Source organism: Mytilus trossulus, chromosome 11 (genome assembly GCF_036588685.1).
Source record: "Mytilus trossulus isolate FHL-02 chromosome 11, PNRI_Mtr1.1.1.hap1, whole genome shotgun sequence".
Classification (NCBI taxonomy): Eukaryota; Metazoa; Mollusca; class Bivalvia; order Mytilida; family Mytilidae; genus Mytilus; species Mytilus trossulus.
Window position 1 is genome coordinate 69,291,424 of NC_086383.1, and position 61,728 is coordinate 69,353,151.

General features: G+C 32.9%; 1 protein-coding gene and 2 long non-coding RNA genes across 3 annotated transcripts; 2 read left to right on the forward strand and 1 right to left on the reverse strand.

The window, feature by feature from the left end:
- Positions 1–5,244: 5,244 nt before the first annotated feature.
- On the reverse strand, positions 5,245–24,983 carry LOC134690573 (uncharacterized). Its single transcript, XR_010101977.1, has 3 exons — positions 24,955–24,983; positions 6,662–6,754; positions 5,245–5,826 (listed from the first exon to the last, which is right to left on the reverse strand). It is a non-coding gene; the product is annotated as an uncharacterized LOC134690573 (long non-coding RNA).
- Positions 24,984–32,909: 7,926 nt separating this feature from the next.
- Positions 32,910–36,892, forward strand: LOC134691475 (uncharacterized). Its single transcript, XR_010102143.1, has 3 exons — positions 32,910–33,037; positions 35,878–35,965; positions 36,652–36,892. It is a non-coding gene; the product is annotated as an uncharacterized LOC134691475 (long non-coding RNA).
- Positions 36,893–54,313: 17,421 nt separating this feature from the next.
- Positions 54,314–55,918, forward strand: LOC134690268 (uncharacterized). The gene has a single exon (XM_063550245.1). It carries the CDS (start codon positions 54,314–54,316, stop codon positions 55,916–55,918), a length of 1,605 nt encoding a protein of 534 aa, XP_063406315.1.
- Positions 55,919–61,728: the final 5,810 nt, after the last annotated feature.

The following is a 61,728-nucleotide window of genomic DNA, read 5'->3' on the forward strand; positions in this document are numbered from 1 at the left end:
TTTGACAATTTTCTGGTCTCAAAGCAAAATATATAGATTCAGTGTTAGACTTTTAACTTTTAGGGACAACATCAAAAGACCAATATGTAGTACAAAGCAAAAAATGTTTCAGTTTGCAGAAAATCCATTTATAAGTCAAGAGAGGGCTGATTATCATTGATATAAATATGTCAAGTCAAGAAGAAAAAATGCTTCCCCCATGACGTTACGAACGAGTTTTGAACCCTTGAATCCCCTAATTACAGGTATATCCTATTTATCCTAAGAAAGGTAATAGAAGGGGGAACAAAACCTATATAGTGAATATAGTGCACAGATCCGATTTAAGGGGTATTGGAGCGCCCGAATGTTAAAAACGGCCGATTAGAAGAAAAAATGCTTCCCCCATGACGTTACGATCGAGTTTTGAACCCTTGAATCCCGAGGATTCGAGGGTTTAAAACTCGATCGTAACGTCCTTTGGAATTAATTTTTCTTGATTTTGGCCGTTTTTTATTTTTGAGCGCCGTAATACCCCTTAAACCGAATCCGTGCACTATATTCACAAAATAGCTTGTGTTCCTCATTTAATAAGCTTTCTTATGGCATATAGAATATACCTGAAATTAGGGGATTCGAGGGTTCAAAACTCGATCGGTAACGTCCTTTGGAAGTATGTTTTCTTGTTTTATGATTCAAGGGTTTACGGTATTCGGTAGATCTCCTCTTTTTTAGTGCGACTATTAGATTTTTCTCTGAGAAAATACCCCTTGTTTTTAATACGAAACTTTTTTTATACGAAACTTTTGTTACCTATATATATATATTTATAGTTTTTATATTTTTCCATGTTTTATGCATAAATGTGAAAAAATGAGATTAGAGTATTTATATTAAATTGGATAATGAGATTTAGAAAAGAATTATTGGCACTTTGAGACATTATAATTAGTGTGCCCTCTCCTTACACAAGGCAATGTGTACCGTTCAGCCGGTGGTTTTCATTTGGTGGGAACAACCCGATAGAGTAATGATGGGGGAAACGAATAATAAGATTAATGCTTGATGAATAAAAGTGGACCCCCCCTTTTTCCCCCTTTACGAAATATATGTTACAACTTAAGTGCGACAATTGTACCGTAAGCTTGTAGATATGCATAGAATGTATTATACATGTATCAGTAGCTGCGAGTACTCTCAGAACTGTACTTAAGTGTCTTTTTGTTGTTGAGATGTACAAGTAAGTATATCTGTCCACGATTACTCTATGTTTTTTGTTACATGTATTTCTATTTGTATTCATTCGATGAGTTTAGTTTAGCCTTACAGAAATCATTTTTATAAGGTCGTTCTTATGTTGCACTGTTTCACCACTGTCCTAGGTTTAGGGGGGGGGGGGGGATCACGCTAATATGTTTAACCCCCGCCACATTCTGTATACATGTATGTACATGTACCTGTCCCAAGTAAGGAGTGTTTTTCGTGAATTTTTTGTACATTAATAAGGCCGTTATTATTCGGTGACTAACTATGGTGTATAAGCTTTTCTCATAGTTGAAGGCTGTACAATGACCTGTAGCTGTTAATTGCTGTGTAATTTAGTCTCTTGTGAAGTTTTGTCTCATTGGCAATCATACAACATCTTCTTTTTATATATCCAGGACATACAAGAAGATATTAAAGTTATTCAATAAGACTAAACTTGAATAGTGAATAGTGCACAAAAACACAATTCATCACTATTCATGAATTTTGAATAGTGAAAAGTGAATAGTGAATAGTGAACGTACTTCAGCCCGGTTTATTTTTTACGGAATTCGAAGTCTATCCAAACGGAAATAGGTTTGTTTATCCGTTTTTTTTCTCTCTCTTAATACTGTAAATACATATTAAACGATTTATGTGTATAAACGAAAAGGCGCGAACATTATTACTCTATACACATATTGTATTATGTGTAGATACCCTCACACTTTTTCAATGATAAATCAAACAAACTATGGAACAAACTAGTATTGTAAGAGGTATACTGGTTTACCCCTGTCCGTGAATCCGTCAGTCAGTCAGTCCGTTAGTTCGTTTTTCAGTCCCATGGAAATTTTCGTCACATTTAATTTACCCTGATACCCTGATACTTGATAAGTGTTGGACTAATGGGTTGTCGGATTATTAGGCTGTCGGAGCAATGGGTTGTCGGAATATTTTGTTGTTGGACCAATGGGCTGTCGGTCTAATGAGCTGTCGGAATAATGGAATGTAACAGTTTGTTCAATACATGACATACATCTGATAACCCTATTTTACCGAAGTTTAGACAACCGCTATGTGACGTCTGGTTTGCTTTTCTTTAGTGTGATATGTGTTAGATATGTCACGATTATTGTTCGATGTATTAACTTAACATTTTGAATCCCAGGCACTCGTCTCAGAATTTTTTTCCCTATATACGTGTTATATAAAGGTATATAGGAATTTTTTTTCTGAGACGAGTGCCAGAATCCCAGTTCTGATCTGTATTGCATAATTGATAGACATTTAAAGTTGAGTCATAGCTAGAAATAGACATAGCGTCGTGTTTTTATTGACAAATTAGGTGTAAATTTAGTTTAAATTAACTGTTCATGATCACAGGCATGTGATATATAAAGGTATATAGGAAAAAAAATTCTGAGACGAGTGCCTGTGTTTTGAATCTATAAAGACCTTTTCTCTTAAAATAATCGACCGATAGTGAAGCTTACTATATAAAGAGAAATAGCTCTTGTTCATAACTATTTTGAATGTCGGTAATCTGTCTTTTCGATATTTGGTGCTTTTATAGCTGACTATATAGCCGTCTGAATTTTGCTCATTGTTGAATGTCATACAAGATATATGCATTGTAACATACGAAGATGTGTTCTGATTGGCAATGAGACAACTGTCAAGAGTCGAAATGAAGCGGATTTAAGCAACTATAGGTCTGCGTATATGGTCTTCAACAATGAGCAAAACCAATACCGTACAATCAGCAATAAATAGACTCCGACATTACAAATGAGAAATAATTTCAAACGAAAAAAGGCCTGATTTATGACAAATCAATAAACAAACAGCAAATATCAATAATAAAACAGCAACCAACGAAAACAACTGTTTAAAATTTACGTTCTTCAGGAGAAAAAGAGATATAAAACTGATTAAAAATTGTCTATGTGTATGGCACGCCGTTTTTATATTTATTAAAATTTGAAGGTATCTTATTTATTTAACAAGATATCTTATTAAGTATTAAGATATCTTTAATTTTTATAAGATATCTTATTTAATTTGAAAGTAAATAAGATGTCTCTATTAGTTTATAAGATATCTCTATAAGATAACAAGATATCTTATAAAGTATATAATATTTCTTACTTGTTTATAAAGATATCTTTTAAATAAATACTTTATAAGATATCTTATTAATTAATAGAGATATCTTATAAACTAATAGAGATATCTTATTAACTTATGGAGATATCTTATATATTAAATAAGATATTTTTATAACCAATTAAATAAGATATATCTATAAGTTAATAAGATATCTCTAAAAGTTTATAACATATCTCTATTAGTTTATAAGATATCTCTATAAGTTAATAAGATATCTCTATAAGTTAATAAGATATCTCTATAAGTTAATAAGATATCTCTAAAAGTTTATAAGATATCTCTATTAGTTTATAAGATATCTCTATAAGTTAATAAGATATCTCTATAAGTTAATAAGATATCTCTAAAAGTTTATAAGATATCTCTATTAGTTTATAAGATATCTCTATAAGTTTATAAGATATCTCTATTAATTAATAAGATATCTTATAAAGTATATAAGATATCTTACTTCTTTATAAAGATATCTTTTTTAAATACATACTTTATAAGATATATTATTAATTAATAGATATATCTTATAAACTAATAGAGATATCTTATTAACTAATTGAGATATCTTATAAACTGATAGAGATATCTTATTAACGTATGGAGATATCTTGTTTAGTAAATAAGATATCTCTATTATTAACTATATAAAAGATATCTCTATTATTAACTATATAAAAGATATCTTATATAGTTAATAAGATATCTTATAAATTAATAGAGATAACTTATATTTTAAATAAGATATCTTATATATTTAATAAGATATCTTTATAAACATTTTAATAAGATATCTTATTTAATATATAAGATATCTTATTTAATATATAAGATATCTTATTTAATATATAAGATATCTTATTTAATAAATCAGATATCTCAATTAATATATAAGATATCTCATTTTGTTATTAAGATATCTCAATTAGTTTATAAGATATCTTATTTAACTAAATAAGATATCTCGAAATTGAATAAATATAATAACGGCGTGCCATATATGTGCAGTAAAAAGTCTATTAATTATGGATAACTTCTCATTGGTACAAGCTATAATAAATTAGTTTAATGTGTACAATAACAGTCTCCGGGACAAGTTTGCAATTCCGCTGAGTGCAAAAGTTGTCACCTTAATTTTTGGAGTTAAGTCAAAACAAAGTTGATAACTTGGTTGGTATTGGTTCCCTGATATTTGTCCTAAAAAACTTTTTTAGCACCACTGTTGAAAAAGTTATGCCCCTTTTTTCAACAATTTCCTCAGAGGAAAAGTACTTTTCCTCAAGGGAAATCAAATTTCCCTGAAGGAAAAAGATTTTTCCTCAAGGGAAATTGTTTTTTCCTCAAGGGAAAAAGATTTCCCTTAGGGAATTTGCTGTATAATTATTTCCTTAGAGGAAATTCTTTTTCCTTTGAGGAAATTTGCAGCTTCAAATTTTCCTTCGAGGAAATTTGCAGCTTTAAATTTTCCTTTGAGGAAATACTTTTTCCTGTGAGGAAATTTGTAGCTTCAAATTTTCCTTGGAGGAAATACTTTTTCCTGTGAGGAAATTTTTGACAAACACTTTTCCTTGGAGGAAAATTCAAGACAACAAATTTCCTCTGAGGAAATCATTGTATTTCAAATTTCCTCTAGGGAAATTTCTGAACATCAAATTTCCCTTAAGGAAATGTTTTTCCTCTATGGAAATCTCATAACAGTACAAACAGTATTAATATATTTTCTGCTAGACTGAATTATTGATACAAAAGATAATTAAAACTTTAATACTGTAATACAAATTTTCATGGTGAGTATTTAACATACAAAAACAAAAGGCTGAATGTTTAGCATGTTTAAGACCATACAATAATAAGCAAAACGCTATTAATAGCATACCATTTGTGATGTTATTAATATTGTGCTCATATTTGAATATTAAATAAAATAAACACTTTTCATGTCAAATTAACTTGTCTTCTGTTACAGCTGCTGTGTATTCAACCCCCTACATAACAGTTCAGTGCATAAATAATTCAATCCACAAGACATCTTCCTTCAATTTGTTGAATAAATTTTTTGCAACATGTTCTTCAAACATCTTCTTTGTATATTTGATATGATGGAGTCATGTACATGAATGGATAAAGCAGGTGTTTATTTCGACAACAAACATGACAAAGACACTATTATTTTTCTTAATTTCTCCATAATCCATCAGTGAATATGAATGTAGGTTGTTACATTTTACACAATTGTGTTCTTTGATAGTACTCCATTTTGTTTATAGCAATTTTGTAGGATTTTTTTCTATTTCTTTTTCCAGAAAAACACACAGTTGAGTTCATTTCACATTAGTAATCCAATTAGCACATTATGTAGAAAAGTATTAACAATTAAAATTCCTCTTCAGTATAGACCTGCAGGACCTGTTGATGATCATAAAAACCAAGATATCTGACCTATAAATACACAAAATAAAAAAAAATGTTATAAATTGAGAAAAAAACAGCAATATAAATAAGCTTATTTTATCACGTTTTAATGAACATTTTGAGAAACTTTCATTTGATATTCTTACTTGTCATGCTTATGAGTTCTCTTATTTCAGTGCTTTGTGTAAAAGATTTAATATTCTTTGTTTAGTGCCTTGCAGGGATATTTAAAGTTGAGCCACTTGCAATAGTTGTAATAGAATGTTCATATGTTGTGTTAATATCTGAACCACTGTCCTATATTATGGTCAGGTTGAGTGCTCACAGACATGAGGCCTAAATTAATATATTGTTTGTTTCCCTAATCCCTATTCTGACAAGCCATGTGTGGGTAGGTAGGTAGGTAAATAATTTTATTTTTCCCAAAAGCCTGAATATTATCTGATGATCCGGTAAGCCCGAAAAATCAGAAATGAATATAATAATAATTGGCTTAGTTTTGACAATAAAATTTTATGAGTAGGACCATTTTTGCAGGGTCGGTCGAGATTGGAGAAACAAACAATATTTAATATTAGGCATGATTTTTTTTTATTAATTGTTATTGCCTTTGAACAGAACATTTTGAAATAAATTGGATTGTTTAAATCTTTATATGTTGGGATCTTTAATGAATGACCTATAAAGGAAGTGTTTTCTCATTATTGAAGGCAGGCCCATGATTGACCTTTAATTTCTTGCATCCGCTTCATTGAACTCATGTTGTTATGAAATATATCTTTATGCAGTTTTTTTTTGTAATCACAATAAGTTGTCCATTCCCTGAAAAATCTGAATTTACAGTATATAGAAGTGGTCTTACCATTTAGGCCTTGTTGTATTCTGTTTATCTTGTTTTGCGCTCATTTCTATTGTAACTGTTTATATTTTTCATTATTTTTCTATATTTCTTGTCCTATAAAACATAAAAAGGGTAAAAACTATTATTAAACATCAGTTTGTGTTTTTCTTTATATGCAGTTATATTTAAAAAGAATGGAATATTTGTGCTTTTTCATTTCACAAACTTTTTGCCAGTCATGACTTTCGCAGACTTTCACCCTGGTCAATGTTGTGTATTTAAGGTCTTTCCTCTCCGCGAGGAAAGACCTTATTGTTTTTCGCATGTTTTTTTAAGGTCTTTCCCCTACGTGAGGAAAGACCTTATTGTTTTTAAGGTCTTTCCTCTCCGTGAGGAAAGACCTTATTGTTTTTCGCATGTTTTTTTTTTTTTTTTTTTTTTTTTTTTTTTTTTTTTTTCATCCAGCATTTGTTTGACATGACCTCCCCTCGTTTCTATTGGAGTTATCAAAACCAAATATGGACCATCGGTAGACCTCATTATGAAATATTACCAGATGAGGCTGTGTAGGATTTCATCATCCCCTTTAGAAGTTATCTCCCTTTTATTGATTTTTTTCAACATGGCCCCCCCTCGTTGTTTTTAAAGATATCATGATCTTATTTGGACAATAGGTACATCTCATCATGATGTGTTACCATATGAGGCTGCATAGAATTTCATCATCCCCTTTGAGAGTTATTTGCCCTTGAAACAATTTCTTTCCTTTGATCATTTCTCAAAAAATGTAAGAGATAGAATCGATTTGAAAACGGCAACATGTACAGGAACAGATGGCAATGTTAATGAACATATACAATCATTTTGTTATTAACCCTTATAAGGAGTTATTCCCCTTGAAAAATTGTATACAATTTTAGAAAAAATCTATTTCAAGAACTGGAAGTCGTAGAGACTTGGGACCTTCACCAATAATCTTTAATTCATGTGACCTTCAATATGCACCCAAAGTCAAAGGTCACAGAGTGCAAAAAAAAATTACGCTGCAATTTCAAGCTTACATATTAGGAAAACGATAAGACTTTGCTGCCTACATACAGCGTATAAAATGTTCCTCTCGACGAACTCTACATTTTATATAATAAGCCCAAAAATGTCCGACCGTCCGTCCAAAAGTTACAACAGGATGATTATCAAAAGTATAGTATTTTGTGTATATCTTTTTAAAGGTAACAGATATCAACCTACTATAAACTGAAAAGATGATCAGTAATTCAAGACCTTCAATTTGAGGTCAATGTCAGGTCATGAGAAAATTTCACCTTGACCTTCACATTATACTATGACCTTGACCTTGTGATATTTAAAAGGTCAAGTGGTCCTGAGTTGAATGGTGATAGTCCCATGTCTTTACGACTTCCGGTTCTCAAGTTTTGTATTGCATCATATATTTGATGATTAATTGTGACCTTAGTGAACTTTAAAATTGTCTTAATTCTTTTTCTATAATGTTGTCCTTTAACTGTAGATCATTTATTATTTAACAGATTTGAGATATCTATTGTCGTTTTAGAGATAATGCAGTTTTAAGTTTTGCGAGCGGAGGCATGTATTTCTGAATCATCAAGAGCTTACCACTTAAAATGTTTAAGAAATTGAAGAGGTTGACATAGTTATATGTTTGACCAAATACCAAAAACATTCCATGGAAAAAGACACCAAAAATTCAATTTGAAATTTTCATGTTTTGCATTGACTTTGTAAGTTTCATAATTTCTATTTATATAGTTGATATTGCATCATTATTTGCACTTTATCAAATGGGGTCATCTGATATATCAAATTGAAGGTCTTAATAAACTCTACTTAAAAATGAAAATTTGAAACCCCCTTTTCATCCAAGGGAGACGGGTGGGGTCATTTAGTGCAAACATTCAAATTTCTCAGATGGTAAGGTTGTCGCATATCAAATGAAAGAACATAAAGCGAACATTTCAAATTTCAAATTGACGTCTCCCAAAAATGAGTTGGATGGGGTCATTGAGTGCAAAAAATAAATTTTCTTTTAAGGTAGGGTTGTTGTATATCAAATGAAAGGTCATGATGTGTACATTTCAAATAGCAAATTCCTGACCTCCAAAAATTAGTAAGATAGGGTTATTGAGTGCAAAAATCAAACTTTCTAGAATATGGCGTTGTCGCATATCAAATGAAAGCTCATCTACTCTATGTTACATATATAATAATTCCGATCTCAAAAATGTAGGCGGATGAGGTCATTAAGTGATAAAAGTAAAAAGTTTCAGAAGGTATGCTTGTCGTATATCAAACGAAAGGTCGTACAAAGTACATTATGAAAGCATCACTTTTACAGGAAAGACCTTTCAATTGTTTTACAAACAATTGAGATACTAGTTCTAATGTTTTTTTTTCTTTTTCTTTTTTTTCTTTTTTTTCTTCCAACATTTTTTTGGCATGCCCGCCTCTTGTTTCTGTTGAAGTTATTGAGACCAAATATGGACCATCGCTAGACCTCACCAAGATGTATTACCAAATGACCCTGTTAAGGATTTCGTCATCCCCTTTAGGAGTTATCTCCCTTTTATTGATTGTTTTCAACATGGTCCTCCCTCGTAGGTTTTAAAGATATCATGACCTTAATTGGACAAAATGTAAATCTCATCATGATGTATAACCATGTGAGGCTGAATATGATTCCATCGTCCCCTATGAGAGTTATATCCCCTTGAAACAATTTCTTTCCTTCGCTTTTTTTTCAAAAAGTATAAGAGATAGAATCGATTTGAAAACGGCAACATGTACAGGAACAGATGGCAATGTTAATGAACAGATACAATTATTTTGTTATTAACCCTTATAAGGAGTTATTCCCCTTGAAAAATTGTAAACAATTTTAGAAAATTTTTATTTCCAGAACCAGAAGTCGTAGAGACTTGGGACCTTCACCAATAATCTTTAATTCATGTGACCTTTAATATGCAGTCAAGGTCAAAGGTCACTGAGTGCAAAAAAATGTTACGCTGCAATTTCAAGCTTACATATTAAGAAAACGATAAGACTTTGCTGCATACATACAGCGTATAAAAGGTTCCTCTCGACGAGCTCTACATTTTATATGATAAGTCAAAAAATGTCCGACTGTCTGTTCAAAAGTTACAACGGGATGATTCTTAAAAGTATAGTATTTTGTGTATATCTTTTAAAAGGTAGCAGATATCAACCTACTATAAAGTGCAAAGATGATCAGTAATTCATGACCTTCAATTTGACGTCAATGTCAGGTCATGATGAAATTTCACCTTGACCTTCACAGTATATTATGACCTTGACCTTGTGATATTTGAAAGGTCAAGTGGTCCTGAGTTGAATGGTGGTCGTCCTATGTCTCTACGACTTCCGGTTCTTAAGTTTGGTATTGCATCAAATATTTGATGATTAATTTTGACCTTGTTGAACTTTGAAATTGTCCCAATTCTTTTTCTATAATGTTGTCCTTCAACTGTGGATCATATATCATTTAACAGATTTGAGATATCTATTGTCGTTTTAGAGATAATGCAATTTGAAGTATTGCGAGCGGCAGCATGTATTTCTGAATTAACAACAGCTTACCCCTTAAAATGTTTAAGAAATTGAAGAGATTAACATAGTTATATCTTTGACCAAATATCAAAAACAATCCATTGAAAAAAACACCAAAAAAATCATTTTGAAATTTTCAAGTTTTGCATTGACTTTGTAAGTTTCATAACTTCTATTTATATGATTGATATTGCATCATTTTTGGCACTTTGTCAAACGGGGTCATCTGATATATCAAAATGAAGGTCTCAATAAACTCTACTTAAAAACGACAATTTTAAACCTCTTTTTCATCCGAGGTGGAAGGGTGGGGTCATTTAGTGCAAAAATTCAAACTTCTTAGATGGTAAGGTTGTCGCATATCAAATGAAAGAACATAAAGCGTACATTTCAAATTTCAAATTGACGTCCCCCAAAAATTGGTTGGATGCGGTCATTGAGTGCAAAAATTAAATTTTCTTTTACGATAGGATTGTTGTATATCAAATGAAAGGTCATGATGTGTACATTTGACATATCAAATTCCCAACCTCCAAAAGTTGGTTGGATGGGGTTATTAAGTGCAAAAATCAAACTTTTTAGAACATGGCGTTGTCGCATATCAAATGGAAGCTCATCTACCCTGTGTTACATATATCATACTTCCGATCTCAAAAATGTAGGCAGATGAGGTCATTAAGTGTAAAAAGCGAAAAGTTTCAGAAGGTATGCTTGTCGTATATCAAACGAAAGGTCGTACAAAGAACATTACGAAAACATCACCTTAACAGGAAAGACCTTTCAATTGTTTTACAAACAATTGAGATACTAGTTTTTTCTTTTTTAAGGTCTTTCCTCTCCGTGAGGAAAGACCTTATTGTTTTTCGCATGTTTTTTTTTTTTTTTTTTTTTTTTTTTTTTTTTTTTTTTTCATCCAGCATTTGTTTGACATGGCCTCCCCTCTTTTCTATTGGAGTTATCAAAACCAAATATGGACCATCGGTAGACCTCATTATGAAGTATTACCAGATGAGGCTGTGTAGGATTTCATCATCCCCTTTAGAAGTTATCTCCCTTTTATTGATTTTTTTCAACATGACCCCCCCTCGTTGTTTTTAAAGATATCATGATCTTATTTGGACAATAGGTACATCTCATCATGATGTATTACCATATGAGGCTGCATAGAATTTCATCATCCCCTTTGAGAGTTATTTCCCCTTGAAACAATTTCTTTCCTTTGCTCATTTCTCAAAAAATGTTAGAGATAGAATCGATTTGAAAACGGCAACATGTACAGGAACAGATGGCAATGTTAATGAACAAATACAATCATTTTGTTATTAACCCTTATAAGGAGTTATTCCCCTTGAAAAATTGTATACAATTTTAGAAAAAATCTATTGCAAGAACTGGAAGTCGTAGAGACTTGGGACCTTCACCAATAATCTTTAATTCATGTGACCTTCAATATGCACCCAAGGTCAAAGGTCACAGAGTGCAAAAAAAAATTACGCTGCAATTTCAAGCTTACATATTAGGAAAACGATAAGACTTTGCTGCCTACATACAGCGTATAAAATGTTCCTCTCGACGAACTCTACAATTTATATAATAAGCCCAAAAATGTCCGACCGTCTGTTCAAAAGTTACAACGGGATGATTATTAAAAGTATAGTATTTTGTGTATATCTTTTTAAAGGTAACAGATATCAACCTACTATAAACTTAAAAGATGATCAGTAGTTCAAGACCTTCAATTTGAGGTCAATGTCAGGTCATGATGAAATTTCACCTTGACCTTCACATTATACTATGACCTTGACCTTGTGATATTTAAAAGGTCAAGTGGTCCTGAGTTGAATGGTGATAGTCCCATGTCTTTACGACTTCCGGTTCTCAAGTTTTGTATTGCATCATATATTTGATGATTAATTGTGACCTTAGTGAACTTTAAAATTGTCTTAATTCTTTTTCTATAATTTTGTCCTTTAACTGTAGATCATTTATCATTTAACAGATTTGAGATATCTATTGTCGTTTTAGAGATAATGCAGTTTTAAGTTTTGCGAGCGGAGGCATGTATTTCTGAATCATCAAGAGCTTACCACTTAAAATGTTTAAGAAATTGAAGAGGTTGACATAGTTATATGTTTGACAAAATACCAAAAACATTCCATTTAAAAAAACACTAAAAAATTCAATTTGAAATTTTCATGTTTTGCATTGACTTTGTAAGTTTCATAATTTCTATTTATATAGTTGATATTGCATCATTATTTGCACTTTGTCAAATGGGGTCATCTGATATATCAAATTGAAGGTCTTAATAAACTCTACTTAAAAATGAAAATTTGAAACCCCCTTTTCATCCAAGGGAGACGGGTGGGGTCATTTAGTGCAAACATTCAAATTTCTCAGATGGTAAGGTTGTCGCATATCAAATGAAAGAACATAAAGCGAACATTTCAAATTTCTAATTGACGTCTCCCAAAAATGAGTTGGATGGGGTCATTGAGTGCAAAAAATAAATGTTCTTTTAAGGTAGGGTTGTTGTATATCAAATGAAAGGTCATGATGTGTACATTTCAAATAGCAAATTCCTGACCTTCAAAAATTAGTAAGATAGGGTTATTGAGTGCAAAAATCAAACTTTCTAGAATATGGCGTTGTCGCATATCAAATGAAAGCTCATCTACTCTATGTTACATATATAATAATTCCGATCTCAAAAATGTAGGCGGATGAGGTCATTAAGTGATAAAAGTAAAAAGTTTCAGAAGGTATGCTTGTCGTATATCAAACGAAAGGTCGTACAAAGTACATTATGAAAGCATCACTTTTACAGGAAAGACCTTTCAATTGTTTTACAAACAATTGAGATACTAGTCTTTTTCTTTTTTTTCTTCCAACATTTGTTTGACAAGGCCTCCTCCCCTTTCTGTTGAAGTTATCAAGACCAAATATGGACCATCGATAGACCTCATCATGAACTTTTACAAGATGAACTTTTGTAGGATTTCATCATCCCCTTTAGAAGTTATCTCCCTTTTATTGATTTTTTTCAACATGGCCCCCCTTAAATGTTTTAAAAGATATCATGACCTTATTTGGACAATAGCTAGATCTTATCATGATATGTTACCATATGAGGCTGCTAAGGATTTCATCATCCCTTATGAGAGTTATGTCCCCTTGAAGCAATTTCTTTCTTTTACATTTTTAGCAAAAAGTATTCAAGACAGAATCGATTTGAAAACGGTAACATGTACAAGAACAGATGGCAATGTTATTGAACATATACAATCATTTTGTTATTAACCCTTATAAGGAGTTATTCCCCTTGAAAAATTGTGAACAGTTTTAGAATTTTTTTATTTTCAGAACTGGAAGTCGTAGAGACTTGGGACCTGCACCAATAATCTGTAATTCATGTGACCTTGAATATGCATCCAAGGTCAAAGGTCACTGAGTGCAAAAAAAAATTACGCTGCAATTTCAAGCTTACATATTAGGAAAACGATAAGACTTTGCTGCATACATACAGCGTATAAAATGTTCCTCTCGACGAGCTCTACATTTTATATTATTAACCGAAAAATGTCCGACTGTCTGTTCAAAAGTTACAACGGGATGATTCTTAAAAATCTAGTATTTTGTGTATATCTTTTTTAAGGTAACAGATATCAACCTACTATATACTGCAAAGATGATCAGTAATTCAAGACCTTCAATTTGAGGTCAATGTTACGTCATGATGCAATTTCACCTTGACCTTCACATTATACTATGACCTTGACATTGTGATCTCTGAAAGGTCAAGTGGTCCTGAGTTGAATGGTGATAGTCCCATGTCTCTATGACTTCCGGTTCTCAAGTTTGGTATTGCATCATATATTTGATGATTAATTGTGACCTTGGTGAACTTTGAAATTGTCCCAATTCTTTTTCTATAATGTTGTCCTTCAACTGTAGATCATTTATCATTTAACAGATTTGAGATATCTATTGTCGTTATAGAGATACTGCAGTTTAAAGTTTTGCGAGCGGAGGCATGTATTTCTGAATCAACAAGAGCTTACCACTTAAAATGTTTAAGAAATTGAAGAGGTTGACATAGTTATATGTTTGACCAAATACCAAAAACATTCCATGGAAAAATACACCAAAAAATCATTTTGAAATTTTCAAGTTTTGCATTGACTTTGTAAGTTTCATAACTTCTATTTATATAGTTGATATTGCATCATTATTTGTACTTTGTCAAATGGGGTCATCTGATATATCAAATTGAAGGTCTAAATAAACTCTACCTAAAAATGAAAATTTTGAACCCCCTTTTCATCCCAGTGGGCAGGGTGGGTTCATTTAGTGCAAACATTCAAATTTCTCAGATGGTAAGGTTGTCGCATATCAAATGAAAGAACATAAAGCGTACATTTCAAATTTCAAATTGACGTCCCCCAAAAATTGGTTGGATGGGGTCATTGAGTGCAAAAAATAAATTTTCTTTTACGATAGGGTTGTTGTATATCAAATGAAAGGTCATGATGTATACATTTGAAATATCAAATTCCCAACCTCCAAAAATTGGTTGGATGGGGTCATTGAGTGCAAAAAATAAATGTTCTTTTAAGGTAGGGTTGTTGTATATCAAATGAAAGGTCATGATGTGTACATTTGAAATATCAAATTCCCAACCTCCAAAAATTAGTTGGATAGGGTTATTAAGTGCAAAAAATAAACTTTCTAGAACATGGCGTTGTCGCATATCAAATGAAAGCTCATCTACCCTGTGTTACATATATCATACTTCCTATCTAAAAAATGTAGGCGGATGAGGTCATTAAGTGTAAAAAGCGAAAAGTTACAGAAGGTATGCTTGTCGTATATCGAACGAAAGGTCGTACAAAGAACATTACGAAAACATCACTTTTACTGGAAAGACCTTTCAATTGTTTTACAAACAATTGAGATACTAGTTTTTTTTTTTTTTTTTTCATCCAGCATTTGTTTGACATGGCCTCCCCTCGTTTCTATTGGAGTTATCAAAACCAAATATGGACCATCGGTAGACCTCATTATGAAGTATTACCAGATGAGGCTGTGTAGGATTTCATCATCCCCTTTAGAAGTTATCTCCCTTTTATTGATTTTTTTCAACATGGCCCCCCCTCGTTGTTTTTAAAGATATCATGATCTTATTTGGACAATAGGTACATCTCATCATGATGTATTACCATATGAGGCTGCATAGAATTTCATCATCCCCTTTGAGAGTTATTCCCCCTTGAAACAATTTCTTTCCTTTGCTCATTTCTCAAAAAATGTTAGAGATAGAATCGATTTGAAAACGGCAACATGTACAAGAACAGATGACAATGTTAATGAACATATACAATCATTTTGTTATTAACCCTTATAAGGAGTTATTCCCCTTGAAAAATTGTATACAATTTTAGAAAAAATCTATTTCAAGAACTGGAAGTCGTAGAGACTTGGGACCTTCACCAATAATCTTTAATTCATGTGACCTTCAATATGCACCCAAGGTCAAAGGTCACAGAGTGCAAAAAAAAATTACGCTGCAATTTCAAGCTTACATATTAGGAAAACGATAAGACTTTGCAGCCTACATACAGCGTATAAAATGTTCCTCTCGACGAACTCTACATTGTATATAATAAGCCCAAAAATGTCCGACCGTCTGTTCAAAAGTTACAACGGGATGATTATTAAAAGTATAGTATTTTGTGTATATCTTTTTAAAGGTAACAGATATCAACCTACTATAAACTGAAAAGATGATCAGTAATTCAAGACCTTCAATTTGAGGTCAATGTCAGGTCATGATGAAATTTCACCTTGACCTTCACATTATACTATGACCTTGACCTTGTGATATTTGAAAGGTCAAGTGGTCTTGAGTTGAATGGTGATAGTCCGATGTCTCTACGACTTCCGGTTCTCAAGTTTGGTATTGCATCATATATTTGATGATTAATTGTGACCTTGGTGAACATTGAAATTGTCCCAATTCTTTTTCTATGATGTTGTCCTTTAACTGTAGATCATTTACCATTTAACAGATTTGAGATATCTGCTGTCGTTTAAGAGATAATGCAGTTTGAAATTTTGCGAGCGGCGGCATGTATTTCTGAATCAACAACAGCTTACCACTTAAAATGTTAAAGAAATTGAAGAGGTTGGCATAGTTATATGTTTGACCAAATACCAAAAACATTCCATGGGAAAAAACACCAAAAAAATCATTTTGAAATTTTCATGTTTTGCATTAACTTTGTAAGTTTCATAACTTCTATTTATATCGTTGATATTGCATCATTTTTGACACTTTGCCAAATGGGGTCAACTGATATATTAAATTGAAGGTCTCAATAAACTCTGCTTAAAAATGAAAATTTTAAACCTCTTTTTCATCCCAGGGGGAAGGGTGGGGTCATTTAGTGCAAACATTCAAATTTTTCAGATGGTAATATTGTCGCATATCAAATGAAAGAACATAAAGCGTACATTTCAAATTTCAAATTCACGTCCCCCGAAATTTGGTTGGATGGGGTCATTGAGTGCAAAAAAAATTCTTTTACAATTGGGTTGTTGTATATCAAGTAAAAGGTCATGATGTGTAACTTTGAAATATCAAATTCCTGACCTCCAAAAATTAGTTGGATGGGGTTATTAAGTGCAAAAATCAAACTTTCTAGAACATGGCGTTGTCGCATATCAAATGAAAGCTCATCTATCCTGTGTTACATACATCATACTTCCGATCTCAAAAATGTAGGCTGATGAGGTCATTAAGTGTAAAAGGAAGTCATAGAGACTTGGGACCTTCACCAATAATCTTAAATGCATGTGACCTTCAATACGCACTCAAGGTCAAAGGTCACAGAGTGCAAAATAAAATTACGCTGCAATTTCAAGCTTACATATTAGGAAAACGATAAGACTTTGCTGCACACATACAGCGTATAAAATGTTCCTCTCGAGGAGCTCTACATTTTATATGATAAGTCCAAAAATGTCCGACTGTCTGTTCAAAAGTTACAACGGGATGATTCTTAAAAGTATAGTATTTTGTGTATATCTTTTTAGAGAAAACAGATATCAACCTACTATAAACTGCAAAGATGATCAGTAATTCAAGACCTTCAATTTGAGGTCAATGTCAGATCATGATGAAATTTCACCTTGACCTTCACAGTATACTATGACCTTGACCTTGTGATATTTGAAAGGTAAAGTGGTCCTGAGTTGAATGGTGGTAGTCCCATGTCTCAACGACTTCCGGTTCTCAAGTTTGGTATTGCATCATATATTTGATGATTAATTGTGACCTTGGTGAACTTTGAAATTGTCCCAATTCTTTTTCTATAATGTTGTTCTTTAACTGTAGATCATTTATCATTTAACGGATTTGAGATATCTATTGTCGTTTTAGAGATAATGCAGTTTGAAGTTTTGCGAGCGGAGGCATGTATTTCTGAATCAACAAGAGCTTACCTCTTAAAATGTTTTAGAAATTGAAGAGGTTAACATAGTTATATGTTTGACCAAATACCAAAAACATTCCATGGAAAAAAACGCCAAAAATTCAATTTGAAATTTTCAAGTTTTGCATTGACTTTGTAAGTTTCATAACTTCTATTTATAGAGTTGATATTGCATCATTTTTTTGCACTTTGTCAAATGGGGTCATCTGATATATCAAATTGAAGGTCTTAATGAACTCTACCTAAAAAATAAAAATTTTAAATCCCCTTTTCATCCCAGTGGGCAAGATGGGGTCATTTAGTGCAAACATTCAAATTTCTCAGATGGTAAGGTTGTCGCATATCAAATGAAAGAACATAAAGCATACATTTCAAATTTCAAATTGACATCTCTCAAATATGGGTTTGATGGGGTTATTGAGTGCAAAAAATAAATTTTCTTTTAAGATAGGGTTGTTGTATATCAAATGAAAGGTCATGATGTGTACATTTGAAAAATCATATTCCTAACCTCCAAAAACGAGTTGGATAGGGTTATTAAGTGCAAACATCAAACTTTCTAGAACATAGCATTGTCGCATATCAAATGAAAGCTCATCTACTCTATGTTACATTTATCATACATCCGATCTAAAAAAAATGTCGGCGGATGAGGTCATTAAGTATTAAAAGCGAAAAGTTTCAGAAGTTCTGCTTGTCGTATATCAAACGAAAGGTCGTACAAAGTACATTACGAAAACATCACTTTTACAGGAAAGACCTTTCAATTGTTTTACAAACAATTGAGATACTAGTTATAACTGCATTTGGATTCTTATATATATAACACAACTATACTAAATAAACGTGACTGCTTCTATAACTACATTTTATTAAACTGAACTATTTCATAGATACATACATAGAAAAGTATGAAAGATAGAAACCAGATGATATTTAATTGCCTTATTGTAAAATGTCAGATTCTCTGCTGTAGGTTAAAAACTGCGTAGTATTTATAATCCGGTGATTTATAATAGAAGATAAAATAAACAGTCACATAAAATGTCAAAACACTATAGTTCCTCCCTGCTAATTCCAAACGTGTGATCACATGTTCGCGTGATAAGAATTATGAATGAAAATTGACCTAGCAAATTGAAAACAAATATAAAGAGTATAGATAGAAAGATAGGTCATGCAGTTTACAATATTTTCTCAATATCATGCAAGATCAGACCCTGGTCTGATTATGATTACACGAGGGTTATTATGCCTCATAATGTGTAACCATAAAAGTCCTATTTATGCACACTGACTATTCCATTTCGGCAATTAATCTTTTTGGTGGATTTCGTTCTCTTATTGGATTTCGTCGCGGCATTGACATTTCATTGTTTTTGGTTTGTTCCGGTGATTTTTCGGCCACAGAAGGCAACCATGACTAACAGTTAATTCATTTCTGCGAGTGAAATAAGGTTTTATTAACGAATCGTCCGTTATTTCCCATCCATTCATTGCTTGGTACAAAACTGATGCTAATACCTTTTCTTTTCGAGTTTCACGTTGAATTTCGGCGCTCGTAATTGGAAGGTCCTCAATTTGTAACACGTGAAAAAGATCATCTGCGTCTTCACTGTTAATGTTCATGTCACTTTGCATCGGTAGTCGCGATAATGCGTCTGCATTATTGTGTTTCTTTGTATTTTTGTATTCGATGTTGTATGTAAATCCAGAGAGAAAAATAGCATAACGCTGTAACCTAGCGGCGGTAGTTACAGGAATTGATTTTTCAGGATTAAAAATTGCTGTTAAAGGTTGATGATCAGTAATTAAAGAAAATTTCCTACCGTACAGAAATGTGTTAAATTTCTTCACTCCCCACACTATTCCAAGCGCCTCCTTTTGGATTTGTGCATAGTTCTTTTCGGATTTTGTAAGACTCCTCGATGCGAAAGAAATTGGTCTTTCCGATCCATCTGGCATAACGTGAGATAACACTGCTCCAAGTCCGAATGGCGAAGCATCACACGCTAAACGGACTGGTAATTCGGGGTTGTAGTGTGTTAACACTTGGTCTGACGTAATAAGCTCCTTTGCCTTTTTGAAGGCCTTTTCACAATCGTCTGTCCAGCGCCATATTCGCTCTTTTTCTAGCAGTTGATTCAATGGTTTAAGTACAGTTGCTGAATTAGGCATAAATCTGTGATAATAGTTTATTAGTCCTAAGAATGCACGTACATCCTTTACATTTTTCGGAGTCGGAGTTTCCATTACAGCTTGTACTTTGTCTGTAGTTTTCCTGAGTCCATCTGCACTAATTTCATGTCCGCAGTATATGACTTTGTCCTTGAGGAAAGAACATTTCTGCAAGTTTGCCCTAAAACCATAGTTCTGAAGTCTCTGTAACACATTTTTCAAGTTTTGTAAGTGTGTTTCGTCATCAGGGCCCGTTATAATCATGTCGTCCAACATGCATTGTACACTATCAAGTCCATTTAATACCTGGTCCATTGTTCTTTGCCATATAGCTGGTGCTGACGCAATTCCGAATAACATCCTATTATAACGATACAGTCCTTTGTGTGTATTGAGTCATCAATGGTTTTGACTCATCGTCTACCTCCATATGTAAATATGCATTACGGAGATCCAGTTTCGTGTATTTCTGTCCTCCTGCGAGAGTAGCGAATATCTCATCGGTCCGCGGAAGCGGGTACTGATCCACATTAAGCATAGGATTCACGGTGGTTTTGAAATCTCCACATATACGAATTGTACCATTTGATTTCATAACGGGGACAATTGGTGATGCCCATTCACTTGTGTCGACTTTTGAAATTATTCCTTCCTTTTCAAGCCTTATTAGCTCTCGCTCCACTTGCGGTTTGACTGAAAATGGCACCGGTCTAGCTTTTACAAATTTCGGTGAAGCATTTTCTTTTAACGTGAGATGTGCTTTTATATCTGCAACACACCCTATTCCCTCACGGAATACATTTGAATACTCCTTCAGTAATAAATCCAGCTTTTCATTTGAATTTCTTGATACTGAAATTTTATTAATCCACTTGAGATTTTTCCAATCTAAATTGATTTTCCTTAACCAATCACGCCCAAACAATGCAGGGCCACCTTTTTGCACTACATACAATTTAAGATTTTCACATTGACCATTATATTTAACTTGCACATTCATATATCCAGTTGGAATTAACAACTCTCCTGAATACGTTTTCAGGGTGACATTTGCACTTTCAAGTTTTTCATTTTGAAAATACTTGTCGTAATCCACAGCAGAAATTACTGACACGGCTGAACCTGTATCCAGCTCCATTCTAATTTCTTTTCCATGCACATTTGGCGTAATCCAAATTGAATCCTGATTGGAATTTTTTAACACTGTGAATTCCTAAGTAATCATCCTCATCACTTGTGTATTCCCGTGATTGATTATCCAAGGAATTAACATTCTTTTGCGCCGGTCTTTGTTTCGGTTTACCGGATGATCTACACGCTTTACGAATGTGCCCTTTTTTATTACAGCTGTGACACACCGCGTCTTTAAATCTACATGTATCTGCTTTGTGATTCTTTCCATTACATCGGTAGCATACGAACGATTTTTGTCTATCTGTTGTACTTGGTGGCGGTTTACGTTGCTGTCGTTGTATCCTGTTTACAGAACTTTCGGTGTTGAATTTCCCTCTTAACTCAATTGCATCTTTGTTTGCAGTCTCTACGGCTATAGCAATTCCGATAGCTTTCACAAAAGTTAAGTCCGGCACAGTTAACAGTTTCTTTTGTGTCTGTTCATCTTTAAGTCCAACCACAAACTGGTCTCTTAAAGATTCATTTAAGTTCCCAAATTCACAATATTCGGCAAACTTTCTAAGTTCTGCTACATATTTATTTACAGTTTCTCCTTGTATTTGATAACGTTTATAAAAACGAAATCTCTCTGCGACAATCAATGGTTTCGGACTTAAATGGTCTTTCAATAACTTTACAATATCGTCATACGATTTAGTTGCGGGTTTATCCGGTAAAGTCAAATTTCTAAGAAGTCCATAGGTTTTCCCACCTAATAATGTCAATAAAGCTGGAACCTTCTTCTCATTTTCAAGTGCGTTCACTGCAAAATATTGTTCCAGTCTTTCAACGTACGAACTCCACGTTTCTGTACTATCATCAAACGGCTCTATTTTCCCTATATATCCCGCCATTGTCTAATTAACCAAGGTAATTTCACAGAAAATTATTTTCGGAAAAGTCCTTTGAATTAAAGACAATTAATGGCCATCCTCGTCGCCAAACTATTGTGTATTTATAACTGCATTTGGATTCTTATATATATAACACAACTATACTAAATAAACGTGACTGCTTTCTGTACTATCATACAAAATCCGAAAAAAAACTGTTGTGTATTTATAACTGCATTTGGATTCTTATATATATAACACAACTATACTAAATAAACGTGACTGCTTCTATAACTACATTTTATTAAACTGAACTATTTCATAGATACATACATAGAAAAGTATGAAAGATAGAAACCAGATGATATTTAATTGCCTTATTGTTTACAATGTCAGATTCTCTGCTGTAGGTTAAAAACTGCGTAGTATTTATAATCCGGTGATTTATAATAGAAGATAAAATAAACAGTCACATAAAATGTCAAAACACTATAGTCAATAGTTTAAAAACAAACATTCCCATACTTTTTCTTTGTGTTCGTACTAATTTTTCATTTGACAAAAAAGACATGATTCAACTATTCTTCTATAATTTGTTTCGCTTGACTACGTTAAACTCTGAAATATTGTTAACAGTATAATCAGTATGTGTCTCACTCGTCAAAATTTCAAATTAATATATAAATAACCAATAAAAATGCTATGCATGGCTCAGCTTGATACAAACGTACAGGTTGAACCCAGAACAGTTTGGGCAAGTATGGACACAACATTCAAGCTCGATACAACTCTGAATTTTAGATTTTTGTTGTGATTCAATAGTTGATGCAGCATAGGTTTCTGACACAGAATGAATGTGGTCCAAGTACTTAAAAAAATTTAAATTGACAATTAACCTCCAAAATGGTCCAATATTCAAAATCTCAATACATGGTTAGATGCAGCATATCAACATGATCAAAGAAACCCAATAATTCATTTTTTGATGAAATCAAATAAAGTTAAATTTTGGGCCCTTTAGAACTCAATGTGGACCAATTTGATAATGGGACAAAATATAAAAAATCTTAACGAATGGTTAGATTCAGCATATCAAAGAGCCCCATATAATCATTTTTTGTTGAAATCAAACAAAGTAAAATTTTGGACCCCGATTTGGACCAACTTGAAATTTGGGCCCATAATAAAAAAATCGAAGTAAATATTCAGATTCAGCATATTAATCAGAACACCAAGAATTTAAATATTGTTAAAATCAAAATAAGTTTAATTTTGGACCCTTTGGACCTTAAGGTAGACCAATTTAAACAGGACCAAAAAAACTAGGAATCTTAAAACACAGTTAGATTTGGCATATCAAAGAACTCCAATAATTCAATTTTATATAAAATCAAACAAAGTTTAATATTGGCCCCTTTTGGCCCCTAATTCATGTTATTCCTAAACTCTGAACAAAAACTCTGGTCACAAACCTTGTGTTTGAATTTCACAGATTTCTATTAACTTGTACTAAAGTAATTAAGCGGAAACTAAATGTCCTGGGACAACGACGACTACATGATAAAATTGAGAATGGAAAAAGGGAATGTGTCAAAGAGACAACAACCTGACCATAGATTCAAGGGTTGGAATCCTTTTCTTTTACCGACCAATGCATTTGAATGGGAGATATAGTTGGAACCCCTCTTTACTCATGGTTGGGACCCCCCTTTGAAAATGGCTGGATCCGCCCCTGAGAAGCATTATAGAAAAATTTATAAGCTTTAACTCAAAATAAGGATCATTTTATTTTTAAAGGGCAGGCACAGATCCAGAGGGGGGTTCAAGGGATTGGAACCCCCCTTTTTTTGGATTATCAATGCATTTGAATGGGGACATGTAATTGGACCCCCCCCCTTTTCCCCTTTTGTCCTGGGTTAGAATCCCACCCCACCCCTTTTTAAAATGACTGGATCCACCCCTTAAGGGTCTATAATTAAGTTTGACAACATCAGACATACTTTTTTAACAAAAATAAATGCCACATTTCATCCAATTTAATTTCATCTCTTACTTGCTATTTCATCCATAATATTTAAAGAAATATAAATTTGGGAGTAGTATGATTTTAATTTGCAAGTTATTAACTATCAAAACTAGAGACCTAATCATGATAATAGAGTAGATATACTTGACTAATTTAAATCAAACTTGGGGTGACTATATCTTTATTTCTCAACAAACCAAATTACAATGGTATAGACTGGGAACAAAGATTTAAGGGGATAGATGCCAGTTTACCTACAATGACCTAGTTTCATAACAATAGCATACATTAATAAAGACTACATGGTCACTCTTATGTTTAAATTTTGGGTGTTCATTTTTTAATGTTTAAAGCTAACAATTTCAACTACATACAAGTATCAAGATTTGATCCTACATTATTTGAATATTGAAAAAAAATAGCTTTTTAAATTTGGATCTAACATTATATATAATTGTGTATGTCACATGGGTGTATTTTAATGTAAAGCATCTGAAAAATCATTAGCCGTCTCATATTAATTTCAGTTCTTCAAAAGGCAAATTTATATGAGCTTATGCTGAAAATAGAGATTTCTTATTAAGGAGAAATCCCTGCCCCCCTTTTTGTGTGAAAAATTTTGTTGATTACAGAAACATGACTGAGGCAACCATCCCCCATCTGAACCCCCCCCCCCCCCCCCCCCTTTCCAAATAATTATGACGTCTTGAAAGGCTATCATATTTTTTTTCTATGTCGATGTTAGGCGTCAAAGAAAAAAAATATAATAGCCTTTCAAGACGTCATAATTATTTGGACTACCCCCCCCCCCCCCCCCCCCTAATCACTCAGGTCATTGGTGAAGAGTTGTCACACAAAATAAATCAAATGATACCAAATATTCATATGAATATGTTTATATGTTTTTAGCTAGTGTAAGTCAGTCAGGAGAGGAGGCAACCATTTGATTTGTAGGGTGAAAAATGTGATAATCTTGTTTGGTAAACTTGTGCTATAAATAAAAATTACCAATCCATTAAAAAATCCGTGAGCACAATCTCATCCAATGAAATAGATTATTGTCTGTTTTCGAAGTTATATGGAAGTAAGTTAGTAGTCCAGATAAATATGACGCATTGCAAGGCATTTTTTCTGAGGAGAAGTGTAGAATGGGGGAATGGAACCAATAAATTGATCAGATCCGAAATGCCCTTCCCAGTGAAGGGGCACCTATTATTTTGTAGGTAATTATTATTAGTGTCGGTGGTCTCACAAGTAAATCAGAGTGAATATTGCATGCACATTAAAATTAGCAGAGAAGAGACAATTATCAACTTGTGTTTTATTAATTTTCTCGCAGTTATTTACGGTAAATCAGCTATATAGACATAGGAAGATGTGGTGTATGTATATATAACACAAAACAGGTGTTCGGTTCTTGTACTATATAGTGGCTATAGTATATGACTTTTAAATAACAATTATCAATTATATCTGTATTCTGTGGCGGGTCGAAGGGGATGGAATCCGGGATTGGACTCCCCTAGCTTTTTGTGAGCAATCATTGCATAAATGATAATCTCGGGAATCCTCTCAAGTTCCTACAGAAAAAGCTGAGACTACTATAACACATGTGTTATAGTAGTCTCAGAGAAAAAGGGAGAAGGTTTGGATCCATTAAAACGTTTAATCCCGCTGCAAATGTTTGCACCTGTCCTAAGTCAGGAATCTGATGTACAGTAGTTGTCGTTTGTTTATGTTATATATACGTGTTTCTCGTTTCTCGTTTTGTTTATATAGATTAGACCGTTGGTTTTCCCGTTTGAATGGTTTTACACTATTAATTTTGGGGCCCTTTATAGCTTGTTGTTCGGTGTGAGCCAAGGCTCCGTGTTGAAGGCCGTACTTTAACCTATAATGGTTTAATTTTTAAATTGTTATTTGGATGGAGAGTTGTCTCATTGGCACTCACACCACATCTTCCTATATCTATATACAAGGTGATAGGACGTTCCGATGGAATAGGTTACCTGTGCATCAGGAAAAGTTTTAATATAAGAACCTTAAATATATGTGAACAGGTCGGTAAAAACTCTCTTTTGACACATAGGTAGTGCACTCTTGCATTGAACACCAATCAAAACGCTAACAATATGTGAAAAGATAACGTTTTAACCTACACAATATATGAATAAGGTATACACTTTTGAAATCTAAATTATATGAAAAGGGTGAGGGAACAGAAACCCAGCGGCAATGACACCCCTTATTTAATGGAGACATGTAGTTGGAACCCTCTTTATCATGACTAGATCCGGCCATGATTTTTACATGTAAATCAAGCCTCGGGTATTTGTTGGCATAACGGTAACCACGAAAGGGGGAGGGCTGATTAAAAGCACGAGGAATTATAAATATACAATTCAACAGGGGTAGAGTGCATGGAGGAATGGGAATTAAAATTGTCTCTTCACGATAATCGAAAAAAGTATCTTGCACGTTATTTTCATCATCTTGTCTGAAACACTCTGAATAATGAGCCTTAAGGCGAAAACAAGGCATGTGAAATACTATAATAACATACACTTCTTTTTTTATACGTTGTATGGACAAACCCATAAATCCCTCAAACAATTTGCTTGATTCATGTCATATCAAATAAATTACAGCGCGGAAAGGTATAAACTTTAATTTAATATCAAACCTAAATTTTTGTTATATTTTTCAATAAATTTAAAAATCTTAATTAGGCATGCGTGAGTTCCATTTCATGAGACCTACACAGATGTCTATAAAACAAATTAAAAATTATAAATACAGTTTTTCAATTCTTTCCGGCATAGATTAAAAAAAAATTGATATAATCTTTATACGAGTTTGGTTGAAATATTTCACTTCATTATAATGATAAATCTTTTAGTTCTTAAATTTTTGATTAAAAATGAATTTATCATTTTGATATCTACGATAAACTTTTTAAATTGAAGTGACATGGTCAGTAACCTAATTAGTTGCATGGCTGATTACCATCTTACAGGTGACCCAGTAATTTTCCATATGACAGTAGCGTGTGCCCTCGGGGTTATATCGGGGTGTGTATAACTTATTTTCTGGGGAACATCCTGTCCACGTGTAGTACTTAGCATATATTGCAACAGATGACATCAAACAAATTTTCTTTGTAGCATCGGAGGCAATTTCATGTTCGCCGACCACACAAAATATTTCACAAAAAAAGATATGATAAAATCATTAGAAAAAGATGAAGAAATATTAACAAATAAAGGTGAAATTGAGTAAACGGGGATTCGTGTTTTTATGAGCTTATTTTCAGTGGACAACAATAAATGGAAGTTTTTAACGACCTTGTGTGACCTATAGTTGTTGATGTTTGTGTCATTTTGGTCTGTTGTGTATAGTTGTCTCATTGGCAATCATACCACATCTTTTTTTTTAATATTGACTGGTTATATACATGATATAATATATATAGCCCTTGCACGGTCGGTCCAGTGGACATATTTCATACTAGATAACTTATACAGTAATTCTTTTTATATATATGACAATAATTGTCCGATCTGATACACGTACCTATAATGTACAGAATTTTGAACAGCTTCAAATATATGGGGTCCGTAGAAACACCGCAAAGGACCTCCTTAGTGCACTAAGAACAAAAATGTGCACTAAGGACCTGATGGAATGATACAACTGTCACAAAGGATATGGCATATAGAAATAGACTTTGTAAAATTAAGGAGAAGGTCCGGTAAGACACCTTTTAGGCCCCAAAATATAGCAGCTTTACAAAATTGTTAAAAGTAAACTTTTAGTTATTTTTTGGACAGTAGAATGCTTCAGCTTCATAAATATGGGCTTTTTTTGACAATACATGCATGGCACATATATCGGGTACTGGCACCATAAAGTCATGCTAAATGGCAAAAACCATCTGAAAAGTGACATTTTCCGGCATATTTGCTGGATTTTTCATATTTGAGCTTGAATCGGATCGTTTTTAATGACAAAATCAGTGAAAATCTTCCACATACACTAATAAACCAAATAAAATAGACACTTAAGTGTTTCAAAAGTGGTCAAAATCTTTCGTCAGATGAACCTGAAATTTGAGGCCAAAATCGGTCCTAACCGGACCTACTCCTTTCATAATTTTAAATTATATCTTTTCTATAATGTTTTCTCGACACGTAGATTTTTCTACCTCAAAAAGTTGATTGTCACCTTTAGTATTATCGGTAGAAATTCATGTTCGCTCAACCTTGAACCATGAATAATCTGCTAGTATACTGATTAAACATGTACTAGTATATGATATTTCAAATTGTTCTCTATTTTTTTTCATTTGTTTGTTTCTGTCGTATTTATTCTGTCTGCTATATTTTTTACTTCTAAAGTAATACCGTATTTTCAACTCTTTTCAGTTTGGGATTTTTTCATCCTTTTAATTTTATAAAGACAAATAATTCTGAACACTTCACGGAAAAGTGAGGATTGATATTTGGTTGCCAATACTTCATTCATTTTTCTAATGTCAGTAACTATGCCATTTATCAATATTTCGATTAAATAATTAAACTTATAGAATTGTATATATATATACACATAAAAGTTTATTTAGAGTAACCATATGCCGGATGAACAAAAAGTGTGCCATTTATTGAAAAACATATGGTTTGGTATAACAAGAAAACTTCTCTAGTGTTCTAAACATTTCTCACATAACCCCTCCCTCCAAACCCCCACTTCAAGCTCTGGATCCGCGCTTGTCCATAGTGCTTATTACATTATAAAATAAAATGGTATTCGTCTTCAATTGTTGAAATAAAGATGAATTGTTAAAAAAAAAAAAGCATTGACACCAGTTTAAAGTTATCGTTCATAGAAGACAGTTATGCTTTATTCTATAATTCTCTTTTTAAAACGTCAAATAATTTTACCTCTTGGAGTTTTTCTATATTACTTCTGTAATCGGATTTTGAAGAACCCCATGGACACCACATACTCTCAAATGTCTTTCAAGGAATAATGATAGTATGTAAACTCTTGTGTTGTTAGTAAGGAAATAAAATATCAAAAGCCTTTGTTTCTCAATTTGTATATTAATAATAGAGTTTGTTAATTAAAAAAAAAGCTTGCTTAGCAATTTCCTTAAAAACTAAATATATATAACAAAGGCAAAGTTTTAAAACACAAAATTTATTTTTTATTTTTCTTTCATAAACTTGAAATTATACCACGCTAAACCGTTAGGTTAACAACCATTGATTAATCAATAAGTAACGATCAAAAGACAATTGTTTATTGGATTAGGTTGATTGAACATGATGATTCGGGAATCTGCAATAAACCGTTGGTCACGTGGCAAGTGGCACGTGTTTATTAAAAAGTCATTTAACTTCAAAATTACAAAATCTATAATAACAGACATAAAGCTTTATTTAGAGTCGGTATAAGCAAGCAATTACAAACATAAGCTCTGAAGAGCTTTTAAAACCGACATAACAACAAATAAAACAAAACATACATATCGAGTCATGCACACAACATTAAACATATAAAGCAAGAGTTCAATCAGTATATAAACATGCAGCACAAAAGTTCTTTAAGCATCTTACAAGTTTAACACATACTGGTACATGCAATTATGAGATAAAAACACAAAAGCACAAATGAAATGGTTTGCACATAAAAAGCATAAAAGCACATTAAGTTTCTAAAATTAGCACAAAAGCAGCAGAAGCACTATAGTAAAGATATTAGAATAAATTTGCCATGCTGAAAATAAAGCAACAAAACAAAAAATAATAAGCAGAGATTAACTGGTTTTGCAGGCAAAGCATTGGCATGAGCTGCCAGACCAAGAATTTATCAAGTTCTTGAATTGATTTAAAGATGATTGCTTACGAAGCTCATCTGGCAGCTCATTCCAAAGCCTAGCACCTGCATACCTGAACGATTGAAGGCCATATGCAGTTGTTCTTACATGTGGTAGATCTGCTGTATTCTGGTATCTGAAAGAGTAAGTTTTTTCCTTTAAGTGAATCAAATCATGAAGATAAACAGGACAATCTTTATTTATAATTTTGAAAACTTCAATCGCCAAAGATCGCATTCTTCTTACTTTTAAAGATGGTAATTTTGATTTGCAGAGTAGATCTTCATAACTTGCTGAATGGTCTTCGTAGATAAACCTTAGTGCTCTCTCTTGAATTTTCTCTATCTTTTTTGTATTTACCTCCCCACAAAAGTGCCAAACTAGTGGGCAGTAATTAAAGTTGGACATTATGAAAGAATAATAAATTGTTAATTTTCCGAGTTTAGTCAGGTGTTTACCTATTCTTTTTAGTACATTTAATTGTTTGGATGCTTTTTTACATATTATAGAGACATGTTCATTGAAATTTAGTTTAAAATCTATTGTTACACCTAGCAGTTTAACACTCTATTTCATTACCTTCTAATTTAAATTTTAGGTTTTTGTCTTTAGTTTTTTTACCTACAGCTATTGCCTGAAATTTTTCTGGATTTGCTTTCATTTTATTTATTGAGAACCAGTTTATCAAAATTTTACTTTCTTCTTCTAAAGTTTTAATTAATTTATCTAAATCGTTATCTGCGTATGAAAGGGTGTTGTCATCTGCATAATTATAGAGTTCACTTTTATGAATAAAATAGAAAATGTCATTTAAAAAAATATTAAATAATGTTGGCCCTAATATTGACCCTTGTGGCACCCCTTTAAACATTGTTTGCCAATAGCTTGAATTAGTACCTACTTTAACACACTGTTTTCTATTAGTTAAATAGCTTTCCAAAAGTTTAAGAGATGAGGCGGACACGCCATAAGATTTTAATTTTAGTAGGAGGAGGTCATGGGGTAGGCAGTCAAAAGCCTTGGACAAGTCCATTAATATAGCTGCTACATATTTATTCTGATCTAAAGCCTTTTTCCAATCTTCAATTATTTTTAATAAAGCGGTTTGGCATCCATATCCTTTTCGAAAAGCTGACAGAAAAATGTGGAAAAATGAATTAAAATATTCAACAAGTTGATTTTCTATAGACCTCTCAAAAATTTTTGAAATCATGGGCAATATACTTACAGGTCTATAGTTTCCTTTATCAAGAGTGTTTGATTTTTTATGCAGGGGTATTACTTGTGCTTCTTTTAATTTATCTGGGAAAACAGCTGATTCAAATGATTTATTTATTATTTTAGAAATTGGAGTGGATATTTCCGATTCGGATAATTTTAGTATTTTTGAAGATATTCCATCTTTTCCTGTTGCCTTTTTTATGTTAATTTTATTGATTTGTTTTTTAACAAACTCTGGATCTACTGGGCTAAAATTTAGTTCTTCTTTTTCTGGTTTATTTTCTTTAATAATTTTAATACTTGGATGATGTTCATCTATTACAGTATCTATTGAGCCGATATCTTTGGCAACATTTATAAAAAAATTATTAAATAATTCAGCTACTTCATTTTGATTGTTAATTATCTTATTTTCTTCACAAAGTATTAGGTCTTTTGAAAAATGTGAACCTTTGTTTGTTAGGAAAGGCTTGATTGTTGGCCAAAAATCTTTGCTGTTAGGTCCTCCTATGCATCTTTCCATGAAATAGTTTCTGATGGATTTCTTTTTAATTTTATTTACTAGATTTCTTTGTTTTCTGTAGCATTCCCAATAGACCACTTTCGAGTTCATCCGTCACCGGAAAAAACTCGTCAATTATACGCGCCTTTATCACCGTCATTTGTGCGTTTAGGGGCGTCGTCACTTCCTTCCAATGTTGAGCGAGTGGTTGGAAAACTATAATTCTATATTGTACGAATTATTCGGCAAAATGAATTCTCAAAATTGACAATCAACACTGCTGTCATTAGGGAATTGTCAGTAAGTACCTACAGAGCAACAATTATTTCTAGTTTATCCTGCACAAAGACGATCACTAAGACGCTTGATGAACGTAAATAGTGCAGGGATACAGGCGAGCCCCTCTATGAAGTTTGATTCATGAATGGTGCTGGTTTGTTGATGGCTTTCTTTTTTTTCATAGGTATGTGTTTGTCTATAACCTCCATGAAAGTAGTTTCGAATGTTTCATATGCTTCTTATTGATACCTAACTTTATAGATATGAGGTTTTTAATCATACCCTCTTATATTCATGCTCGCTGTGATCTTAAAACATCGTTTTAGTGTCCTTAATGCAAAAACTTTCTTCTTAGTGCACTAAGAAGTCTTTTGCAGTATTTCTACACACCGAAATATATGGCCTTATTATTGGTAATATACCATATTAGTGTCACTAATGGCTTAACGTGTTACCAAATTAAGAAGAAGAAATAGGCTCAAAACCGCATTTTTAACTTTAGATTTTTTTTCAATCCCAAAATAGAGAAGAGGTCCGGTATACAGACTAATTAAAAAGTCCAGATGAGAAGTTTAACTTTTAACTGTTTCTTGACGCATGCCAAAAAAATGCAGTACCTGGTTACAGTTGCTCATTGAGAAATTATCATCTTTCGATTAAATGATCTTCAATCTATATGCCAGGTCTTCATTTTAAAAGTTATAAAATCTAAATGTGAAGTGATCTAAAATGTTCAATATTAATGAGTATTTTCGCTGTGAAATGAATGTAAGGTCGTCTAAAAGTATATACATGTGTATTTGACCCGACTACTGACTACATGGTAAACTATTCATTATGTATGTATAAGGGGGTCTGAGCGGGACTCGGGATTGTCGAGGCGTATTTTTTGTTGTGCCGTGAAAAAGCGAAATGAAGTTTAGCGGGACATGGGAAATTACAAAAATATCAGAATTGTTCACTTATATAGTGTAAGCGTAATGGCATCATGCGGGAATCTAAAAAAATAAAAAGTAACTAAGCGGGATCCGTGAACAGAACCCCCAATGAGACCCCCGTTAGTTGTGGCTTATTTTGGTTCTTTTTAGTTCGTTTCTTTCCCCTACATTACTTGACCGTTTTTGTAAAACAACAGCACTCGAGGTCTGACAGTATTTTACCAAGAAATGCACAAAATATTCAAAAAGAAGGCCTAGAAAATTTAAATATTGGTATGCACACATACTCCCCTGTCAGCACAGACAATTATATTTTTGTAAACGCGCCAAACTCGTTTCTAATATTTATAATAGAACTGAAAAGAAAATTGAAATGGAAATGGGGAATGTATCAAAGAGATAACAACATGACCAAATAGCAGATAACAGCCATAGGTCACCAATGGGTCTTCATTGCAACGAGAAAATCCCAAAACATGAGACTTGGGTGGATCCTGAGTCATATAAAGGGGTTCCTAACCCAGGACAAATTTGGGGGGGGGGGGGGGGGGGGGTGTTAAACTACATGTCCCCATTCAAATGCATTGATCGTCCAGTAAAGAAAGGGGGGGTTCCAACATGTCCAACCCTCAGCCCCCTGGATCCGTGCCTGTGAGGCATGCTTTAGCTTGCCATTAAACAAAAATGTATACTAGTTGAGTGATAATGGACGTCATACTAAACTTTTCAATACAAAGAAAAAGAAACTAAAATAAAAATCATACAAAGGTCACAAAGGCCATAACTTCTGGCTCCTGAATAAGAAAAAGTGCAAAATGCAGTGGGGATAAAAGCCTTTACTGTAAATTCCTGAAATTACAATTATATAAATCATCTCGCATCTTTGTGCATTTCTTGAAATTGGTCATATTAATAAATGCATGCAATATTTTCAGAAAATTTCAATATATAGGCTTTTTTTTAAAAAGTCAATCTTGTGCATGATTATCAATGATTATACTCGCACAATTAACACATGTGGTTCTCAAAACTCAAAGGTGTCTATGCTATTTATGACAACTTTTATACCCCCGCTTTCAAAAAAGGGGGGTATACTGTTTTACCTCTGTCTGTCAGTCCGTCCCATGAATATTTTTCTTCGCATTTTTCGCAGGAACTACAATACAAGGATTTCTGAAATTTGGTTGCAGGGTTTATCTAAGTCATTTATACTGTTTGATGCGTTTTCAGATTGATCACTTGTCAACTTCCTGTTAACCGAACACTTGTATGATTTTACACATGATACTGAGCCAAGTTGAAAATTTTCGTCACATTTTTCTCAGGAACTACAATACAAGGATTTCTTAAATTTGGTTTTAGGATTTATATAAGTCAGCTATACCGTGTGATGCATTTTCAGATTCATCACTCGACAATTTCCTGTTTACCGAACACTTGCATATTTTTACACTATTTATATTATCCACTTGCGGCGGGGGTATCATCAGTGAGCAGTAGCTCGCAGTTTCACTTGTTAATAAAGTATAAATTTACAAAATATGTTTAGAACTATATGATTTTTATGTTTTTAAGCATAGATATAGTAGGTCAGGATCTGCCAACTCTCACTGACTGACTGAGCACATAAATTCAACACTAGTTTTTTGGTGTTGCTTAGTGTTTTGTTTTGTTTTGTTTTTCTTTTCTGCATCTTATGTTTTGCCTTGGCATTGTCAGTTTCTCTTTCATTGCCTTTGGTTTTTTTGTTATGTTAAATAACAAGTCACATATAATCATGATAATTAAGGTCCTTTTTAATTTTTAGGGATTTTAAATTTTTAATTTAAAGTTAGGGATTTTATTCATAAAAGGGGGGATTTTCCAGTACGTATACTATTCATAATGCTTTGAGCAATTTTAATGAAACTTGGTGAATTATTTTTGTATAACATAAACATGATAATTTTCCTTTTAATTAAAAAAAAAAAATCTGATTTATGTCATTGTACTATCATGACTTGGGATTAGGATAGTCTCAAGAATGCTTTCACAAATTTTTATGAAACTTTGGTGAATTGTTTTTATATCTTGACATAAACACCCTTTTTATTATTATGACCCAAAGTGGAGGGGGCATAATGTTTAACACTTGATCGTTTGTCCGTCTGTCCCAAAGTTGTTTTTTGTTCTCTTACATTACTTTAGTTTGCCTCAAACAAATTCAATTAAACTTTTACAAAAGCTTGTTATCACAATACTCAGATCAAGTTTGAATTTTGGTGATGTCAGTGTTACTGTACTAGAGTATCAGAGTTATGCCCCTTTAGAAATGGGGAAAATATGCTGAATTTTTGGTTTCCTGTTTTCTAAACTTTATTTTGTCTCAACCAAATGTTATGAAATCAATACACAATGCTTATAACCACAAAATACAGATTAAGTTTGAATTTTGGTAGTGTCTCTTTTACTAAATTCTATAGTTATGTTCTTTAAAAATGGAAAAAATTGTTTCAGCCTTCTAACTTAAGTTTCCCTCGACCAAATTTTATTAAACTTTAAAACAATACTTTTTACCACAATTTTAATTAGATCAATTTCAAATTTTTGTAGTAAAACTTTTACTGTTCTTCAGTTATGTTCCTTTAAAACTTTGAATAATATGCAAGCTGGAGTATCATTCCCTATTTATCATGTATATTTTTTTATAAGATGCAGAGTTAAGGAACTTTAGTTGTTGCAAAGTTATTTAAAATTTGTCCATTTTCAAAATCTTTGAAAGGTTTTAGAAATTTATGTATTTGTTAAAAAAATCGCAGCCTTAAACTTATAGTCACTTGAGAGATCTATAAATTGAGCCAAATTATATACATGTTTTATGTCAATGAATACCACTGTTTGTGCATGTTTTTTTTTTTGGAGGGAGGGGGTCTTATTTGCGCAGTGCTCATAGTTTTTTATTCGACCAATAAAATTCATTTAAAGCTTACAGACCAGCTATAAGGGCAAGAAGCTTATCAAGCACTCATGGTTTAGATTTTTATTAAACACACATTAATATACATATAAATGTACATTAAACAGAAAAAATATTGATGCAAGATGTCATTCAACTTTTGCTCTTTTATGTATAGGACAAGAACTATAGAAGGTACAGAGAAATAATATACAGCAGAAATAATAGGCAATGTAAAATTTGCAGAAGCCAACTAAACCTAAATGGTAAGGCACCTTTTAATTTTAAAAAGTTATTGAACTTGAAAGATGATTACTAGTATCATGATTACTATAAAAATTCAAAGATGTGGTATATTAAATATGAAAACTATCACGGCTTTGAGAAAGAAATTGTAGGCCTGTTACGACCTTCAATAATGAGAAAATCAATACCCTATACTATAGTCAAAGTATAAAAGACCAAAAGATGAAACATTGAAACAATTCAAACTGTAAAACTAATCATGCTAATTGCCTAGTTTATAACAAAATAAATTACAAAAAATAAATATGACCGGTATGAAACAACAACAACAACAACCACTAAATTTTAGTGTCAGACTAAACTGACAAAAACTTCAGGCTCTGAACTTTGGACAGGCACAATAGGAATATGGCAAGGTTATATAAAAATAAGATGTGGTATGATTACCAATAAGACAACTCTCCACCAGACAACCAATGATGTAAATTTCCTGCAAACATGGACTTGACTACTGTAAATCAACTAATTTTTCGTGAATACTTTATCTTGCATTTTATACTTTCTAGTCTACATCGCAGTTATTTATTTTTCTCGAGTTCAAGTTTACTTAATGTATTTTAATAAGGAAAGATACACATGAAAAACATTTATTGCTGTTTCTCTCTCCATTTATAACATTTTATTTGCTTTTTTTGTGTATTTATAGGTGATCAGACATCTCGGTTTTCATGATCAATAGGTCATTACTGAAGAGGAAACTTAAAGTTGAAATTTATTTACATAGTGCATAATTGGATTAATTTGAAATGGAATGTGTGCTTTCCTGCAAAAAAGAAATAGGAAATTTCAACATGTGATAATGACCATATAAAACAAAATGGAGTTCTATCATAGATACCCGAAAACACTATTGCATAAAAGCAACAACATATCTTAATCAAAAGAAAGGAGAATGCAGAACAAATACTATTTTGTTGTTGAAAAAAGGAACACCAGTTTTATCCACTCATTTACATCGCTCCCTCATATCAAATATACAGAAGAAGATCATTGAAGAACAATTTGCAAAAATGATTTCTCTTAGAATTGAAGGGAATTGTTTAGTGAATGGAATAATGTATTCACTGAATTCTTACATAGTGGATTGAATAACTGTACACAAGCTGACACAGAAGAAATTCTAATTTAAAATAACACTAAAAGTGTTTATTTTATTATTTAATCTGCAAATATATAAATATTTTTTTTAGAACACCACAAATGATATAATGACATTCAAATTGGTTGTTTATTATTGTATCGAATTGAAACAATTACAAAGAAAACAGAAGCATTTGCTCCAAAAAAATTATAAACCAAAGTTAAATTTATATAAAAAGTATAAACAATACCTAGATCTAAACAGTCAGACTGTATTATTTTCAATGTCATTAAAATTTTGAGTCAAACATTTATTATTAAATTTTTAAATATCATTTGCATCAATTCTACAGTCTTTTAATAATTATATTCATACTGTTTGTATACATGGTGTAGTGAAGAAATGTTTAACAAGTAAAAATAAGGAAAAACATTTCCTTAAGGGAAATTTGATGTTCAGAAATTTCCTTAGAGGAAATTTGAAGAACAATGATTTCCTCAGAGGAAATTTGTTGTCTTGAATTTTCCTCCAAGGAAAAGTGTTTGTCAAAAATTTCCTCACAGGAAAAAGTATTTCCTCAAAGGAAAAAGAATTTCCTCTAAGGAAAAAGAATTTCCTTTAAGGAAATAGAATTTCCTCAAAGGAAAATTTAAAGCTGCAAATTTCCTCAAAGGAAAAAGAATTTCCTCTAAGGAAAAAGAATTTCCTCTAAGGAAAAAGAATTTCCTTTAAGGAAATAGAATTTCCTCAAAGGAAATAATTATGCAGCAAATTCCCTAATGGAAATCTTTTTCCCTTGAGGAAAAAACAATTTCCCTTGAGGAAAAATCTTTTTCCTTCAGGGAAATTTGATTTCCCTTGAGGAAAAGTACTTTTCCTCTGAGGAAATTGTTGAAAAAAGGGGCATAACTTTTTCAACAGTGGTGATAGAGCCAAAATTTTTTAGGACAAATATCAGGGAACCAATACCAACCGAGTTATCAACTTTGTTTTGACTTAACTCTTAAAATTAAGGTGACAACTTTTGCACTCAGCGGAATTGCAAACTTGTCCCGGAGACTGTTCAATACTGATGTTTTAACTAACAGCTTAAATTTGAAATTTATCAGAGTTTGCTTGCATCTCATTCACCCTGAACCAATCTATTAGTTGAATGTTGAATTAAAGTATTATAACCAGGGCTACATAAGGAAAGGGTATTGTCATATGTATGATTGTAGTAAGCTATTTTTGATAATTAAAATACATGTATATTGTTTATAAAAGTGTTAATAAGTATGGGACCAAGGTTATATCCGTGAGCTTCCCCTTTCTGGATGTCAACCAAGCTACCTAGAACAGTTTAATTTTATTGGTTGCTTTCTATCTGATAAATTTGATTTTAAAAGAGCTGATCGGACCGAAACGACATATGACGACAATTTGTGAAGCACAATTATAAAAACATATATTTCTGAATGTACAGTATACATATCATTGTCATTTTGCTTCGTTTCTTTTGTTACCTGCCTATTCTGACATCGGACTCGGACTTCTTTTAAACTGAGATTTACTGTGCGTATTGCTGTGTGTTTGTTTTGCTACATTGGCTAGAGGTAAAGGAGAGGGTTGAGATCTTACAAAACAAGTTTAACCCCGACGCATTTTTGCGCCTGTCTCAAGTCAGGAGCCTCTGGCCTTTGTTTGTCTTGTATGTCTTTTAATTTTGTTTCATTTATATGTTTTGGAGTTTAGTATGACGTCCATTATCACTGAACTAGTACACATTTGTATTTATGGGCCAGCTGAGGCCCGCCTTTGTGTGTGGGATTTTCTATAGCTGCGTTGAAGACCCATTGGTGGCCTTCGGCTGTTTCCTGCTCTTTGGTCGGGTTGTTGTCTCTTTGACATATTCCCCATTTCCATTCTCAATCTTATATTCCTTCAGAATAGTCTTCACAAAAGATTACACTATTGAAAAACTCCCAGCATGCACTAACAAAAAACATAGCATATGCATCATTTCGTGCTATATTTGTTTACTTCTATATTCCTCTTTTAAGGATTCCCTTCCCTTTTTATCTCACCTAGCCCAAAGGGCCAAGTGAGCTTTTCTCATCACTTGGCGTCCGTCGTCCGTCTTCGTTAACTTTTACAAAAATCTTCTTCTCTGAAACTACTGGGCCAAATTTAACCAAACTTGGCCACAATCATTATTGGGGTATCTTGTTTAAAAATTGTGTCCGGTGACCCGCCAAAATAACCAAGATGGCCGCCATGGCTAAAAATAGAACATAGTGGTAAAACGTATATTTTGGCTTATAACTCTGAAACTAAAGCATTTAGAGCAAATCTGACAAGGGTTAACAATTTTATTAGGTCAAGATCTATCTGCCCTGAAATTTTCAGATAACCAAACAATGGATTGTTGGGTTGTTGCGCCTGAATTGGTAATTTTAAGGAAATTTTGTCCGTTTTCGGTTATTATCTTGAAAATTATTATAGATAGAGATACTCTGTAAACAGTAATCATGTTCAGCAAAGTAAGATCTACAAATAAGACAACATGACGAAAATGGTCAGTTTACCCCTTAAGGAGTTATTGCCCTTAATAGTCATTTTTTACCAATTTTTCATAAATTTTTGTTTTCTTTTACAAAAATCTTCTCTGAAACTACTGGACTAAATTTTAAGAAACTTAGCCAAAGTCATTATTAGGGTATGTAGTTTAAAAATTGTGTGCGGTGACCCGTCCAACCAACCAAGATGGCCGCCATGGCTAAAAATAGAACATAGGGTTAAAATGTAGATTTTGGCTTATAACTTTAAATTTAGCCGTTTTTGGTTATTATCTTGAATACTATTATAGATAGAGATTAATTGTGAACAGCAATAATATTCATCAAATTAAGATCTACAAATAAGTCAACATTACTAAAACGGTCAGTTGACCTCTTAAGGAGTTATTGCCCTTTATAGTCATTTTTAAACAATTTTCATTAATTTGGTAAATTTTGGTAAGTTTTTACAAAGTGTTTTCCTCTGTAACTAAAAGGACAAGTTCATTATAGATAGAGAACATTGTAAGTAACAAGAATGATCAGTAAAGTATGATCTACAAACACATCACCATCACCAAAACACAAAAAATGTTACAAAATAAATGTTATTTGACAAAATACAGCCGAAGAAAGGAGTTGACAATGGGAATTTATGTTTGCCTGTATTATTGAATCAACAAATATAGTTCATGTGTGTATCAACTTTCGGTAATTTTTATAAATAAAACAAAATTATAATTTTTTCTCGGAACGATTTTTTTCTCAATTTTTTTCGATAACAAACTTTTTTTTTTATCAAAAGCAGACATGACTTCTCTTACTGACACATAAATGTATTTATTTTTATTTCAATGCTCAGTAAATACATTTTTGTTCACTTCCCTTTTGATAGTCGACTCGATGGAAGAGTTTTGACTTTGATTCGGAAATGTTGCGCACATGCGCAGTAGCAATGTTTTTTTTACTCGAATCAACCCGAGTAGGACGAATCGAAGTAGGCCACTGTGATAGCCGTTCACACGTTTTATCACATTTACATTGTACAGTAGATATCAAATGTCGACTGTGTGGAAGGTCTTGATTAGTCATAGTTAATTGTCACTGCGATAGCCGTTCACACGTTTTACCACATTTACATTGTAAAGGAGATATCAAATGTCGGCTGAGTGGAAGGTCTAGATTAGTCATAGTTAATTGTCACTGCGATAGCATCATACGTTTTACCACATTTACATTGTAAAGGAAATATCAAATGTCGACTGAGTGAAAGGTCTTGATTAGTCATATAGTTAATTGTCACTGCGATAGCCGTTCACACGTTTTACCACATTTACATTGTAAAGGAGATATCAAATGTCGGCTGAGTGGAAGGTCTTGATTAGTCATATAGTTAATTGTCACTGCGATAGCTGTTCACACGTTTTACCACATTTACATTGTAAAGGAGATATCAAATGTCGGCTGAGTGAAAGGTCTAGATTACAGTCAATAGTTAATTGTCACTGCGATAGCATCATACGTTTTACCACATTTACATTGTAAAGGAAATATCAAATGTCGACTGAGTGAAAGGTCTTGATTAGTCATATAGTTAATTGTCACTGCGATAGCCGTTCACACGTTTTACCACATTTACATTGTAAAGGAGATATCAAATGTCGGCTGAGTGGAAGGTCTTGATTAGTCATATAGTTAATTGTCACTGCGATAGCCGTTCACACGTTTTACCACATTTACATTGTAAAGGAGATATCAAATGTCGGCTGAGTGGAAGGTCTAGATTACAGTCAATAGTTAATTGTCACTGCGATAGCATCATACGTTTTACCACATTTACATTGTAAAGGAGATATCAAATGTCGACTGAGTGAAAGGTCTTGATTAGTCATATAGTTAATTGTCACTGCGATAACCGTATGTACGTTTTACCACATTTACATTGTAAAGTAGATAATCCTTATGTGCAGTCGTGAAGCCTTAGTTTTTTGGTGTTCTCAGAACAGAGTGATCAATGATAGCTTACGAAAGATATAAAGAATAGTGTTTGTCATTAGGCAGTACATACTTTTGTCACGTTACTCTATCCCTTACTTTTGTAGTTGTGTCAAGGAACCTTAGAGGCAAACATCGCTGTCCCTACTGCTATATCATCAACCTAGAAATCTTGTTTAACATTGAATTAATTGCATTCGATACCAATAGATTGGTACATGTAAACAGCCGGAGTGAATTCGTGTTCAAAGGGGCTGGACGAGTCCAATATTTATGTCCCTTTTATGAAAGTGTGAGGTGGTAGCGAAAAATATTAGTTAACCTTTTAATATTCCACCGCCTATTGCCCCTATTGCTGTGTCAAGTATAAGTGTATGTATATAATAGTCCTGTCGAAAGTTTAAGTAGTGCTTCGGTTCTGATGACAGCATGTATACTTTCAACTGGCTGACACTATCGATAGGGTTGACATGTTAACAAGAGTCGATATGTTGACAGGGTCGAAAGGTTGACACCATCGACCGTCTTTTCGTATGAACTGTTGTGTAATTAAGCTAGCACAGAAAATGTATTACAGTGGTTTGAATCTCACTCAGATCATGGTTAAAATGAAAAGGATGAGTAGAGTCGATATGTTCAGACATGAATTCCAGTTTTTACCTTCAAAAATGGTAATGAATTAAATCTTCAGGAGAAATGAAGACAATAAGTGGTTTTTTTTTTATACGAACAAAGAAGAAAAACTAACAAATGTTTGTATACTCTCAGCAACACACAAATAACACCACTTCCTTCTCTATTTACAATTTCTTGTTTTCGCAAAAAAAAATAAAAAAAATATTGTAGTTTAAGTCTGAAATTAGTCTCTTTAAAATTAAAAAAAATAATTCGAATTAGAAATTAAAATACAAAGCCATTTCATATTTTGACAGATGTCAATCTATCGACCCTGTCAGCCTTCTTCACCCTGTCAGCCTGTCGATCTTAAGCTTCATGACCCCTTCTGTAGCTATGTAAATTACGAAATTTTCAAAATGATATAGTATCAAAACAGCATAGATAATGAATAATAGAGATGAGCCATTTTGTACATATACCAAGGGGTAACATCGTTCAAAGCATCATTAAATACGGTGTCATTGCATTTGATAGAAAAAGGGGATTTTGTGGCAAATAAAATCATGATTTTTGTAGAAAATCCACAGACTTTAATACAGAGATTTTTGTTATAAAATTTTAAACATGGATTACTCACTTGTTTTTCTATCATATGCTAGCGATTATTTTCTACAAAATGTCCTAAACAACCTTTAAATTAAAAAAAAAAACTCGTGCTGAGTCACTAAAGTCGAGCGTACCTTAGAAGGTGTACTTGAATTGGTCTATATTTATATTTGTTTTAACCAATATCTAAATGTTTTAACTTGTTTTAAGGAAATCATTGCTAGCACTGCATGCAATAATCCTCGATCTATCTAGCACCGAATTGCCAAATATGGGAGTACAAGGGGAAAGACTGTAGATGTTCTATAAATCAACACAAGAGTCACAGGCACTTGTCTCAGAAAAAAAATTTCCTATATACCTTAATATAACACAAGGTACTTAACTAAATTTTTGAAAAATGACCCCCAGTCCCGAATTCCCGTTATTTTTCGATTTCTCGGTTGTCAAACCTACTTAAACTTAATATGCCGTAAATCTAAATTGATTTATCTACACAATGGTATATGACACGACTATCATTGTTGTCGGGATCATTAGTAGCAGGTCTCAGAAGTCGGTCAACGGGATTTTTTTTGCATTCGTCTCAAACTTTGGCAACACCCAGTCCGCATGTAATTTTATACTGGTTTCTCATCGGTCGATCGTCTGGCTAAAAATAAATGTGGGAAATTTTGGTCAATTTATAACTCTACATTAGTGTCGTTGTGTACACGTGTGTTTCATAACAAAATGAATGTCAAACAGCTTATAGCATTGAATCAGGTAAAAAAATGGTCATAACCATTTGCTTCTAGGGCAAAGTGGAACGGGGAAGAGCCATTTGGTCTGTACTATAGAACAAGAACTAAAAAAAGGGGAGAAAACGGTCGCAGTCACAGGAACAACGGGAGTGGCTTCCTTGAATATAGGTGGGATTACTGTCCATTCCTGTTCCGGTATAGCAGATGGTAATTTTTCAAATGACGAACTATTACAAAAATTGACTATTGATGAATATTTTCGAAAATACAAGGGGTTCTGCAAGTTTAGTATTTTAAAAATGTCAATTTACCATTCGAAAAAGGATTGACATATGTTTTTGTTTTGTTTTCCCTACTCAAAATGATATCAAAATGTTATTAGAAATATACATACCATGAACAAATAGCATTATTAGCTAAATACATCTTTTCATGATACTTCAAAATTTCTCGCTTTTCAAACCTTTTGGAGTTATCTCAATATCTTATGTAAAGTCCAGAGAGAGTCTGAATGATGTCAATAAAATGGGAAAATCTGAGTTCTAAAATTAGAAACTCCTGACACATTCGACAGACCTCAAAAAACACTTATTTGGGTTTGTTTCACATAATCTGTAAAGAATTTACAATAAAGATAATAATTTATAGTCAGAGGGAAGCTGACAGTTTTTATTTTAATAATTTTTATAATAATTCAATCACTGCCATGTGCGGGGTGGGTGTTGCCAAAGTTTGAGACGAATGCAAAAAAAATCCCGTTGACCGACTTCTGAGACCTGCTACTAATGATCCCGACAACAATGATAGTCGTGTCATATACCATTGTGTAGATAAATCAATTTAGATTTACGGCATATTAAGTTTAAGTAGGTTTGACAACCGAGAAATAAAAAAATAACGGGAATTCGGTACTGGGGGTCATTTTTAAAAAAAATTAGTTAAGTACCTTGTGTTATATTAAGGTATATAGGAATTTTTTTTTGTGAGACAAGTGCCTGTGACAAGAGTGCATAATCCGTAACAAACACACGACCCGGCCCACATGAATTGATTTTATAATTGAAAAATATGTACTGGTCGTAAGAATCGGGACTATTTGTCGTAAGCATTTTGATAACTTTTGTCGGGACTATTTGTCTGTATATCCTGCTTGAGTGCTGTCAATACAAAGAAGTATCAATTAACATAATAAACCCATGCATATTGTTAAGTAAGCTATAAAGGGCACGATATATTTGGGCTAGATCATAAGCGTTACCATGGTATCATTTGGGATTAAAAATTTGGAGTCAAGTTTACATTTAGGCTAATTATTGTGTTTACCTTTTCATCTGAAGTTTATCAATATCAATATTTTATATGAAATATATAAGATATTGAATATGAAAAAATAAAAAATACAACCTGCATAAACAAATGCAGTCATTGGGAAACAATACTAGTTTGAAAATGAGAACTTGAAGTTTTACACCATATACTTGAAATGCATTTAAAGTGAATATAGTATCATATTATCACAAGATTCCAGTTGTTAAAGGTGCCTGACCTGATTATACCTTTGCGAAAATGGATGTACTTTATTATACCTTCGTGTTGTACATATTTTAAGTGACTAACATAGACTATTATAGTTTTATAAAATATTTTTTCAATTTGAAATATTATCTCTGATTTGTACTTTACATAAAATTGCAACTGATCATAAACTACCAGACCACCGGGCCCGTACTTCACACAGATAAACGGACTAATACAACTCAGATCAACGGACCTTTAGAACTCCAAACAACGGACCGAAACTAATCAGATCATCGGACACATAATACTCAGATCAACGGACTCATACTACTCACATCAACGGACTCATAGTACTCAGATCAACAGACACATACTATTCAAATCAACGGACACATACTACTGAGATAAAAGGACCCATACTACTAAGATCAAAGGACACATATTACTCAGATCAAAGAACCCATACTACACAGATCAGTGGACACATACAACTCAGATCAACGGACACATACTACTCAGATCAACGGACACATACTACTCAAATCAACGAACACATACTACTCAGATCAACATACCCATATTACTCAGATCAACGGACTCATACAACTAATATCAACGGACTCAAACTACTCAGATCAACGGACACATACTACTTAGTTCAACGGACTAATACTATTCAGATCAACGAACTTATGCTATTAAGATCAAAGAAACCAAACTACACAGATCTTTGGACTCATACTACTCAGATCAACGGACAGATATTACTCAGATCAAAGGACACGACACATACTACTCAGATCAACAGACACATACTACTCAGATTAACGGACACATACTATTCAAATCAACGGACACATACTACTCAGATCAACGGACACATACTACTCAGATTAACGGACACAAACTACTCAGATCAACGGACACATACTACTAGTATTCAAATCAACGAACACATACTACTGAGATCAAAGGACCCATACTACTCAGATGAACGGACCTAAGCTTCTCATCAAAAGACCTTTACTATTAAGACAAACGGACCCAAGCTAATCAGATCAACGGACCAAAACTACTTTGATCAACGGACCCATACTACTTAGCAAAACGGTCCCATACTACTCAGATCAACGGACACATACTACTCAAATCATCGGACACATACTACTCAGATCAACAGACCCATATAACTCAGATCAACGGACCCATACTACTTAGTTCAACGGACACATATTACTCAGATCAAAGAACACGACACATACCACTCAGATCAACAGACACATACTACTCAGATCAAAGGACACATACTACTCAGATCAGCGGACACATACTACGCAGATCAACGGACACATACTATTCAAATCAACGGACACATACTATTCAAATCAACGGACACATACTCCTAAGATCAACAGGCCCAAACTACTCAGATCAACAGACCCTTACTACTTAGACAAACGGACCCAAGCTAATCAGATCAACGGACCAAAACTACTTTGATCAACGGACCCATACTACTTATATAAACGGTCACATATTACTCAGATCAAAGGACCCATACTACTCAGATTAACAGACCCTTACTATTAAGACAAAAGGACCCACACTACTCAGATCAACGGACCAAAACTACTTTGATCAACGAACCCATACTACTCAGATAATCGGTCCCATACTACTAAGATAAACGGTCCCATACTACTTAGACCAAAGAACCCATACTACTCAGATCAACGGACCTAAACTACTCATCAACAGACCCTTACTATTAAGACAAACGGACCCAACCTACTCAGATCAACGGACCAAAACTACTTTTATCAACGGACCCATACTACTTAGATAAACGGTTACATACTACTAAGATCAATTTTATATTCGCTATTTCGTGAGGGTTGTTTCAGTTTTATATTACAGCGGATTCCATTGAGTGTGTAGCCAAATGTAATATTTTGGTTAGCTTGCTTGTAAGCTGAACCGTGAAATTATTGTTAGCTTAGGTAAACTACCCTACTTGAAGAATAGACTAGTCCGACAGAAAACCAATCTATCTGTCTGTTGGACTATGCTACTTCCAATGGAGGGTAGTATACCTGACCCAGTAATGACTTCACGGTTAAGCTAACAAGCAAGCTTACCAAAGATATTACCTTTGGCTACACACTCAATGGAATCCGCTGTAATAAGAAATTTTAAGTCATTTTGTAGAATGTAAGAGTTTTTCTTATATATTTGCTACCTTTTACTTCTTTTAGCATAAACAAATTGAAAATTAAAGTCAAAAGTTTGTCTTTGAGAAAATAAAAATATATATTGACAATTTTGCAGATATATAAAAATAAGGAGATGTGGTATGATTCCCAATCAGACAGCTATCCACTTAAATTTAAATGAAGTGGATGTAAGCAAATATAGGCAACTGTACGGCCTTCGACAATTAGAAAAACCCATACCATATTGTCAGCTATAAAAGGCATAGACATGGAAAATAAGAAACAATTCAATTGAGAAAAGTAACGGCCTAATTTATAACAAAAATGACAGACACGAACCAACGACAACCACTGAGCTATGGTCTCCTGGAGTCGGTGTCACAAAAAAACACGACTAATATTGATCGTAAGTATACTGAATTGTTCATGACTTACGGTTAATTTTTTGTGAACCCGACCCCTGACTTGGGACAGGCACATATATAATTGAGCCAAACCCTCCCGTAACCATGGTAACCTTGGACAGTGGTGTAACAGTACAACATATAAACAAACTATACAACGCAGTTGCCTTTTTTTTGTTGGATAATTCAAATTTCATAGCAATAAAAAAGGGCAATTTATGTTTTAATTTTTTTAACTATGTATTCCTATATGTGTTACTCAGTTTAACTACAGACAGATCGTTAACATTGACTTTTAAGGTGTTGCTGTCATGCAGTGAAGAATGACAAATGAGGAGATGTTGTATGACTGCCAATGAGACAACTATTCACCACAGTTAAAATGAAATGGATGCACCCAAAACTTAAAAAAAATAGAAAATGGTTTTCAGGGTTGGGATTGGGGTGTGCGCACTAAAAATAAGCGAGTCTAACAGTAAAAAATCCGAAACATGTAAGAAGAAAAAACAGAAAATTCGGTCAAGCAGCTCTTCTTGAACTTTTTACGATTCGCAAGACCCTGTATGAATGATAGAAAAATGTTCAAGTTCCTGGGGGGGGGGGGGGTGGGGGGCGGGGCATACAAAATCTTTGCTCTAATGATTTTGTTTCATTTATGTCCAATCAAAAGTACTGTTTGTCACTGTGTCACATTTACAGTACGTTAGACTTCAAAGCTTTTTGTAGATGACGATGATGGATGGATACTCAACGTCGAACGGCAAATTGATATGCATATATATACTCAAGACAAGAACATGTTAATGTAATATGAATGAAAATTCCACAATTAACAATTTGTTAGCTGGAAACCACAAATAAAGTGTTAAAGCTAAGAACAATTTCCAGTTATGATTGATGGATGTTTGTTAAACGCGATTATGTCATGTATTTTAAGTTCGGCAAACCATTCACAATTAATACATTAGGATCACAATTAATACATGTACATTAGGATCACAATTAATACATTAGGATCACAATTGATGCATTAGGATCACAATTATTACATAAGGATCACAATTAATTCATTAAGATCACAATTAATACATAAGAATCACAATTGATACATTAGGATCACAACAATACTTGCAATATGGTGACCTGTAGCTGTTAATTTCTGTGTCATTTGGTCTCTTGCAGAGAGTTGTCTCATCAGCAACCAGACCTTTTGATGGCTTATCTTCTTTTTGTTGATTGCATTTGAATAAGCTTTTTTCAACTTAAAAAACACAGGATACAAACCCAATGAGTGTACATTGGCCTATCAGATGGTGCCTCATGTTTAGAGTCTGATGAGACTGGCATTGATGAAAACTAGAACCTAATTCCTGTGACATGACTAGTTTCGCAGTTGTTCTTGACTCATACTTTTGAAAAGTATTTCAAAAGAAATAAATCAAATTCTGTTATATCGTTTAAATTCGTTTTGCTCCTTTAATCAACTAAAAATGTAAAAAGGTTATTTTTAATAGAAATTTTATGGACAAGTAGCAATTTCATTTGGACAAGTACATTTTGGTATGTACTTGTCCTTGACTTCCCCTATTACATATATATCTAGCGACTTTTTTTCTATTTTTTTTTTTGGTTTATTTATCACTAAAATTCAAACGACTGTGGTGTCAGCTGTTTATGAGGCATTCACACGATTTTACGATGTTCTTGACGGAAAACATGATTCGAGTATCCAACTGTAAGTACAATATCACTTATCGATGTGTTAAATTCGCGAAACGTTAGGTGTTTCTATCTTTTTCTATACAAACAAGGTGGAGGTGTTATATGGAATTCCAACTTGACCATGTTTATTTTATAATCCGACCGCGTGATCACTATAAAGTGTTATTTTTCATAAGTCGAAAATAAATCTGGATTTGGGCATATAACACTATTAGTAGATATAAACAAGTCTAAATTGAAAACTACGTTCAAACCTATGAGTGCGCATGCTCGTATAAATGGTGGTGAACTTGATATTTTAGAAGATATATTGTGACAGGAACATTGCAAATACATCCCATTATTACACATAACACTGGCGGAACACTTTTAAAAAACTATTTATGTGTTTTATTTGATATTTAAACACTTAAACCAATCCGGCAGTTGTGAGTCCATCCACAAACCGCATGGTCATGGCGGCCATCTCTTAAATTTTTAAAATAGTCTGTATGCACCCATCAATAATCATCTCTCTGAATTAAAGTTTTAATAATATTACATTTTTATAAATACCAGTGAAACTTACTACATTATTCAGGAGGTGAAAATCTCGTTTTATTGTTTTACCGAATTAAACATTTTTTATCAATTTATGACTGATGTAAATATATAGTCGGCAGATATTATATATCGTCTACAAAGAAAAGTGAATAACATTATTTTATCCATAACTGATTTTTAGCAGTCCGTTGAACTTTGCGTATATAATCTGTGTTGTCTGCCTTCCACATATATCCAGCCTGCTTATATAACCCATACATAGCTTTGCTTCACTTGTACATGTATATACTCCTGCACGCTTGTGAAATATAATCATTATAATAACTATTGATTGATTGAATAATATACAACTCATGACAGAATATAAATTATTGAAGTATCTACGTGAACCTATTGTACCACCTCCTGGTCAACGTTTATTAACTCCGGTTGTTCTTACTGACAGTAAGGGATACTGGGTCAGCAAACACTGTACTATCCCCACCGAAAACACAATCAAATGGTGGTTCAAGTCTGGACGCACTTCAACTCAAGGACTTGAGTGGCTACGAAGCAACCTAGACTCAAAGATCGGTCAGCTTGATAACATATCTCTTTATATATGGTTAGGAACATGTGATTTAACAACATATGACGGAAAATACATAGCTTTAAGGTCAGAAGAACAAGACACAATCAAAACACTTACTGATAACTATCAACATATCATTGAGCTATTTAGGAACTATCCGAGTTGTAAACTCACCTTCTTACAGCTTCCTCCATATTCTATACATGCGTGGAATAAATATAAACAACATCCTGAATTAAATCAATTTATAGAACAAGACATCAAACTTCGGAAGCAATATACAGAAATTAACGAGCATATAAGCAAACTTAACAGGACACTTGGACTAATTTCACCAAATTTTGCCTCAGATATCTATCATAAAGTAAACAAGAAAAAATCTGACAACAAACGTAAAGCATCGGATCAATATAACTTTAACTTATACCGTGACGGTATACACCCAGATACGTCCTTAGCCAGAGTGTGGCTACGTAAAATAACAAAGCTAGTAATTTTTGACTGTTGGTAAATTGTTCTATAGGTACTAGCGATCAGGGTGGGAATCTCCACAGGTATCGCTGGTCTTATAGACAATTTTATAATTTTATAATACAAGATGGCTTTAGTTAAAAAAAACAGTTTAAAGCACTCAATGAGTGACAGCAAGCTCTATACTGGAAAAACTTATGAAAATAGTTATGTGTTAAATATTGAAAAATCTTTAAAGAAAAAATATGAGACGACACAGAGATCTGAGATTGAATACTCATTTACAGGCGGGGGTATAACTGCTAAACTAGATACAGTTTCGTTTGAGTTATTCATATTCGCATGTGAAACATACTTTGATACATGTAATAAAACAACTGCCAAGGACAAAACTGGCAACAAGGTACAATATACCTACCAAATCACTGACTCGACAAACTTAAGCTTCACAATCAACGCTTATTTAACAAAATGTACATTACTGATAAATGGGAAAGACGCTCATCAATTCATACATCAACATGCTCAAGAAATTCACAAAATTATGAGTAACACACAGATAAATGGAGCAAAAATAAATTTAGAAATGTTAAACCAAAATTTGGCAATAAAACTTAAAGAAGCACTAAACTCATTACAACAGGATAAAGTCACTGGGGAAAATTTAGATACAGAACAAGAGAAGCAAAATGAGCTCAAACAAGATGAAAGATGTTTTAAATGTAGACGTCATTGTCGAACAAGATCTGTCATGTGTAAAAACAATCACTGGGTACATTATAAATGTGACAAGCTTGACGAAAAATTAATAGAAAAAAGTGAACATAATTACGTGTGTAAAACTTGCACAAATGCAGTGTTTGACTCAAGAAACAACCTTGAACAATTAGCAATCTTGGATAATAACTGTGCTATTAATAAGTCAGAATTGTCAATAGCTGACATGATGTTACAAGAAGAAATTCAATGTTATGCCTGCAATAATTTTGAACAAAGTGTTGAAAACAGATGTTTAATATGTGATATGCCATTTCATGACAATTGTCTAGATAACGACACTCAAAAATGCTATTCATGCATAGGGTTATCCGAACAGAGAGATCTCAGTGACAAAACCCAACAACAATCACATCAAACAATCCCAAAATCTATAGAAATAGAGAATGAGACAACTAGTTTAAGTGAATCAGAACAGATAAACATATCTTCTGAAACAACTCCAAAAAATATACAACCTGAATCTAGACCTACTGTCGGTATTGGTCAAAGAGCTGAAATACGCCAACCAACTCAAACTGAATCTACAAATCTGATTACTGATGATTCAACATATACTGTTATATCTGATAGAAACAAGCTAGATGAAAATCACAAAATTCGTATGAAGGAGTTGAAACAATTAGAACAAAAGTTGAAAAAAAGAGAAGAACAAATTAAAATGAAAGAAGCCATGATAAATGAAAATATGAAGGAAAAAACAAACATCTTAGATAGACTACATAAATCCGAATTTCGAAATCTAGAACTGGAAAATACAATTAAAACTCTGTACACCAAAATTGAGTCTCTACAGAACAAGCCAAAATAACATCTTCCTGAACACCAAAGCTCTGCTAGCAAGACTACTGATGACCTTGTAACTGGTATACGAGAAAAAGTAACAAAATATGTACTTAGTAAAGTTGATGATGAAATAAATAAACTTCAAAATGAAAATAAAACTACTAACAATGATTCTTTCAATAGACAAAATCAAACATATGATTACCAGCAAACGTATCCTTCAAACCAACAACAACATTTCATACAAAGTAGCTATAGTCAAAACTATGATGAACCATCAGCAACTAGTCAGTATAGTAGGTATGGAGCACGATATAGTGAACCCAATCAATACTATTACCGCTCAGAAAATGAAGACAGGAACTATCAGAATTATGATCAAAGAATACCAAGTCATTACCAAAATCAAGCAGAACTAGAGTCTCGAAACATCTGCAAGGATAACCTAATAGAAGTTGTTCCAAATTGGACGAACCAAGATTATGTCCAAAACCACATTTCTGTTCAAAACAAAACAACACAACATTCAAGAATAAATGATCAAGATATATATCAATTGAAGCATAACCATCAGCCAACATCAGACAATCGGTATAGACACATTCATGAAGGACAAGCATTATACTACCAACCTACAAGACACACAGATAATTTTTTATACCACCCAAGCCTCAACCAGACACCGCACTAGATGCCAATGTGCTTACAAATGTAAATAGTAACTGTACAAATAATGTTTTAGATTTTAATGATTGTGAGCAGAAAAATATGAACATTCTGAGTTTTAATTGTAAAAATATTTTAACTTGTGGACCATTCTTCATGGAGATGAAGGAAGATGTTGATATTTATTTACTACAGGAACATTGGTTGTTTGACTGTCAACTAAACATGTTGAATGAAATTCACTCTAAATATATAGGAATTGGAAAATCGGTGGACACTGATGACCCTTTGCCGCCAATTCAAATGCCGAGAGGATATGGCGGAGTGGCAATATTATGGCGAAAAGAACTAGACCACCTTATATCAACTGTGAAAGCAGGAAATAGTAGAATCCAATGCATTGAAATAGAAGGTGATCCCAACATCATCATTATATCTCTATATCTACCATGCAAAGGACCCACTAATAGTACACAAGAGTTACTAGAATGTATAGACCAACTGAATGAAATTGTATGTACATACTCAAATACTCATCAGATAATTATAGGAGGAGATTTTAATGAAGACATAATTAATGGTGCTTCACTTAAAGTGTATCAACGACTTTATGCAAGATCATGAGCTATCTTCAAAAGAAACTGGACTTACCTTTGTACATTCAAATGGAAAAGATTCTACGGCCATTGACTTTATTCTTTATCAAAACAAATATTCAGAGAACATTATAGATATAAAGAAACTAAATGTAACTTCAAATGTCTCGGACCATTACCCTATATTATTGTCTGTTTTACATCATCAGAAAAAGCTCAATACTTCGGGAAAATCGAAAATTTCAACAAAAACATTTAACAAAAGAATTAAATGGGACAAAATTGATACAGGAAAATATGCAAGTCTCATCTCGACAGAAATTGGCTCAAAAAGAAGCAAAATACAAAACCGTGAAGACATTGAGAGTAGATTTAGCACTTTAAATAGCATCATAAGTAAAGCTTCAAAAGTTTTTGCTCCTAAATCAAATAAAGGAAAAAAGAAGCCAAAATTACAAGTGATGAATGAGGAAATCCGCAAAGCTATCAGTAACAAGAAAATTGCATTCTATAACTGGAAAAATAACGGAAGTATTAATGATCAGCACAACTACTATCTGCAGCAAAAGAAACTAACAACTTACGAACTGAGGAAGCAATGTCGTTTAGAAATAGCACTTCGAAGAATAAACGAGAGGCAAAAACTAATTGAATCTAAAGTTTCCGATACCAAAACATTTTTTAGAATGATCAGAAATCAAAGAGGAAAAATGTCCAAACATATAGATGAGCTCAATGTTGATGGTCAAATTTATAACAGCGACAATCAAATAATTAACGGCTGGCACATACATTTTGAAGAACTAGCTAAAAAGTCTGTCAATACAAAGTTTGATCATAAACACTTAGAAAATGTCGAAAAAGAAGTTAAAGTTATATCTGATATTTGCCAAGAAAGATATATTCATATGCAAGTGACTAATATAGAAGTAGAAAAAGCAATATCAAGCTTGAACAAAAATAAAGCAGCAGATATTTATGGGATCACAGCAGAAAACATTATATATGGTGGTGAAGATCTGAGAGCTTATATATGTGAACTCATAAATATGTCCTTTAAATACTGCTATGTTCCAGACCTACTAAAAATAGGCACATTATTTCCAATATTCAAAAACAAAGGAAATATTAAGGATGCTATTAACTATCGTGGAATAACTGTCACTCCAACCTTATCGAAAATAATAGAAAAGATTCTGAAATTGAGAGAAAATGTAAAAATTATAGAATCTCAAAACCCATTACAAAGTGGATTCACAGAGGATACCACCCCATTAATGTGTGAACTCATCATAGAGGAATTTGAGAGAGAAAATAAAGACCTAAAAAGACCAACTTATTTAGCTATGCTTGATGGGAAATCAGCCTTTGATGTTGTGGTACATGCAAATCTCATTAGAAGACTATACCAAATTGGAATATCCGACCAATATCTACTAATGATACAAAATATATACCATAATGCTGCTACATGCATTAAATGGAATGGTCATCTTTCAGAACCTTTTCTAGTAGAACAAGGAGTACGTCAAGGTGGAGCTATATCTGCTGACTTATATAAAGTATATGTTAACCCTTTATTGAACCTTCTGTGTGAAACAGGACTAGGCGGAAAAATTGGTAACATAAACTGCTGTGCACCTACCTGCGCTGATGATGTCGCTATTATAGCAACTAATCCTCTTGAGATACAGTCTTTGGTCGATATTGCAGTTGATTTCAGTAGAAGAGAAGGATATCTCTTACAACCAACGAAGAGCGTCATACTGCCAGTAAGAACAACCACAAAAACAATAGAAACTGAAGAAGGATTCTGGAATATGGACGATAAACCAATGCCAGTAGTTAAAACTGCAAAACATATCGGAATACATAAATCAGAAAAAAACTCAGTCCTTTTAACAGTTGAGGAAAACATCAAAAAAGCAAGGCGCACTTTATATAGTTTAATGGGATCAGGTCTACATGGGACCAATGGATTAGACCCAGAAACAATACTCACACTAGTTAAAACTTATGTACTACCAATTTTAACTTATGGACTAGAAATTTTGATCCCAAAATGAAAATCGCTAACTATTTTAAATCTATACCACAAGAAATTATTAAAACAACTATTATCATTATCTACAAATACAGCAGACCCGGCCATTTATATACTCTCTGGCATGATACCAATTGAAGCTGAGTTGCACCTAAAAATTTTGACTTTATTTGGAACCATCTCTAGATCAGAAAAAACTTCAAATGAGTGGCGAATAGCAGAAAGACAACTTAAATTGAAATCCTTTAATAGTAACAGCTGGTTCATTGATATAAAAAAAATCTGCTTGTTATATAATATAGAAAATATAGAGAAATATCTGGACAATCCACTTACAAAATCAAAATGGAAATCATTTATAGACAATAAAGTGCAAAGCTACTGGACTAATAAAATTCTTGACGACTCTAAGATGTTCTCAACTCTTCAATATATGAACTGTCAATATACTATCGGGAAAATACACCCACTGATTACTACAAAAACAGCAAATAATAGAGATATTGTAAGGATTCCTTCAAGAACTAAAATTGCTACAGGAACTTATATATTTCAATCAAATCGAGCATCATTCAATAAAAACAAAGTCAATCCAACATGTAAACTTTGTAATAAGAGTCCTGAAACTTTGTCACATTTTCTTTTGACATGTGAGTCACTTGAAATAGCCAGGAAAAGATCGGTGGATATTATAATTGATATGGGAAGTGAACTTTTAGCAAAATCTTACTTTGTAGAGGAAGTAGACTTAATTCAACTTATAGTTAATCCCTTCTACTATACTGTGAATAAATGTAACAATGAAATTGTTCAAAATGTTGCTGGACAACTAGAAAGAGTGTGTAGACAGCTTATTTATAACCTGCATATGAAGCGATATGATCTGCTAATTAAACAACAAAAATGTGAAAAGAAAAACAATCTTTTGTGAGGAGTGTATATTAGATAACATGTGACATTATGCTGATGATCAGGGTGGGAATCTCCACAGGTATCATTCAGTTGCAATCAAATCAAATAGACAGTTAAATAAACCGTAATAAATTTTGGTTATTATATATGGGTGCATACAGATCAAAATTAAGATAATTTTTTATCTTTTTATTTGTCAAATTATATATTAAATGTACATAACGGTGGCATTATAGTAAAGTCACTTTTTACCGATATTTTTACTGTGTATTCGTAATTGGATTTGACATTCATTGTGTATTATAACATTGTGTGGTGGAGGATTACATATTCAACTCCATTGGAGGTGTGCCTACATTGGCAGAATTTATATTGATACAGATACAGATACAGTTGGATAAAAACCGCAATTTTTATACGTGTGCATGTAAAACAAATTTCGTTGTAGAAGGGTCTAAATACAGCACAAACAACATTTTCCAAAAGACCAAAAAAGTGAAAAAGTATATATATATATAAAAAACAAGAAACATGTTCGTATATTATATTAATTTACTGATTGCTTGAACTTATAGATAGATTTCATTAGTCCCAGATCATGTAATAAAGTAGGTCTTATAAAAATACAATAGCATTTTAATGATGATTATATAGTGACATCTATCTATAAGTTCAAGCAATCAGTAAATTAATAAAATTTGAACATGTTTCTTGTTTTAAAAATATTTCACGCATGTTTAGGACAAATATAATAGAGGTCAAAGGATAAAGAATAGAGTGAAATGGTAAAAAGATATAGAATTATAGTAACGTTTTTTGATCTGTCAGAACCCCCTCCCCCTCCCCTCACACACACACCATACCCATTACTGCCAATACTCGCATATATACATTTCTATACAAATATCTAAATCTGACCCCCCCCCCCCCCCACACACACTAGGCACCGAGGTTCTGGATCCGCCCCTGTTTAGTGTATCTTATTAATATATACATTTTGTACGGGTCTAGATAATAGCTAAACGTACAATCCTAATTATATTATATACTGTGTCACAAAATAAACTTGTATACCGCCCTTTCCCAATGCAGTATTGAAAAGTAAATCATTTTTAAGTCCTGAAGAAAAAATATGTTTTGAAATATGCCGTGCATACTTATATATGCAAAGACATATAGTAATTATTGTGGGGCTTGAAAAAAAAAATCTATTTAAGGGATTCGGAGATGGGAACGGTAAAAAAAGCTCAGCAACGAATCCTAAATATAAAATGATTTGCGGCATACGACATAAGAGCACATATCATAGATAGTCCAAAATATGAAGTTCACGCCTTATACAGTGTACGTCCTTTGTTATAGGACTATTGTTGTAACATGGGTTAGTAACAGGTTCCAATTTATCGCGAATTGTCTTTATTAACGAATTAGTTCCGGAGTATCACAGCTCAGGTCTGTTCTTGAGGGTCTTCGGTTCTGCTGTCGTAATTAGGGGATTTTGTTTCTACATGTAGCAAAAAAGAGGGGGCTTAGTCCAATTAATTATAACGTCCTGAAGGCTGCAACGTCTCTGAGGATCAAGAAAAGAAAAAAAATGATATAGCATCAGAGAACGTCATGTATCTGGACTTAAAGGGGAAAAGGGGGTGGGGGGGGGGGGGGGGTGGGGGGGGGGGGGCTAGCTGTGTATTTTTTTTTATTTCAATGTGTAGACTGTAGGGGAGTTTTTTCAGAAAGGATTTTCAATCGAGTCGTTTTTGCCATGCACGCAGGCATCCGTTTCTATCCATGAACAGGTTGCCAGTGTGTCAAATTAATTATTATTACTTGTCACTCGCATTTTTTTCTCGACCTGGCCATTATTGGCATTAACAGCCAGTGCACGAACTCTCACGGACGTAAAATTTAGTTAGAGGGACGATATTTCGACGCGTTATTTTAATTCTTGGTCACTCATGTTTAGAAAAAAAGGGGAGAAATCCAAACAATATTATATATTACCGACCAATCACAAGCGTAGTTGCAAATTTGACCTTTTGACGTCAAAGAATTCAAGTTCCCATAATGCAATTATTGCATATAAATATAAAAAAATACTATACCAATTGAATAAAGGACATTGCATTTAAATGACAAGTATACCAATTAGATAAAAATATTGTAATTGAATGACAAATTATACCATTTGAATAATAAATATTTCATTTAATGCAAAATTACACCAATTGAGTAAAACTTATTGCATTTAAATAAAAAAAAACATATCATTTAAATAAAAAAATATTGCATTTAAATGACAAATTATACCAATTTAGGGCATCCGATACAGTTTCAAGGGAGTTAACTCTTGGCGCGACGTTAAGCGTTTGAATTCCCACAAAAAGTCACTTAATTTGTGCGGGACGTAATGCGTGTAATTTTCCGTAATAAGAAACGTAATGTGGAATTTCTGTGTCTCCCGCATGCTAACTTCTACGCCATTAATATTAGTGCATTTGATTCTAACAGGATACCAGTCGAATAACATCATAAGAAATAAAACACATTACTGTTTCTTTGAGATCTTCAACAAAATATCAAGTGTATAGTGAGCAATCTCAAGACGACTGACCCTTTTGGTGTTACTATTATCATGCATGTCAATTATCATTTTTATTATCATTCATTATTTGGCCCGGATCCAATTTTCTGACATTTTATTACAGCACAGAAAACCAATGATATTGTAAAACTATCACCGAAAAAGTAGGTACACGAAGAAGTAAATTTCCTTACTGAACAATTTATTCAATTTATTTATGCTAAAAAAATAATTGTATGCTGCTAATATAAACAATGATACTGCTTTTATAAAAGAACAAAGTTCCTATTTCCTCCACGTTGCACGTATTTTATCTAGCAAAAGGCAATAGCCAACAATATTTTTAGACAACCGTAAAAATGTTGGCGGGACGTATTATGGTATACAAATGCCCGATTCCGTCTGTCCGTCGTAAACATGGTACAGCATATTATCAAAATTTCATTAAACTGAACAATCAACATGGTTGTTTTTTTCAGTCATGATGGTCAAACGATCTGTTTATTTTTTGGTGAAGTTTTTGAGTTACAGTACTTTGCAACTTAAACCTTTTTTTTTCATAGTTCACGCTGTATCTCAAAAACGATTTATGACTATTGCTTAAAACTTTACACTTCCTAGACAGTTATATTAATCTGAAGATCTGTATATACTTTTTGAGGATGATTCAAAATTTGATTTTAGAGTTATTGAGTTTATGACAAAAAGAGGGGGTTTTCACATGTCGCGCCGTATAGAAGAAACTATTTATAATTATTGCATAAAACTTCATTGATTTAAATTATTCTTAAGATCTGAATACATTTTCGTGATGATTCTTTAATTCATTTTGAGTTCTTGAATTTTGATTGAGCTTCAATTTGGGGATCATATAAAACATGTTGTGATTTATAAATATGACCTATAATGGTTTATTTTTATAAATAGTTATTTGGATGGAGAGTTGTCTTATTGGCACTCACACCACATCTGTCTATATCTATTATGTTTTTTCATAAGACGACGGACGTATCATGCGCTCGAAGCGCAGCTGTTTATTTTGTTCTTTATATTTTTAAAAAATATATTAGAAAATTGACGGAATGACAGCAAAGACAATGCAATTTCCAATATAATTAATATTTCTAAATGGCATAACTCTTTTTAAAGAATAGTTGATATGCACTGATTTTCGAACGTGTCCATACGATATCAGTTTTATAGAAAGTTGGCAAGAATTGTACACTTGAAAAATGTATTTAACCAGAAGGATCGGAAGGACAGACAGAGGAATGGACCTGCGATATTTTATGTACGTGGTTCGGTGAAAAAAATATATAGTTATTTATCAATAAAATTACGCTACGAAAGAAGGATTTTAATCGCAACTAATCATATATCATCATAATATATCCAGTCCTCTCGCTATTAATTCAATCGTTTTTGCCAAATTAAAAATTTCTAAATTATAGTATCTCTATCTGGATAAAAGCTCTTTTAGAAAATTGAAGATTCTCCTGTTCAAGATTTTGCATTTGTTTTCTGACCACATAAAACAGAAGATGTGGTATAATTGCCAATGAGACAACTCTCCACAAGAGACACACGTGCCACAGAAATTAACAACTATTAAAGGTTACCGTACGGTCTTCAACAATGAGCAAAGCCCATACCGCATAGTCAGCTTTAAAAGGTCACGAATGGCAATGTAAAACAATCAAAACGAGAAAAGTAACGTCCTAATTTATGTGCTGCAATTTATGTACAAAAAGTTACGTTTGCAGGATAATTCTGAGTTCACACGTAATTCGAATTCGAGTCGCATTAACTAATTCGAATTAGTTTAATTCGCATTTGAAATGTGTTACATCCTAACGTAAATTCTAATTCGAATTGCAATGCGCGTTAAATTTGATTTACTGTCGACGTTAACTTTTAATTCGTATCAAAAAAACCGGATGTCTCACTGATTAAAACGTGAATAAAAGGATTTTAAGTTGTATTTGTAATGAAACAGCAGCCCACCAAACAAAACAAAATAAATCTAGAGGTCAACATACGGTATGAAATAATATACGAGTGTGTACAGTAAATGTACCTGTATGCCAAGTTCTTAATTGCCGAGTCTTTAATTTTAAAAGCCGTAAAAATTATCAACAGTTCGTAATAACTTTTGTTGAGATGTTTCTCACTCGGACCACAAACAGAGAGAGGTATATTTGTTATTCACATGATTTTATTTCCGTAATAATATTACCAATTTATAGATACATGCAATACTTTACAAGCAATATTTATACATCTGAAAAATGTCGCCTGTAATTTGCAGAGATAACGTCGAAATTGTCTGCCAGCGACGT

Excerpts from the sequence above, each read along its gene's own strand:
- LOC134690268 (XM_063550245.1), top strand. The coding sequence starts at position 54,314 with ATGAATGAGGAAATCCGCAAAGCTATCAGTAACAAGAAAATTGCATTC.